Genomic DNA, 72,089 nt, shown 5'->3' with positions numbered 1-72,089 from the left:
CATGCGGGAGGCCGGGTGGACGTACCGCCGAATTGCTCAACACGTGGGGCGTGAGGTCTCCACAGTACATCGATGTTGTCGCCAGTGGTCGGCGGAAGGTGCACGTGCCCGTCGACCTGGGACCGGACCGCAGCGACGCACGGATGCACGCCAAGACCGTAGGATCCTACGCAGTGCCGTAGGGGACCGCACCGCCACTTCCCAGCAAATTAGGGACACTGTTGCTCCTGGGGTATCGGCGAGGACCATTCGCAACCGTCTCCATGAAGCTGGGCTACGGTCCCGCACACCGTTAGGCCGTCTTCCGCTCACGCCCCAACATCGTGCAGCCCGCCTCCAGTGGTGTCGCGACAGGCGTGAATGGAGGGACGAATGGAGACGTGTCGTCTTCAGCGATGAGAGTCGCTTCTGCCTTGGTGCCAATGATGGTCGTATGCGTGTTTGGCGCCGTGCAGGTGAGCGCCACAATCAGGACTGCATACGACCGAGGCACACAGGGCCAACACCCGGCATCATGGTGTGGGGAGCGATCTCCTACACTGGCCGTACACCACTGGTGATCGTCGAGGGGACACTGAATAGTTCACGGTACATCCAAACCGTCATCGAACCCATCGTTCTACCATTCCTAGACCGGCAAGGGAACTTGCTGTTCCAACAGGACAATGCACGTCCGCATGTATCCCGTGCCACCCAACGTGCTCTAGAAGGTGTAAGTCAACTACCCTGGCCAGCAAGATCTCCGGATCTGTCCCCCATTGAGCATGTTTGGGACTGGATGAAGCGTCGTCTCACGCGGTCTGCACGTCCAGCACGAACGCTGGTCCAACTGAGGCGCCAGGTGGAAATGGCATGGCAAGCCGTTCCACAGGACTACATCCAGCATCTCTACGATCGTCTCCATGGGAGAATAGCAGCCTGCATTGCTGCGAAAGGTGGATATACACTGTACTAGTGCCGACATTGTGCATGCTCTGTTGCCTGTGTCTATGTGCCTGTGGTTCTGTCAGTGTGATCATGTGATGTATCTGACCCCAGGAATGTGTCAATAAAGTTTCCCCTTCCTGGGACAATGAATTCCCGGTGTTCTTATTTCAATTTCCAGGAGTGTATAATACTGCGCTTAAATGCGTAGACTGCCAAATATTTACAAATGCTGTGTGAAACTCCACCTCATGTCTAACAACAAAAATGGCGGAAACTGCTAATGACGGCCTCTAGAGTGCGTTCCTTCATGTGATCCTTCATGCAGTCACTAGCCTGAAGGAACGAACAAGAAACATCATGTGTTACTCGGTACACTATCCTCCAAGTACAACATTCTCCTCTACTTTGTTGTGATAAAACAGAAAGCAGTAAGGGTCGACTAAATCGAGCCCGTGCAAATAGGTAAAAAATGTTTAGACATGACCTGTTGTCTCTCCCTTTCGTTCATAAAACAGTGGCGGAAGAAAATCGCAGCACTAAAAGGTGATTCACGTAGAGTAATGAAATTACGGGAATACATTTGTCTAGGTAACATATTAGCAAGTGTGAAATGCTGGTACATTAATATTCGTTATAGCCGCCAGAATGTTGAATGCAAGCACACAGACGTCAATTCATTGTTTAGTACAAGTGCCGGATGTTCGTGGGACAGAGTTCCATGGTTGTTGCACTTGCTCAGTCTATACAGGGACGGCTAAAGCTGGTCGTGGATGACGCTGGAGTTGTCGTCCGAGGGTGTCACATACATGCTCTACTGGAGACAGGTACTGTGATCGAGCAGGATCATACGAAAGGTTGACACTCACAGAGCGTGGGCGAGCGTTATTGTGCTGAAAAACATCCCCTGGAATGCTGTTCATGAATGGCAGCACAACAGGACAAATCACCAGATTAACGTGCTACTTTGCAGTCAGGGTGCGTGGGGTAACCACAAGTGTGCTCCTGCTGTCACACGAAATCGCACACCAGAACATATTTCCAGGTGTAGATCCAGAGTCTCCAGCACGTAGACTGGTTGGTTGCAGGCCCTGAGCTAGTCTTCTTCTAAGTAGTCATAACTGGCACCGAGACAGGACTAGATTTCATCAGAAAACACAAGACCACTACCCTACCCTCCAAGGAACTCTCGCTTGATACCTCAAGAGTCGCAAATGACAGTGGTTTGGGGTCTAATGGAAGGCCTGCACACAGGGTTAGGAGTTGTCCTTCAATCAACAGATTTGTCACAGATCGTTGTGTCACTGTGGCGCCTATTGCTTCGCCAATTGTTGCTGCAGATGCGGTACGATGCGCCAGAGTCATACACAGAACACAACGGTCTTCCCTCGGTAGTGCCACGTGACCGTCCAGAGGGTGGTCTTCTTGTGACTGTACGTTCTTGTTACCACCGGTGCGAGCACTCGCGTACAGTTGCTACCTTCCTGCCAAGTTTTTCTGCAATATCGGAAAAGGAACATCCAGCTACTCGTAGCCCTATTACACGACCTCGTCCAAACTCACTGAGATGTTGATAATGGCGTTTATCGCCTTAAAGGCATTCTTGACTAACATCAGCTCACCATTTCCAGTCTCAAAAATTAGTAACGCTAACGAGCGTTGTAGCGTGTATTTAAGGCAAATCTGGTTTGCACGCTCGTAGTGATGCTTCTACCGTCACACTTACGCAAAAGACACGAAATATGAATAGTATCCTCTTTCAGCTGTAGATACACCCCTACCAACTTTATGTTGCACAACTCCTTCTTGGTGTTGGATTTTTTTTTAAGTCAGTGTATTTGTCAGTTATTTTTGACACGCTCCAACTCACTGAAAGTGAAAATGATGCTTTTCTAAAGATTCACATCACGTTTTTATTGAATTGAAGTTTTAAATAGAAAACGCGTGCCTCTTATAGAAGTTTCATACTTTTATATTAAATTTATCTCGTTCTCAGCAAGTTTTGAAAATTACACTAATGTCTGGAAAAAGTGAAACGCCAAGACCAAGAGATGTGACCACAACGAAATTTGTTCCACCGGTTAGAGACATGACAGTACACAAATGATTAGCATTACAAACCTGTACGTGCATTGTGAGTGTGGAAATTCAGTAAGTCGCGCCACCATATACTGCAATTAGAGCCGCTAAAAGTCGCGGGATGAAAGGAAATGGAGGAAATAACACATAAATTTGCTGCAAGGGAATACTCCAGCACGCGGTTTCAATGCGCGTCCACAAAGCCTCAACTGTAAATGCAGGAAGACCTGAACGAAGAAGTTGCCGACCGACCATATCCCAGACAGATTCGATTGGTGGTATGTCAGGAGAACGGGCAGGCAAGGGAAACAATGGTAACCGTTGTTCTTCGAAAAGGCTTGCACATTCCTCGCCACATGCGGCCTGGCGTTGTCCTGCTGAAGTGGGAAGTATGGCGTGTGGAACGCCCTGCAGGAAGGGCAGCGCCTCGAGGTGTATACTCTCCCTGACTGATCGGTAGCTATTCAGATTACCCTCAAGACGTAGAAGGCGACATCAGGTGTTGCAGGCAATGGCTCCCCAAACTTGGCCTTAGACCGCTATGCCATTCAACAACACAGTCTGTCCCATTACATTCACTACGAAGGCATCGAATGCGAATGCGGCCATCGCTTTAGGACAGGTTGATGCGGGACTCATCCGAAAACACTACCTTTTGCCACTCACCACGCCCGTGTCGGTGTTCACGTGCCGTTGCAATCTGCGGCGTTGGTGGGTTCTGGTCATTGGAAGCCAACACAATGGCATCAATGCCACCTGTCCAGCCCGCAGAAGATAGCGTCGAATCGTCGACCCAGATATTCCCTCACTCGCTGCAGTGCTCCAGCAGTGCGAAGCTATTCCGTCCGTTACGTCCAAGCGGACAAAATGGCGGTCATTTCCCGCTATGGTCACATTGTGTTATCTAGCACCCTGTCAGCTGCGTACGCCCCTCTTCTCTCCACTAACTGCACATACGCTTCACTATTGAGGAACCATCCTCTGTACGAGCTGCAGTGTCACGGAACGTCAGACCCGCCTCCCAGAGACCAATCATTCTGTCCCGTTAGAACACACTCACATGCCGATATTGCACCCTTTGATGTTGACGAGGCATAGTGGCACTTTGGTATACGTTTCCACTTCATATGATGTCTCGACACCGACTGAGGGTTGTCTGACAATGACCTGTCCAGTCACACAAGCTTACGGCACCTCTCTAACATTTAACCCTGCAGTGCTACTGGTGGGTCTCCCGGACGCTGACTTGCGTGAGCGATTCGTTTTCGTTAGGTTCACAACACTGAACACGAGCAGCGTTCCTTGTAGCTTCCTACCTAACACAGCTGTGCTATTTGCTCGTCAAGTGACGGCGTAAATCCACTGTCTAGGAGGGCTTGTAGCGTGGTTGGGTTTGCCAGACCGACCATAGCAAGTAGGTAAGTACTCGTTGGGGCTGTAGGACACAGAGTAGCAATGATGGTATCGTTTGCCCGAACACAAATACGTTTGTAGCACACATTCAAATTGCTGAATCAGCCTATTTATTTCAGACTAGGGCTATAGTGGATGTAACAGAAGATCTGTGTAACGATGCACTGCGAAATGAAATCGTTAGTGACGAATCAGGTGACGAAGGTGGAGACGTAGGCGTCGAACTATATAGTGAACACGATACGGAAAGCGACGAAAGTGGGGAAGGCAGTTGCAGATATCAGAACAATAAGAAAATATTTTGTTAGTAAGGACAAGCGTACTAAATGGATGAAAGACATGCCTACTCCTCGTACCAGAACGAGGTCACATAATGTCGTCACATATTCCTGGTGTGGGGGGAATGGCAAAGAATAAAATGACAGAAGTAGAAATATGGCGGCTGTTTTTCACGGATGATATAATGGATGAAGTAGTGATACATACTAAGCTATGTATTGAAACCGCTAAGTCGAGATACTCTTCATCTCAGACCTTCATTAATGAGCCAGATAAAGGTGAAATTGAAGCATTTCTTGGTCTGTTCTATTCGGGTGGACTCTACAAGGTTGTTAGGGTTAATTTAGAAGAACTCTAGGAGAGAGATGGAACAGGATTGGAATTATTCTACTCTACAATGACCCTATAGAGATTCAGGTTTCTGGCACAGTGACTGAGATTTGACGATAAGTCAACGAGATCCGATTTTCTCTGCCTCGTGATGCCTGGGTGTTGTGTGCTGTCCTTAGGATAGTTAGGTTTAAGTAGTTCTAAGTTCTAGGGGACTGATGACCATAGATGTTAAGTCCCATAGTGCTCCGAGCCATTTTCAACGAGATCCGACAGGCGAAAAGATGATAAATTGGCTCCCATACGAAACATATTGTTTTGTTCACCAAAAACTGCATAGCACACTCTTCTCTTGGAGAATATGTCACTGTAGATGAAATGATTGTCAAATTTCGAGGGCGATGTAGTTTTCGAATGTGCATTCCTTCCAAACCTGGCAAATATAGAATAAAAGTGTTCAATCTAGCCGATGCCAGAACGGCACACACGTCAAATTTGGAAGTTGATTTAGGTGAGCAGCCAGATGGGCCGTATAAGTTGAGTAATCGTGCAGCTGATGTGGTCAAAAGGTTGTGTAGTCATATTTCCAAAACATCAAGGAACATAACGATGGATAACTGGTTGACGAGCTATGAACTGGGCCTGTCACTTCTGAAAGACCATAAATTAACACTTATGGGAATAGCAAGGAAGAGCAAAACGGAAATTCCCCCAAAATTCGTAAGCACAAGGGGCATAAATGCTTTTACAAGTATCTTTGGCTTTCAGGAGACATGTAAATTAGTGAGTTATCTACCAAAGAGAAACAGGTGCCTACTTACAACGAGCACTATTCACCATGACAACAAAATATATGCAACAGCTGGGTAAGAAATGAAGCCGGAGATGATAACTCAGTGTAATGCTACTAAGGGTGGAGTAGATTTAGTATATAAGATGTGTGCCACCTATGATGTAGCAAGAACAACTAGAAGTTGGCCGTTGTCCTTATTCTTTTGCTTACTGAATGTAGCAGGCATAAATAGTCTCGTCATCTTCAGAGCTAACAACCTGGGGAAACCACTTGGGGAGACTTTCTGAAATCGCTTGGGAAGGTTGTTGTCAGAGGCCAATTACTACATAGGGCTGGAAGTAAGCATGTCAACCGACCTCTCAAAAGATGTGCCAACAGACTGGCGGGGGGCGAACAGCAAGACGATGGGAGTATGAACCAGAGTACGGTGCTATGGGTGTGAAGATAGTAAAACGCAATATATTTGTTACAAATACTCTAAGTTTGTGTGTCTCAAAAAACACTCACGTTTAACTTGTAAAGGCTGCATGTAGTGGCCTGGTGTGGTAAAACGACATGTAGAAACAGTACGTTAAAAAGACATTGTGAAGTCTCTCCGTTTACTTACGTTTTCATACATGTTTTCTACTCATCTGTTCACACCTGAGTTTGGTTTTCGTAGCTTTCATTGTTCTACTTTGTGTGCTATGACACGACAGTCATAATTGTGTAACCATTTTTGTCCTGTACGGTATGTAAATGTTAGAATCACTGTTTAATTTGCTTATGTAGTAATAAAGGACAACAATTTACTCAAACTCAAAGGAAAACGTGTTTGTTTACTTCATGTAGACAACATACGTGAATGTGAAGCCCTTTTGTGGTCCCTATCCTTAACAAATCAGACTGATACGCAAGTTGGCTCTGTGAGATCCTTCGTAGCAACGGTGGTACAAACGAACACAGTAGCAACGCAGAGTTAAATCACTTGCTATGTTTACATTGTTCTGCGCATCCTCTTATCGTGGCGTTTTGCAGACCATTGCTTCTGAGTGTTTCGCTTGCTACAAACAGTATTGTATATTTATTTAGAACTTAGTTCTGAATATTTTAATAAGTGATGAGATGGTTTTGGTATGTTGCCATTAACTTCTCTTGGAATAACAAAGGAAGAGAGGTGAAAAGTAGACAACTTATGGATGGAATCAATCTGTGCGTATAATGTTTTCCCGCTCCAACGCGTCTGGGTATCGTCTAGCAGTTGTTAGTTGTGCAGACTGTTTATTTCTGTGTTGACTGGGACAGGTATAGGCATGCGCCAGCAGAAAATTTTACCTTTCCAAAGTTATCTACAGGTCACTACACAGAAGTAAAATCAAGTCACTGAAACTAGCTGTCTTCAATGTAATTACGTTACCACTATTTTTCTCTACTCTAAGTAAACTAGGCTACTGACATTTAAAAGGGCAAATACTACCAATCACAAGTTACGCAATACAGCACTCTTCTTGAAAATATGTGTTTATCTGTCCTTCGATAATACAGCTTAATTTTTTCTACGTTACAGAGTCACCATTATTTTCCGGACTTGAGGTTTTTAAGTTTAACGAAAATGGGATATACAATACATTGTATTTTCTTTATTTCTTCCTTATTTTTACAACTGAATCAATGAAGCATGTACTGCGATTCCCGTTTCTCTTCGGGAAATCGCTAAGTGTTTCATCATTCCTGATGAAGGAACAGTGGGCTAGATATTACGGCTCACTGTTGCTCAGATGGCCAGTCTTAAGCGGGAAGGCTTTCTGGAATTCGTTGGAACTGGAAAAGCTTTCCTCAAACAGATTACACAGATATACGTAATGTCCCACACGTAGTTTACACAAGCATCGATATACTGCAGCTGCGGACATAAAATGGAGAATCCTTTGTGAAACCCTTTTTACAATCTCTATCCATAGACTCTGCAGCTTACGGCTGGGCCCTCACGCTTCGGCCATACGCGACACAATATTGTCGTGCGGGTTGCCGCCCTGTCAATCGCAAGGTTTTAGTAGTGTAGTAGTAGAAGGGTTGTGGGGGCGCACGACAGCAAGGTCTTCAGCGCCCAAATCGCAAGCTGACGAGGCACCTCAACCCACTGCGATATCCGCTGCAGTAACGTGGGTGCCACGGTCACGTGACTCCGTAGCAGCTTCATATGCCAGGTGGCCTTTATAGGACCACCGCCTGCCGTTTTCCGCCAGTGCGAAATGGAGTGCAAATCCGGCATCAATAATCCGTGACTACGAGTCTCCACGTAAAGCGCTATACAGGGTCTCCGTAATTAAAGTTCCAGTTACAAAACGCTCTAGATAGAGTACCACTGCTCAGAATGACCTCAATTTTGAACAAAATATTACTGGCGCAGAGGGAAACGTCATCGAACAAAACAAAATTTAATGAAAATTTTACCAATAGATTTCGCTGTAGCGTTTCCGGAATACCTCTGCAGAGTAATGGGGTCGGCTACAAATGGCACATGAACTGCAATACGACGGCTATGGTTTGAGTTGCGCATTGCACCATCCGTACTGTTCAATGTGCATGACTGCATAAGTTCGTCAGTTAACAGTTGTGGCACTTTTAGTCAGGTAAGCCCATCTATCACAGCAAGGTCGTACACTTCGGATCGGAAAAAGTCGGTTTCTAATTTTCCTGAGGCCAAAAACTGCATAAAATGAAATCGGGGTCTAATTTTCGTGACAGTGACGCAAGAGGTGTTCAGGATGCTATCCACTGTCTTCTGCCACAAGTTGAAATCGAGAAACAGGCTGTTCCACAACAGACCAGAGTGTCTCGTGGGTCACGTTCAGAGTGCGTTGGGAAATACGTGGCTACGTAATTGGAGCAGTACATGAAACATCTTTCAGATAACCTGAGCCGTCCGCTCTGCCTCTGTCATGTTTGTCGGATTCGGTGTGTTAACGAATTTATTGCTTGGAGTGTAACGGCCTAATTCCTGAAATATGTTTTGATCTTGCCTATCATGCCGGCCGGAGTGGCCGGGCGGTTCTAGGCGCTTCAGTCTGGAACTGCGCGACCGCTACGGTCGCAGGTTCGAATCCTGCCTCGGGCATGGATGTATGTGATGTCCTTAGGTTAGTTAGGTTTAAATAGTTCTAAGTTCTAGGGGACTGATGACCTCAGATGTTAAGTCCCATAGTGCTCAGAGCCATTTGAGCAATTAGATAACCTGACAGCCAGAAGCCATGTGGATTAAGGTCAGGTGATCTGGACGGCCAGGCGGTAGGGAAATAACGGCTGATATTTTTAGCGTTTCCGAAATACCTCTGCAGCAGTCGTTTCACTGACTGTGCAATGTGCGGCGAAGAGTCATCTTGCATAATAATGATTCTATCCACGTATCGACCCTGTTGAATGGTTGGAATGCCGTTGGTGCGCGAAAGACTCTCATAGAGTTTGTCAGTGACGATACAGGTAACAGTATCCGCAGGACTCATTTCCTCGAAAAAAATACGGCCCAACGATAAACGATGTTTTCAACCCGCAGCACACAGTTACCGGTTGATGTGCGTGCGGATTTTCTGTTGCCCATATTTTGCAATTATGCTTACTGACATGTCTTTGGAGATGGAAATGGGCTTAGTCTGTCTACTGAATGTTCCATGGCCATACATCGTTCTCTTCCATGCGAGCATAAAATTCCAGAGAGAGCGATTGTCTTGCTGGCAGGCCAGCGGGGAGCAACTCCTGAACATGAGTGATTTTGTATAGATAGCAATGCAGGATGTTTCGTAGGATTTTATGCAGCGACGTAGCAGGCAAGTCCAACGTTCGGGCAGTTCCACGTGCACTGCATGTTTGCATACCGCCTGTCGACCCCTCCTCTAATGCTATGGCCACATCGTCGACAAACGTCGGTTCAACTGACTTACTCTCTGTCCCACACTGCGCTTCCAAAGAACCTGTATTTTTGAATTTTGTAATCATTTTTTCTGGATGCTTAGCAGATGTCAGACCAATGCCTTTCACAATACCAGTGAGTGTCCGGAATTTCTGCAGGGCTACTAGCGAACTGTTTTATCACCAGTGCTTGATCCTTCATGGAGACAGTCCTGTTGGGCGTCTCGTAAGCAAACTGAAGATGAGCTGTATACTTCACGTTTGTTCGTGCGCATATCCTGATACCTACAGCGCCATCTATTGTTAAAATTTGATGTCATTTTTTAAAATTTGACGTAGTTCCGAGCAGTGGTTCTCTTTCTACAAACTTTTGAAATTGGCACTTCTATTATGGACACCCTGTACATCGGGAAATCAGACAACGCCAGTGAAGCCGACCGCAACCTTATCTGCGACAGTGGCTCTCTACCACAACGAATTGAGTGCGAAGCTTGCATCTTCTACAACTGTAACCAATCAGTGACATTCTTCTTGTAGATCAGGAAGATCCTTTACGTTCCTCAACTGAGAAACTATTTTCTGTTGTTGTTTTACTTTTTTGCATCTTGTAGAAATAAAGTTCTCTCGTCCGTTGTCATCTGGGCACCTTCTTGCTTTCTGCGTGCACCATGTCACGTCGGCATACATAGATTCCTTTACTGCACTTGGACTCCTGAAACTTGTCGATCGTTCACCCTGTTATCCGTTACTAAACTTGCAATTGTAGACGAAAGTTCATAGCACCTGTCTTTCAGGGAAGACTGAAATGCACCTCATAATAATTCTTTAACTGACTCCTTCGAACAAGCTTCGGACTTGGTATTAGTCTTTCAATTTGTTGTGAATTATCGATCAGACTGCCGCTACTAGTCCTGTTGGGAATTTAATAATGCAGGGAACATTTATTTCACTCAAGCCCCACACACTTCTGATAAAGTGGCACCTTGACCTAGATGAATGTTGTATTAAAAGTGGTAATGTATGACCACAAGTATCTTCGAGGGAAGTCGCTCACAGAAAACAAGTGTGCGCTCACCTTGCACAACCTTAACCTTACGGACTTGATTACACACAGATAAACTGAAAATTTAAACGGCAGATGTTTCTTATGTGCTTCGCGTAAAATGATACCTTGATTTATACGAGTACTGTATTAACAAGAATGATTTCTTTGTGTGGATGTACTTCAGGGGATTAGAGCGAGGATATGACTTGTGCGCCCAATTCTGTGACATCTATGGCCGTAGCTGCAAACAACTGGTAATGATCATCAAACACTCAGACTGCTGTAGTGGCGACAAAAACTAACTGCCCGTACACAGAGTTACGAACGTGATAAAGACTTGAAGAGGTGTCGTTCTTACTTAATAGGAAAGCCGACTGCAAAGCAGTAAGTGACTACGGTAAAGGAGGAGGGAAGTCAGTTATTTATGTTACGATGGCGTGTTGAAATGTAGTGCTTCGGCATTTATGTGAAAACTCTTTGTTTTTTAAATAAAACATAGATCACTCACATTCTACACCTTTATTCTTCATGTCCACATATCTGCAGCTCGCTGCCGCTAAAGAGCTCTGAACTGTAGCGTGTAACATGCTGATATGTAACGTAACTATGTCGGTGCGTGGAAAACAGCGTTGGTTTGGGTTCACTGTCACCGATCATCCTTCATACATTCGCGACTTGGCCCCATCTGATTTTAATCTGTTTCCAGAACTTAAAGAACACCTTCGGGGACTTCAGTTTGATAGTGACGAAGCGGTACAAGGAGAGATGAGGTTGTCGCTCTGTAACGAAGTCAATCATTCTACAGTGATGGTATCAACAAATTGGTCTCCCATTGGGAGAATCGTGTTCCTTGTCAGGTTGACTATGTTGAGAAGCAAACACATGGTGACAATTATTGAACTGTATGTAATAAATTCGTCATAACTTCTGAACGGTTTACTTTAGGATGTTCAAACTGCACGGTTGGCCGCAGGGCACGATGGGAATTACTATGCGCTTTGATTTGTTTTAGCGGCGATACCCACTTTCATTTAGACAGATTCGTCAATAAGAAAAATTGGCGCATTTGGGGAACTGAGAATCCGCATTTCATGATCGAGAAGTCTCTTCACTCTCAACGGGTGACTGTGTGGTGTGCAGTGTCAAAAATGGCTCTGAGCACTATGGGACTTAACATCTCAGGTTATCAGTCCCCTAGAACTTAGAACTACTTAAACTTAACTGGCCTAAGGACATCCCACACATCCATGCCCGAGGCAGGATTCGAACATGTCACCGTAGTGGTCGTGCAGTTCCAGACTGAAGCGCCTAGAACCGCTCGGCTGTGCAGTGTCTAGTCACGGAATAATCTGTGCGATATTTCTTGAGCGCACAGTGACGTACCACGGTACGTGAAGGTTTTGGAAGATGATTTCATCCCCATTACCCAAGGTGACCATGATTTCGACAAGATGTGGTTAATGCAAGACGGAGCTCTACCCCATCGAAGCAGGATTGTGTTTGATGTCGTGGAGGAGCACTTTGGGGACCGCATTCTGGCTCTGCAGTACCCAGAGGACACTGGCAAGGACCTCCATTGGCATCATATTCTCCGGATCTGAACACATGCGACTCTTTTTATGGGGCTATATTAAAGTCATGGTGTACAGCAATAACCCCAAAACCACTGATGAGCTGAAAACAGCCATGTAAGAGGTCATCGACAGCATAGATGTTCAGACACTTCTGCGGATCACGCAGAAGTTCGCTTTCGTCTGCGCCACATCATCGACAATGATGGAAGTCATATCGAACATGTCATAACCTAACTCCGAATAACTGTAGTGACGTTTACACAACAAACCAGATAAAGAGACAGTGCATAGATAAGACAGGGAATTTATTGATTTGTAAGTATAGGAAATGGTTAGTTTTACACCGAATAACCAAAGAAACTGGTACACCTTGTAACACCCCAAATATAGAACCCATAATGACCACCCTTTTGTTGCAAAAGAAATAGCATAATTAGTCATCCTGACAGTGACGGCAGCTACTGACAACAAAATTTACACTCTTGTCAGTTTGATTAACAGAGATGTTCTATAAACACTAATGATTATCATAAAGAAAGGACAGAGTGAATGAATACCATGTGATACAAAACAGAAACTTTAAAGAAAGAATTCAAAAATTATTATTTACGAAGGTTAAAGGCCAGACCATAAATCGGCGAAAGATAACATTTATCCTAGAAGAGAGTAGTAGCCGTATCTAGCAGTAATTTCGCTGTGACTACTATGTAACTCGGTAATGGAGATGTTAACTTCACTTCTCTCTTGTATTCTGCAACAGTAGTACGCATGTTAAGCGCCCCTAGATTGTTTTAAAACTGACTTGAAGTTTAAAGTTTTACGATATAGCCTGGAAATATTAGTCAGAAGCCGGGCTAAAGTAGGATCATCTTTACCGTTAGACAAATAACGGGATTATGATGTACGTGACAGGAAAGTGAATGATGTGATTACTGATTTGTGATGGGACATAGCCTTGTGGTACTTAATAGTCACGAACATCAAAGGACACGGAAAGACTGACCGCCGCCATAAACTTGATTACTACACTTGAGTAGGCCACAACTAAACGCATCACGAAGAGATTACAATTTCGCAGTATTGTCAGAAGTTATCGTCAGAGTCAGGATTACCGATGTTAACGGACGTAATTCCCTAAATGGCATAATGGAGTGTGGGCTCAGCGTAGTGACAGACAATAATTACGAAGAACAATAAACCTTAATTCAACTTTAACTCTCCGTGTCACCTACATCATTTCATGGACATTTAAAGTGTATTCGTGAAATTAACTGATTATTCTGACAACATAAAAATGCCAAGTGAAATAGTGATAACTTAAATGTTAACATCAATAACTTTACACCAAAATTACGACGCATTCTGAACATTGCTCAAGGGTATGTCATCTCTGGAGTTACGTCATGCAGTTGTTGAACACGTGACGTAACGACGCCTTGACGACGGAATAATAATTAACAACTTAACATCCTTGCATAATTCATAATGTGGCCTCCGATTGGGTGATGGAATGATGATTCAAGACACTATTTATTTACGTTTGAATAACCATGCTCAAACCGGGCATAAGAACTATAGTCAGCAAGGTCGCGTAAACTGAAGGCTCTGTCGTGAACACACAAGGGACTTTTGGTTATTTCAGGTCAATGGAGCCATCGTGTTATCGTTTGGTGCAGTCGCAACATTTATGAGTGAAGAAGATCGACAGACACCGAACACAATTGCTATCATTACAAGTATGAGCGGCGCACATATTCCGGCGTGGTGCTCCATCGAGACAATGATGTTTTTGAGATACAGTACCTGAAAGTAACCAAACCACGCGAGGAGTTTTTCTTTTTTTTAATAGTTACAGATTGGCGTTGTCGTGATCGGCGGACGCCGTTCCACGTCACCTAGACTGGGACACCCATCACCATCGAGCCGAGAGAGCACAGCTCCACAACCTGCCTAATATCTTGTAGCGAGCACGCATAAATCCCGCAACACGACGTTACATGGACTCGATTATTGTCTGAAGTAGTGCTAGAGGGATTTGACATCATGAATCCTGCAGGGCTGTACATAAATCCGTAAGAGTACGAGGGGATGGAGATCTCTTCTGAACAGCACGTTGCAAGGCATCCCAGATACACTCAATAATATTCATGTCTGTGGAATTCGGTGGCCAGTGAATGTACTTAAAATCAGTAGAGTGTTCCTGGAGCTACTGTGTAGCAATTCTGGCTGTGTGGGGTGTCGCATGGTCCTGCTGGAATTGCCCAAGGCCGTCGAAATGCGCAATGGACGTGAATGGATGCAAGTGATCAGACTGGATGCTTACATACGTGTCACCTGTCAGTCATATCTAGAAGTATCAGGGGTCTCATATCACTCCAACTACACACGCCCCACGCCATTACAGAGTCTCCACCAGCTTGAACAGTCCCCTCCTGACATGCAGAGTCAATGGATTCATGAGGGAGTCTCCATACCTGTACACATCCATCCACTCGATACAATTTGAAACGAGACTCGTCCGAATAGGATACATGTTTCCAGTCATCAACAGTCCAATGTCGATGTTGACTGTCCCAGGCGAGGCTTAAGGCTTTGTTTCGTGCAGTCATCAAGTGTACACTACTGGGCCTTCGTCTCCTAAAGCCCGTATCGATGATGTTTCGTTGAATGGTTCGCACGGTGACACTTGTTGATGGCCCAGCATTCAAATCTGTAGCAATCTGCGGAAGGGTTGTACTTCTGTCCCGTTGAACCATTCTCTTCAGTCGTCATTGGTACTGTCCTTGCAGGATGTTTTTTCCGGGTGTAGTGACGTCGGATATTAGATATTTAACCGGATTCCTGATGTTCATATTTATGTTCATATTTATCTCGTGAAATGAGCGTACGGGAAAATCCCATCTTCACCGCTACTTCGGAGATGGTTCAAATGGCTCAGAGCACAATGTGACTTAACATCTGAGGTCATCAGTTCCCTAGAACTTAGAACTACTTAAATCTAACTAACCTAAGGATATCACACACATCCATTCCCGAGGCAGGATTCGAACCTGCGACCGTAGCGGTCGCGCGCTACCTCGGAGATGCTGTGTCAGATCGCTCGTGCCCCGACAATAACACCACGTTCAAACTCACTTAAATCTTGATAACCTGCTATTGTAGCAGCAGTAGCCGATCCAACAACTGCGCCAGACACTTATCTTATATAGGCGTTGCCGACCGCTGTACCGTATTCTGCCTGTTTACATATCTCTGTATTTGAATACTCATCCCTGTACCAGTTTCTTTGGCGTTTCAGTGTATTTATTTCAGTAATCTGTTTTTAACCATGTTCAGTAACGTTAATGATAAACGAAAACCACCTCGGCTGTATTTTTACACATTTATTGTATTACGACTGGTTTCGTTTTTTGAACATCTCTGTTGCCTGCAGTTGGCAGGAAATTAGTGTAAAGATACAGCACTTAAGAGAATAAAATAGGAATCTCGCACAAATAGCCTTATACTAAAGCGCCACCGAGTTGTGCTGCAGTAAGACATAGATGTTTTGGTTGTGATATTTAATGTTAAAGACAACAATGATCGCAAACAGTCTGTCGACCGCTTAGCGGAAGTATGGCAAGTCGATACGGCATGCTGCGTACAGTAAGGTGCCTAGACATGGCCGCTCCTCGAAAGAGTTAAACATTTAAACATGGAATTGGGCCTTTGTCGCGTGCGGCATGCTGCTGTGCGTTTGTAATCTATAGAACAGATGACCCAACCTTAAGTTCAGAACTAATATTAAATATTGTGAACAACTGAAAAACAGAACCGATCAAAAGTCAACAACACAGTTACGCACAATAACAAGGGTACAGGTCAGAGTATTTCCACCAAATTACAATGACATATGACACATATGACAATAGGTGAACACATATATAGTGCAGTTTCAGGATAATTATGTAAAATATATGTGAAACTATAATTTTGATTCCACAGGTCGATCATATATTATTAGATATATGGTTATAAGAGATTTTTTTTAATGTAAACCGGCGAAGGCATTCAAACTGGTGGCTGTCGTATGTTGGTACTAAAATTGCAAGTGAGGTGTTGTAAACTAGCTACAATTATTTACAGTGGGAGAGAACATACACTGGTGGCAACACGAAGCTGTATCGTCATTACGTTGATAACGCCATTCGACTTGTTATACAACCGATTGTAAGGTAATTATATACAGTACTACAGTTACCAGTATTGTGATCATACAAAGTGTTCATGGTTGCAGAGTAAATGCCGTTACCACTAATAACGTCTTGTCATTAGAAATATAAAAGAACTGAAAATAGCTGTTCGCCTGGTAGGTAATTCTGGTGACATTCTCGAAGTACAGTAAGTATATTAGATACTTCTCCCTTAGAATATGCTGTTACTGAACAAGCAATAAACAAGTTGTGGAGTGTCACAATAAGCTTCGAAACTGTGCCGCCAAAACGCCTCTTGTTAGACGCGAGAAATAGCATTAGCAGCTCCTCTAACAAGGGAATATTCCCAAGTGTCAATAAACGACCTTCATGAAACTTGGAGGATGTGTAGAGGGGGCAACATAGTACAATACGTATTTCTTTGTTCGTGCCCAGTTTCACTTTTAAGTGTTAAAACACGCACGAAATGTAGAGTGGTATCTCAGATGTAGAGGAAATATTTTCGAAACTCTAATACAGACGACAAATTTTCCACATGAAAGTTGATATGTAATTAAATATCTAATTAATTTTGAAAAATAAAAACTTTTGTTCCAACATTAAAAAAGCTTTCAAGCTGCTTTTATCTCCGTGTGATAAAACTGTACTCTACAATACTATATTTGGAAAGTTCACCTCAGTGTGCTGTCAGAGTATTTTCAACATGCCCAATTAAAATATCTAAACATTCATCACTATTCTTATTATTTATTTTACTTATATTTATCTATATTTTAAAGTGTTGTTTTACGTTTTACATTCATGGATTTTTCGTTTTTTTACTTTACCGTTTGCCATACGTGTATCTTGTTTATCGAAAATAAGTAACTCTTTACTATGATATAAAATAATTACAATAATGATAGTCTGTAAGAAGCCGGCCGAAGTGGCCGTGCGGTTAAAGGCGCTGCAGTCTGGAACCGCGAGACCGCTACGGTCGCAGGTTCGAATCCTGCCTCGGGCATGGATGTTTGTGATGTCCTTAGGTTAGTTAGGTTTAACTAGTTCTTAGTTCTAGGGGACTAATGACCTCAGCAGTTGAGTCCCATAGTGCTCAGAGCCATTTGAACCATAGTCTGTAAGGAAATGCTTAAAATAATGTTTTTTACACCATGCACATAAAATGAAGGAAATTTCTTCACGTGATATACACGACGGGGAAACCAATACATAACAAAATTCAGTAGGGTATCAAATTGTCATCCGTGATCCTCCATATATCCCGATCTGTATCAGGCATATTTGGAGAAGATAATTGATCATGTACTAATGACTATAGCTCGACTGTATTATTTCTTTCGTGGAGACCGACATCAGTCATTCAACAAAATAAAAAATGCCAAATGTGGTTTGGTGTGTGTTTGACCCCTTTAAAGTGAAATTGGACACAAACAAAAATTACGTATTGCAGTATATTGCTCCCTCTACCCCTCCCCCCCCCCCCCTCCCCCACAAGTTTCATCAAGGTCGTTTTTTAGCACTTGGAGATATCCCCTTGTAAACTGCGCGGAGCAGAAATTTAAATAATAGCGCCGCAACAGTACAAACAACAAAATACTTTTTAGAAAAATAGTAGTCAGGTTTGAGAACTCTATTCAATGATATTAATTTTTCCCATGTCCCTATTTTAACATGTTTTCATTTTCTCAGATTTCCAGATGGTTTCAGACAATTCACCATTCTATTGAGAGTGCCTAAAATGCATTTCACCCGAAAATGTTAGGACACCGCGTCTGCGAGGAGGAGTGCCTCTATAATACTTGTAGTTTTGGCGTGGGTTGTATTCGTGCGGAAATCTACATTTTCTTAAGAAGTTTGTCTGTTCTGTTCATTAATAAGATAACAGTTAATGAAACAACTAGAAACATTAAATACCAAAACAGGGAGTATATAAGAGAGTGACAAACGGTGTCAATAATATTCAGATCTATCCAACATTAGAGAAGCTACAAACTGTACGGCAAAATGGAAGGAAAAGTAGTAACTGGCGGATACAGGCTGTCTTTGAATGAAAAATAGCCGGTTGGCATTACAGTTGGGTGGGTGGTCTATAAGTCAGAGCATTCGATTATGAAACATGTCAGCTGCACACTGTTGCGGTGTTAAGGACTATGAACAAGCTGTGGACACTCCATTTCGGGCTATTAAGCATTCTTGCAACGAGTCGTAGGCATAGTAATATCTCTCCATGGAGTCTATATTCGGAACTTAGACACTGTACAGCTGTGCAGAACTTTATTTATTTCACAAAGTAATCACTTGGACGTTGATAACTAGTTTCATATTAACTTTCTATTGTATGGGGTATAGGACGACTGTAAAAGGGAATTTTAGTTAGAATCTTGAACTTCATCAAGCATTTCGAACACTTGTACTAAGAGTGGCCGGTTTCCAGATAACACTCAGTTAACTTTACTTCGTGAATAATAAATGGTTTAGTTCATACTTAACTTGCTGTTGTGAAGTTAGAGTATTTTGCACCATCCTTATCTTGCCTGCTTTCAATAACTCAATATCAATAATTGTTTGCGGGGAACATGTTTGAAACAAGCAAACATTTTCCTTCTTGTCGTCGAATGATTGGCAGTCCTCAGTTCCTCCTGTGCAGTCAGGTGTGTTGTTGTCGTGGTTCACCTTGGGCGAGGGTATTCCTTCCAGTTGCGTAACGGCAGAGAGGATGAAACAGAAAACGAGGAGGTCAGGGGTGTGCCGGCGGTAATGGGCTCGGCACGTTGGGGTGCAGTGAGGCGAGAAGGCGAGGCGGCTGTAACGTTGTCCACACTCTCCCGGCGGCCCTCCCCAGGGAGAAGCAGTTCCTCGCCTCTGCGCCGCTCTCTCACTTCAGATCAGTGTCACGCGCTCAGGTATCGCCGACAGCACACAAAACGGCGCTTTCCTCTTCCGAGGGTGTTTGCAGTAGCTCTTGGCGGAAATGTGATTCTCAACTGACACTACCACGCTTTGCTACGGATTGAGTAAAGAAACATTTCGTCTGTCTTATTACTTTTCTCTCGAGGATTTCTGCAGACAAAATCTGCCATGTTTAATAACTATCTATATGATTCGTAAGCGGCTCCCAGCAGGTCTGATTGTGAACATCTCCATCATCAATGGCACTGGTATTACAGAAGACGATATAGCTTTCAAATTACATGTTTCTGTATTGTATACTATTTTGTATAGGACTTGGGACTTATTTTTCATATGATTTAATTTGCCTTATATACATTCGTTTCTTAGTACGTGCCAGAAAAGTTTGCAGGTGGTATTTATATAATTATATGGTGTAACAAGTTCCCTGGAGTGGTCATTTTCGCAGCAGTTTATATTCGAATGAACTTGCACACATTGTGACAAATAATTAAAACTTACAGTAACTATTTAAAACAACGAAGGGAACAGATATCTATATTACATTATAATATTGCCTAATTACATGGCAGTGGTAACCAGCATGTAGTTTTGATATATCGTAACTGTCAGTACCGATATGTTTTGCATCTAAAGATGTTCAAGACGTCACCAATTTCGACTTGTTTAGTTAAGACTTCCTCATATTTATCAGTTGCTTGCTTCCTAAGCAAGTCTATAATTCACAGGTATTTGTTTGCTCGATGAATACATTCACGCTACAAACGAAATCTTGGAGCTCTTGCTTACATCCAACTAATGTGAGTATTTTCTCAGATTTTGCAGTGAACTGATTTATTTTGAAAGAAATAGTGGATGTTTACGAGTGTTTTTCTCCTGAAGACTGCCCTTCAATTTTATGCTCTCACTGCATTTTTATCCACTAATCTATAAACAAAAGAAAATTCTAAACTTAATCATTCAAAAATTATTGCCAATAACGTGATTGATTTTCCACAAAGAATGTTTCGAGAGATTTTGCATTTTTTGTAATATCAGATATTTATTACCGAAATAATTACGACCGATGATACAGACCTACCGCTCCCAGAGATTCTGCCTGGCGTTTTTAAAAACAGTTGTTGGCTGGTGAAAGGTAAAATTACTTAGAGTGTCTGACATATTTCCTGTGAACAGATGGCACGTACTTATCGCCGAACAGAAATCTTAACACATAAACTAAGAGCTGTAATGCACCATTATACAAACTACTGACCTGGCATAAAGGGAAAAAGTCGACGAGCTGCTACCAAAATTTATGATTTGCATACCGATTTCATCTTGTATTGCTTAATTTTAAGTCAAAAAATCGTTTAATTTAAGTTTCTACTAACGCAGTATCTGAGCGCTTCCTCATAAAGTACATTTATATAAGGCGTGCCCAAATGAAAAAGAGGCCTTCCCTCTAGCGGCATTGTATGTAATCCCGGTGGGTGAATGTGTCTACCGAGAGATGATTTGGTGATATTTCCAGTTACACAAGTGGAGTTAACGGGTTTGCAGCGATTTCCAAATTTTTAGAGAGTTGTTTCCGCAGTTTTTTGAATGATGGATGCCTCCCAGTCAGCACAAGGAGTGATTATCCAATTTCCTTGCCCAGAAGGGAATCATGCTTCATAAATTTGTCTCAAGATGAGAGAGGTGTACGGAAAGAAGTGTCTCGGGCGGAGCATAATGTTTTGGTGGCGTCAGCGTTATGAGGCTGGATGTGTGGCACAGAAGACACCCTAGGTTCTTCAAAAATTTCCATGGGAAGTCCTGAAACATGCTCCTTACAGCCCCGACGTCTCCTCATGTGACTAGCATATCTTTGGCCCTTAAACCTATCTCCGAAATACCAGAGGTTCACCTGTGACAAATAAATACAGGACACCGTGGGCAACTGGATCCGTTATCAACCCAAGAGTATCAGCCTGAAGCCATCCACTCCTTATCTATGCTCAGGAATCGGTGTATCAGTGTCAATGGGCATTATCTGTAGTTGTACTATTCCATGTGAACTGTAATCATAATAGTGTTATTAAAATTAATTTACATGTAACTGCAGACTATTTTCCATTTGGTCACGCCTTACACGTGAAACATCACACAAATATTGTGTTGGCCGCCGTAACGGAAATCAAAAGTTGATCGACTGGCTCAATTCAACCGCATCTTGTTGTCCAGAAATTTATTTTATTATTATTTTTAAGGCGAAACATATATTTATGCAAATTACTGGGAAAATTATGTCGTTGTTGTTGTTGTTGTCTTCAGTCCTGAGACTGGTTTGATGCAGCTCTCCATGCTACTCTATCCTGTGCAAGCTTCTTCATCTCCCAGTACCTACTGCAACCTACATCCTTCTGAATCTGCTTAGTGTATTCATCTCTTGGTCTCCCCCTACGATTTTTACCCTCCACGCTGCCTTCCAATACTAAATTGGTGATCCCTTGATGCCTCAGAACATGTCCTACCAACCGATCCCTTCTTCTGGTCAAGTTGTGCCACAAACTTCTCTTCTCCCCAATCCTATTCAATACTTCCTCATTAGTTATGTGATCTACCCATCTAATCTTCAGCATTCTTCTGTAGCACCACATTTCAAAAGCTTCTATTCTCTTCTTGTCCAAACTATTTACCGTCCATGTTTCACATCCATACATGGCTACACTCCATACAAATACTTTCAGAAATGACTTCCTGATACTTAAATCTATACTCGATGTTAACAAATTTCTCTTCTTCAGAAACGCTTTCCTTGCCATTGCCAGTCTACATTTTATATCCTCTCTACTTCGACCACCATCAGTTATTTTGCTCCCCAAATAGCAAAACTCCTTTACTACTTTAAGTGTCTCATTTCCTAATCTAATACCCTCAGCATCACCCGACTTAATTCGACTACATTCCATTATCCTCGTTTTGCTTTTGTTGATGTTCATCTTATATCCTCCCTTCAAGACACCATCCATTCCGTTCAACTGCTCTTCCAAGTCCTTTGCTGTCTCTGACAGAATTATAATGTCATCGGCGAACCTCAAAGTTTTTATTTCTTCTCCATGGATTTTAATACCTACTCCAAATTTTTCTTTTGTTTCCTTTACTGCTTGCTCAATATACAGATTGAATAACATTGGGGAGAGGCTACAACCCTGTCTCACTCCCTTCCCAACCGCTGCTTCCCTCTCATGCCCCTCGACTCTTATAACTGCCATCTGGTTTCTGTACAAATTGTAAATAGCCTTTCGCTCCCTGTATTTTACCCCTGCCACCTTTAGAATTTGAAAGAGAGTATTCCAGTCAACATTGTCAAAAGCTTTCTGTAAGTCTACAAATGCTAGAAACGTAGGTTTGCCTTTCCTTAATCTTTCTTCTAAGATAAGTCGTAAGGTCAGTATTGCCTCACGTGTTCCAGTATTTCTACGGAATCCAAACTGATCTTCCCCGAGGTCAGCTTCTACTAGTTTTTCCATTCGTCTGTAAAGAATTCGTGTTAGTATTTTGCAGCTGTGGCTTATTAAACTGATTGTTCGGTAATTTTCACATCTGTCAACACCTGCTTTCTTTGGGATTGGAATGATTATATTCTTCTTGAAGTCTGATGGTATTTCGCCTGTTTCATACATCTTGCTCACCAGATGGTAGAGTTTTGTCAGGATTGGCTCTCCCAAGGCCGTCAGTAGTTCTACTGGAATGTTGTCTACTCCGGGGGCCTTGTTTCGACTCAGGTCTTTCAGTGCTCTGTCAAACTCTTCACGCAGTATCGTACCTCCCATTTCATCTTCATCTACATCCTCTTCCATTTCCATAATATTGTCCTCAAGTACATCGCCCTTGTATAGACCCTCTATATACTCCTTCCACCTTTCTGCTTTCCCTTCTTTGCTTAGAACTGGATTTCCATCTGAGCTCTTGATGTTCATACAAGTGGCTCTCTTTTCTCCAAAGGTCTCTTTAATTTTCCTGTAGGCAGTATCTATCTTACCCCTAGTGAGATAAGCCTCTACATCCTTACATTTGTCCTCTAGCCATCCCTGCTTAGCCATTCTGCACTTCCTGTCGATCTCATTTTTGAGACGTTTGTATTCCTTTTTGTCTGCTTCATTTACTGCATTTTTATATTTTCTCCTTTCATCAATTAAATTCAATATTTCTTCTGTTACCCAAGGATTTCTACTAGCCCTCGTCTTTTTACCTACTTGATCCTCTGCTGCCTTCACTACTTCATCCCTCAAAGCTACCCATTCTTCTTCTACTGTATTTCTTTCCCCCATTCCTGTCAATTGTTCCCTTATGCTCTCCCTGAAACTCTCTACAACCTCTGGTTCTTTCAGTTTATCCAGGTCCCATCTCCTTAAATTCCCACCTTTTTGCAGTTTCTTCAGTTTTAATCTACAGGTCATAACCAATAGATTGTGGTCAGAGTCCACATCTGCCCCTGGAAATGTCTTACAATTTAAAACCTGGTTCCTAAATCTCTGTCTTACCATTATATAATCTATCTGATACCTTTTAGTATCTCCAGGGTTCTTCCATGTATACAACCTTCTATCATGATTCTTAAACCAAGTGTTAGCTATGATTAAGCTGTGCTCTGTGCAAAATTCTACCAGGCGGCTTCCTCTTTCATTTCTTAGCCCCAATCCATATTCACCTACTACGTTTCCTTCTCTCCCTTTTCCTACACTCGAATTCCAGTCACCCATGACTATTAAATTTTCGTCTCCCTTCACTATCTGAATAATTTCTTTTATATCATCATACATTTCTTCAATTTCTTCGTCATCTGCAGAGCTAGTTGGCATATAAACTTGTACTACTGTAGTAGGTGTGGGCTTCGTATCTATCTTGGTCACAATAATGCGTTCACTATGCTGTTTGTAGTAGCTTACCCGCATTCCTATTTTCCTATTCATTATTAAACCTACTCCTGCATTACTCCTATTTGACTTTGTGTTTATAACCCTGTAGTCACCTGACCAGAAGTCTTGTTCCTCCTGCCACCGAACTTCACTAATTCCCACTATATCTAACTTTAACCTATCCATTTCCCTTTTTAAATTTTCTAACCTACCTGCCCGATTAAGGGATCTGACATTCCACGCTCCGATCCGTAGAACGCCAGTTTTCTTTCTCCTGATAACGACATCCTCTTGAGCAGTCCCCGCCCGGAGATCCGAATGGGGGACTATTTTACCTCCGGAATATTTTACCCAAGAGGACGCCATCATCATTTAATCATACAGTAAAGCTGCATGCCCTCGGGAAAAATTACGGCCGTAGTTTCCCCTTGCTTTCAGCCGTTCGCAGTACCAGCACAGCAAGGCCGTTTTGGTTATTGTTGCAAGGCCAGATCAGTCAATCGTCCAGACTGTTGCCCTTGAAACTACTGAAAAGGCTGCTGCCCCTCTTCAGGAACCACATGTTTGTCTGGCCTCTCAACAGATACCCCTCCGTTGTGGTTGTACCTACGGTACGGCTATCTGTATCGCTGAGGCACGCAAGCCTCCCCACCAACGGCAAGGTCCATGGTTCATGGGGGGAATTATGTCGTTCTAAAGGAAAAATTATACATTCCAAAGTAGTGATTTTTTTCATGATTTTGCCTTTGTCTTTGTATCAACTGCAACAGCAGCAACGCCACACATATATCCACACCAACAAATTCCACAGAGGTTAGTCAACTTAACGTGAAGAAGGCAATGAAGACGACAACCAAGGACGAAGAATTTTCTAGCTTCTTGAACATCATCAGATGGATGCCCCTCAACGGTCGCAGGTCCATCGAGATTCTGCATGATCGCTTCATACGATGGGCTACCTGCGCCTCTAGCAGCATAGATGAACAAGCCGTTTTCCCAAGCTGAGGCGCCCATCGTGAAATTCATATTCGGCCCCACGCAGGGCTGGACACTGTCTACAATCATAACCCATCGGTAATATCAGATGTTATCATCGCAGGGTAAATCTCTGGTGCGCCACTTTAACCAGCTGAGGTTGCAAGCATCAGACAAAGAGTCTATGCTGCGCACAGCAGCATGTCAGGATCGCTGGTGGCTCACACGCCATCCCGTCAAATTATCGGTGTAGCCACAGTACCGGTGCAGCCTTAGACACCACAGGCAGCTATTGCCAATACCTCTGGCGCTGCCTCAGGAGTACAAAGATCCCCCATAGCAGCTATGGACGGTGATGAAGAGACAGCCATTTGCGGCGAGTGCCCTTACTGGTCTTCACGTTTACTGTTGAATCCCATCAATAGCTGTCAACGTTACCTCCCACGCCAGAGGCTCTGGCAGGGAGATCTGTAGCTCCTTCTCTTCGTCACCAGTTCAGGTTTTATCGTGGCCAGGGCTGGTTAAAAGGAAGCAAGCAAGGAAGAAAAGAACGAAGGTAGGAAGATTGGATCCAAAGTCACGTCGACATTTAGGTCACTAAAAGGTGGGGAGGAAATTGGTACCCCGGCATACGGTGGAAATGGCTTCGCAGGGGGTGCTACCGGTGCCAGAATCAAGCACTACTGCAACTGATCCTCTCATCATGTGTCATAAGCAACACCTCTGGCTGTCGGATGCGAATTAAGGTCCTGATTTTATTGCACAATGCAAGTGCTGTGTTTACCGAGAACGTCTTCAATACCTTCTGCTTCGTCTGTTATCGTTCCATGGGTACAGAATTTTTCTTGGACACTTTCTCTTCTATTAATTTGCAGCTGGTTTCTAGATGCTCTGATACTGGAATACGTGCAACAGTCTAGTCCTATTGGGAAGGTTCCTACATCATATTTTTCTTGGTCCTATGACTACTGTGTTGCGCCAGGCTTATCATTGTTCGAGTCTGTATTTGCTTCGCCAAAGCTTCTACAGTACTGTTGTAACAATCGTGCGTTAAACCACGTGACCGAAAATCTCTGCAAAATCCACAAACATGTTCTGCTGGATCTCACTTGGTTCAGTCTTTAAATCCAAAGAAAATAAAAGTGTAGGTACAATGAACCATTGTCATAGAAGAATGAGGCAATAGAGAGAGCGTAGTTCAAACAGGTAGTTATAGGTGGGGCTAAGAAATAAGAGAAGTTAGGAACGAACAGTGTGTCTAATCTAATTGCCTGAGGGATTTTTCACATTTGGTACATAGGCCAAGAACCATTTGACAATGACCAAAACCATTCCTGTGTGGTTCTAAGCAGTCAACTTAAAGAAATCTTTGAACTTTAAGACTCCACGGCCTGTGCAACAATCATCTGGCGAAAACGCTGAATAGGTTAAACTTTTCTTTACGTGCGATATTAACTGCTACTAACGCTCCTTACATAATGATATACCATTTCTATCAACATCATCAATAAGACCAATACAATGACTGACGGCAAAAATGGTGAGTGTTCACGAAAGTCATATCAGAAAATAAATGAGTTTGGAGTAGCCTCTTAATACATTAAGAAAATAAAATTTAAGGACAACTATATTTAAAGTAACTCTATAAAATCTCAATTGAAGCCAATATCCGCCTTCTATGGATCGGCGATGGCGTTAGTTTTTATTGCTCGAAATGTCAACAGATTTTAATCTACTAAGACTTTAAGTATGGATATATGACGTAACAAATTATATAAAGTGAAAGTAAATGATCACTTTCTCTCTCTTTCTCTGCCACAAGAGAAGAGAGGTGAAAAGAGTACTTCACTATCGGGTGCTGATATTTTGGTGTGAATTAATGTGCACCTATTTGAAAGTTTCGGTGCCATATCAAACACCACAGGTGCAAGTTAAAATTCTAAATAAAAATTTCCTAAAATTTTGAAAATAGCACTTGCATTTTAACTTTGTTTTCCTTATGACACCTGAGAGTATTAATGATTCTCGGAAAATTACAGTACAACATTTCCACTCGTTTCTTGTTCAGAGACAGTCTTCACTAGCATATTACTACAATGTGCTCATAAGTGATTCTCTGTGTTATCAACGTATGTAGCGTACTGGAAACAGCTCAGTCAAGTGTCACTAGTTAAGAAGCCACAAAACGCAACTGCCATGGTCACTGAGTTATCACAACGTACGATAAACGGCAGTCAATAGACTGGCTCTAGAACCAACTTGTACCAGCACAATACGTTTATATAAAACTAGCTGAGTACCTGATGTTGCCAGAGCATGTAACTATTCCCATCCTCTATTAATTTAGCTTCTATCCTTCCCTCTTTCTGTCCTTCTCATCTTTCTCTCACTTTTTACATCTCCTCCTCCATCCCATTTCCATCTATTTGCTCTTCAACTCTTCGTCCATCTGCTCCTACCGTCTCTATCCATCTCTTCCTGCACTCTCCATCTCCTTCCTATCTGTCTGTCTTTTTCTACACCTCTGTTTGTGCACATCCTTCTACCCTCTCTGTCCATCTTCTCCTTTCCCTCTCTCCGTCCAATTCCTCCCCCCTCTCTGTCCATCCCCTCCCCCTCTCACCGTCCCTTGTCTCTACCGAGCGAGGTGGCGCAGTGGTTAGTACACTGGACTCGCATTCGGAAGGACGACGGTTCAGACCGCGTCCGGCCATCCTGATTTAGGTTTTCCATGATTTCCCTAAATCGCTTCAGGCAAATGGTTCCTTTAAAGGGCGCAGCCGATTTCCTTCCCCATCCTACCCAATCCGAGCTTGCACTCCGTCTCTAATAACCTCGTTGTTGACGTGACGTTAAAACACTAATCTCATCATCTCCATCCTCCTCACTGTTCATCTTCCCCCACCACACAGTGTCCACACCTCCTCCTTTCTCTGTCTAGTTCCTCCTCTCCCCTCTTTGTCCATCTCCTCCTGTCCCTGTACATTTCCTCTTCCCTCTCTCTCTTCCATCCTCTCCTCCACCCTACTTTTCTCCTTCAACTCCTCCTCCCCCTCTCTGTATTCATCTCTTCCTCTCCCACTCCTTGTTAATATCCTCTGCCCCCTCTCTCCATCCATCTCCTCCTATACCACTCTCCCTGTCCATCTCCAACTCTTTCCATTCTCCGTCCATCTCATCCTCTCCTGCCTCTGTCCATCTTCACCTCTTTCCTTTCTCATTCCATCTCTTCCCCTCCACTCCCTCTGTCCACCACCTCCTCTTCCCATTCTCCCCATTTCTCCCTCCCCCTCTTTCATCAATCTCCTACTCCCCCTTCTCAGGTTATCACCTCCACCCAAATAGGAGGCTGATAGTTCTTAGCTCCACAGTATTCCTTTCTCTCCAGATTGTATGGTGTATGTAACTGCTTTCTCCAATGCAGTCCTGTAACATATGTAATATCATAACGAAAAAAACCCATTCGATTGAAATAATTAATCGACACTGAGGAATGTGATGCATAACAGTGCTACTGATTGACGGCAGCTGATTAATGGGATTTATTATCGATTTACTTATTTATTTGAATTTGATTACCTTATATACATAAGAGAACGGTGAAAACTGTTTGGGATAATATGACAGAGCCATTGGGTCACATAGACTACCACCCTTGCAGTGATTGTATGAAGGGAACGCTGGGATGTGCGCAAGTCAACAGCTCGTAGACCACTGGACATTCTTCCATGCTGCCACCGTTGGATGCCCCAAGCGCCGCAGACAAACACAGATAAGTTGTCCTGCAGTAAAAGGCCCCTAGCCGAGACTGCTTCTACAACCCAGAAGTGGAATGAAAGGGAACGTTGTTTAATGAAGTCCAAGAAGGCGCTATCGTGCACAAATCGTATACAGTTGTTTTCTCCAGAAAGCGCCAGATGCTATACAACCTATCTCAAGAATGGAGTGGGAATCCATAGCTCTGGGATGCTTTGAAGGCGTGAGACGCCGCTGAACGTTAACTTCACAAAAACCATATGTTTACAGAACATACAAACTGCCAGAATTGGGTAACATGAATAAACAGGAGGTGAGACAGAGGAATTCGAGTGTTCCGACTAGGAACCATCTCATTGCCCACAGAGGGAGACTGAAAGAGTGTGAAATGCCTTTTTTAAGTGTTAATCGTTATGACGCGTGTTACTGATTAGTCGCCTACAGAATATCCCAGCGAAGGGGAGCTTCGTTCCCTAAGGACTATTTTTATTGGTCGGCGCTCAAAAGATACGTAGGATAGGCATTCCGAATAGAGTAAAGAGCGGAAACGCGGATATGCGAATTTTCTTTTAAGCGAACATTCGGTGCAAAGGTACTTCTTTCTCCGCATTCTTCCCTGAGAGCCTCCATCGCTTGACTTCGCCTCTGCTGCGCTGCGATGCCACCAGAGCATATATACTGAGGGACTTAGATCTCACGCTGATTTGCACTTAGCCGTTGGTGATCGTCGTTGGTGTGTCGCCAATAACAGACTCTGCAGTCACATCAGCCACCACCTACAATTTACTATGGTGAGCTACAACTGTGAGACGATGTGTAGGGACATTAAAATCATTTTATAGAATTTCATACCTTCAGGCTTCACTTTGGAGACTTACATTCAGATTCATCGACCAGCTTGCTTTCAACTCCGACCACAGATTCAACGCATTCCCTTCTTTAGTACTATTTGTCTTTTCTACCAACGTAACGACCATCACGGTACAACCTTGTGTTCCATTCGTTTCATTTACATGCTTTTCAGAGTCTCGAACGGGACTCCTTTTATCAAGTGTGCCATGATTTTACTGAAACAAGGTATCATTGCTAGTCGAATGTTTTCTTTAACGGAATAAACCGAATCAGTTGTGACTCTTGCTTCATTTAGTATTCATTTAATACCTATTCATTATTTCGGAGGGCGATTAACTAATTATGTCAGTACAGGGCTCAGTTTCCACATCTACAACTTTGAATCCAGCGAACGTAACCTAACATACTGGGCACTCCTACTTACGATTCGGTTGTATGTGGCTTGTTGATGCTAGAGTCAGACCCACGAAACTTAAATTTGACAGAAGGACCCGCGTTGCTACTAAAAATTTGTTAAATTCACTAAAATTTCTGGTTTCAGTGAGATGTTGGTATTGTCCATAACTGTCGACCAGAAGAAACATCATTAAAATTCTGGAGCGGATTTTATTGATTTTGTATATGTTGTATGTCAGGAGAGGAACGAATTTCAATGTGGACGTGAAAGCTGAGAAAATTTGTGATACGTTAGTCAGTTTTATCTTGATTGTGGGGTGCGTCTAATTTTTATTGCGTTCGGCAATGCCAAGGTTCATAAGAGCAAGGGCGAGATGTTTAGTACGGTTGATCTAGGTAGAGTGGGAAATTTCAAGTAATTTACAGAAATTAAACTGTGTTTCAGATATGGATGTGCCACAAGAAAATATTTGGGAAGTAGATACCATTTAGAAGCGTGAAGCAGCGCCTCAGAACGAAACCAACGTGATTAACCAACAAGATCAGGAACAAAGCGGCGAAGAAGTATCAGAGGTAGAAATTAGGAAAGCAGAGAAGCATGACATTTCATATGCAGCACAGAATGATGCCCATCGTAAACGAAAACCGCCACCATCTGCGGTATTCGACCTTCAGAGCTTCCTAATAGAAAAGGTTAAGATGAGTTATATATATATTTCAAGAAAAAATGAGATAGAATTCCAAAAGCTAGGACAACGACTCTAAAAAGCGAAGAAACAAGGAACACACAACTCGAGGAAAATAAGCAACAATTTAAAAACTCATACGAGAAGCTAGTTGTACAGACAGGAGCCGTTAATCAGAAACTATGAAGAATATTGAGACCTACGCGAAGAGTACTGATGCCAGTATTAAAGACACTGAAGAAGTTTAGTAGTGGAGAGAGGAGTACATAAACTAACAAAAGGATACGATGGACACAGAGCAATAGTAGAGCAAGTCGAAGTACTAACCACTACGGCAATGGTTAGTATTTCAACTTGCTCTACTCTAAAATCGTAAATAAACATCATCTGAGAGAACGACACGAACAAACGTAAGAGAATGTGCAGGAATAAGAGATGTAGTGCAATTTAAAAATGTGCAGGAAGCTATAAAGAGTAGGAACAGAGAGACTTTAGACGCGTTCGCGAAACAGGAGGAGAGTAGCAGATTTCTGACGAGCAATAACGGGAGAGAGTAAATAATGGTTCAGAGTGAGGAAGAACGCAACAGAGAAGAACAAGGGATCCGAGATCTGAACGAAAGGTTACGCTGCATCTGGGTGGAGCCGTGACCTTCAGAGCCACCAGTAATTACAACCGCGACCGCCGATACCGTGTCAAGCGACATGGGTGAGAAGGAAATTAAGACGCAGTTCTCGTCAGTACAACAGTTTCCACTGTTTGCGGGAGATGCGAACTGCCTACACTCGTAGCTATGGATCGAAGGATTCCGTAAAACGCTACCCAAATTTTGGCCACATATTTTAAAAATTAGATTCGTATGTGTTCACTTAATGGAGGAAACAGCAAAGAGGATGCGATCAATTGCGCGACATACACGACTTATGACGAATTTACGAAGAATAAGGTCGAAATGGAAGCAAGAACAGATAGATGGGATCATGGTGACAGAAAATTACGCAGAAACAAGGTGGGCGGAACCTGAGCAGTTTTCAAAGATAGGGTAGGGGCTAACCAAATTTTAGAACCATCGGAACTCATACACCTATGCTTGGCGAAGCTCGTGCGTCAGATTCAAAAAGAGATAAAAGTTCCTGCCAGAAACATATACGACATTCGAAGATTCCAGGTAGGGTACAACATGGAGATGCGATACAACTGATACATTTAATTCAGACGTACTTTCCAACAGCAAACTAACAAGAAAACTATCAGAGCTGAGGAACGATGCATCCACCACGTAGGAATGAAAACAAATGGGATACATTAAATTATAGCCGTCGTTGGGGCCTCACTATCAGACAGACGTCCGCAAAAGCAACTGTAGACGTAACGACCGCCCAAATAATTGCAGACGGGGTGATAGGCAAGAGAGAAAAGTAGAGACTGTTTTAAGTTAGAGGACCTGACCTCAGACAAAACCCCGGGTGTGAGGAACAGAGAAACGATTTACAAAACTGACTGGCCATATCCACTCCAGAAACGAGAGTTCGCTGTGCTAGAACACCAGGAGCACTACACACATATTTTGAAGAACGTAGGAATACGAGTATGTAATTAGAAGAAAAGGTACCCTGATGTAAATAAGAGCATTTATGTCGCTATTGACCAGTGTTCAAGATGCTGAAAGTAGTGTTTAGAAGAGGCACGAGTGGCAAGAGTGTTGAAATAAGGGCTCTAGAGCAAATTCCTTCCTCACATCAGGGTGAAACAAATGCCAAACGCATGATTTTTATGCAGGTTTTATGATTATACAGGTCTTGAGAGGAGAGGGAATATTGGGACTTGATTTCTTAAAAAGATACGAGATGGTTCGGCACTTAGGAGAGAATTTCGTTACTGCGAATGTAGCAGATGAAAGTGTGGTTCTGTGTTTAAGTAACTATGCGGACAAGGATAGAAGAGAAGTCTTAGTATTCAGATTAGTATAAACCCACGAGGAAGAAATCCAGGCAATTTATGAAGAAATAGGGGCGAAACTTGGTCACATTGAATTTAAAGATACAAGAGGAGGACTGGAACATGTTTTGAAGTTATACGCCAGAGCATTTTCACACACACTTGGGACAATCCAGATTTTCTTATATAAATTAAAGTTTAAGAAAGACAGCAAGTTTTCTGTTAGGTCTACCAATTGCCACTCATTTATAAATAAAAGATACAGAACCGGGACAAGACGAAGTTGAAGGAAGGGATCGTAGAAGAGGCAGTCGATCATACAACAACCTGCCGAGGTGTGTCACGAAAAAGGACGGGTCCATTAGACTTATGCTTGATTTCCGACAGGTAAATCCCATAACAGGTTCATAGACGTATAGGCCAGAGAGGTTAGAAATACTGCTGCAGACCTTCCATGAAATGTGTGCTTAATATCGATTGATTTACGGTCTAGTTACTTGTAAACAGAAGTACACACAGATTGTCTCCAGTAAACGGCATTTTTGTGTTATGGACGTTGTTTCCCATTAAAGAAGTTACTTTTGGGTTGAATATTTCCTCACCTGCCTTTATTACAGCACTAGGATCCGTAATCCCAGAGTCACCGAAGGATGAGGTCACGTCGTACGTTGATGACATACTCATTGCATGAAACTTTCTATCAACTACTGGAAACCTTTGAGAAACAGTGTCACCATCAGTTCTGAAAAGTTAGAATGTGTTAACAAGGAAGTGGACTTCTTAGAACATGTAATATGTGTCGAGGGAATCCGGTCAGATCCGAAGAAATTTGAGGCCATCGAAAATTACTCAGTACCGAAGACAAAGCATCAAGTACCTGCCTTTTAAGGATTAACAGAGTTCTACAAGGGGCTGAAAAAGGGCACTGTAATTATAGCCAATTTGTACCTCTTGACAGGAAAGACCTTCAGGTGGAAGTGGGCCGAAATACAGCAACGGCAATTTGGAGATTTTAAGGGGGTGCTACTGAGATCACCAGTTTCTTTCATCCCGACCTGAACAAGGAATTTCGTATGTGTACTGGTGCATCAAGATCAGGTATCGCCGCAAATCTATTTCAGGAGACTGAACAGCATGGAAAGACAGTAAAGAGAAGCATCGCATTTGGTTGCTGCTTTCTGAGTAAAGCAGATAAGAATTACTCTGTGACTGAGTTAGAAGCACTAGACGTCGTTTGGTGTTGTAGTACACTTAGCTACTGTTTGACAGGATAAATGACGAAAGATTACACTGACCATAAAGCCTTAGAATTTGTAATGATATCCCCAACTAATGTATGGACAACTCTCGCGATGGGCAACTTGTCAGAACTTCGATTTCATACGATAGATATTCCTGGGCAAGAGAACGTTGTCGCAGATGCACCATAATGAGAACCCATGGGACTAACAAGGGAGTATGATATTGAAATTAAATAAGAAAATTATAATTTATTTCACCTGAAGAATGTGACATCCGAAAATTTTAATAGGACAATGGTTACCAACGTTGGAAAAGAACTAGACGGATGCAGTCTTAGGAGCAGTGAAGGAGAAATGGCAAGGTCGACTTTTCAGTAACATTAGAAAATTTGTTAGGTACACTGACATAGAGGACAGTAGTGGCCAATGTGTATACGGAGGAATGCATAAAGAAGCAGATTTGGTATGCATATCTCAATCACACGCACTTTGGACCTCGCAAATGCCATACTAAGCTGAGATGGTGTACTTCAAGAACATGGACAGAAGAATAAGGAAGGCGCTAAGAAAATGTGCACCCTGGCAGAAAGCTGAGCCAATCACCGTTACCCATAGAGCAACCATGGTCCCAAGAGTGCCAGAAGGATTGAGAGACACTGTGGACACGGATCTTTTCAGGCCTGTTCCAATCCCTAGTAGGTGATATCAATACATACTAGTCACTGCTGAGCTGACCTGTAAATTTGTGACATTTAGTCCACTAAGAAACTTCATAGGCAGAAGATCATTTAATAACTCGTCTCCGCACTGTAGGAAATGTGGAAAGAATGCTATCGGACAACGAGCCACTGTTGAGAACTAACTTTTGAAAGAATTTCTTGATGTGAAAGAACATTAGGACTATTTATGCGGTACCACCCGGCCTTCAACCCTTTGGCGAGGATAATGCGAGAAATTTCAAAATCGTACAGGCTGCACTGTCACAAGCTAGGTAACTACCCATCCTATTCCCGGCCACTACGCATCAGGGTGGATGAGAGAAATTGTGAGGGAGAGGGCAGATTCATTCCACATGTCCATTCGAGCAGCCTTACACAACACACTGACCGGCCTCAGGGCAGTACTATGTGCGTGCAAACGCAACCGATTGCAGAATGCACTTGCACCCCTATGCGACCTGTGACGTTTGTTGTAATACGTCCCAGCCAGCAGCTACCCCGGTGCCATGTGTGTCGCCAGCGGCGAAGAATGAGCACAGCCCACAAAGGCCCTTCGTAGTAGTGCTGGCTACGCATCCTCAAGCGTACTCGTTGTCACAATCTCATGCGCTCGGGTACGATAGCCATCTCGAGTTGTGCCCCAGTAACCCTCCAGGGGTCAGCGAGTACGATGGCGATGACGTCTAGGCGGCTAGGAGGCCGCGAGGGCATGTCTATCCCAGTCAAATCGTGGTGAGCTTGAAGTCCGTCGGCTGGAATCCCTCGCAGGGAGGCGGTTGGCCGCACATCGACTCCGCGCATAGGTGAAATTTCTCAAGTCTCGCAGCCGCCATGCCACACGTATTGCAAGCCTTGTGCCGGAACTTGAGTTAATCATCTGGCAGGCAACCAGCAGATCTTAATCACCGAGGATTAGCCATCATTTCTCTGAAAGTCGAAACCCCGTCATCCTCTCTGGTTCACAGTTGCAAAGAGAATGGTAGCACGAATGAATGCCTTGAGCCCCTAAGTTCGAGCATTTATACTATTGCGCCTACGCTTCTGACATAGAGGGGAGGGAGGGGGGTGGATGGGAAGAGGACCGTGGGTTAGTCTTATTACTTGCTCTGACAGCTTCCCCTAGCTCGCTCTGCAGCGAGCATGGGTTGCCAGACCCGGTTAAATTTGCGACGAGTGGGTTCCTCGGCAGGACGCAAGTGCTCCGAGTTACAAAATATTGCTTCACTTTTCAGTACAGTTTGTTGAAGCGTTAGTTCTATGCACTTTGACGTGACTGGTGACACAAATCCAGTCTAACCCGAGATGTTTGATGCAATGTCAACAATACTTCCCAGCGGCTTAGTGGATTAACACAGCGGCCGAGCTGGTCTCTGCTGCCTGGTCGCATATGGAGAAAACTTCAAAAAATTTACAATTCGTGGCCGAACTTTTCCGGGACTCAGCACGCCTCCCTTCTTTAGTCTTACCGTAAAATTAATCTTAACCAACAGGATTTATTAAAATAGTCTTAACCAACAGAACAGATGGCAACACCCAGCCTTATCAATGATCTGTCATATCTCTCTCTCCCTTATAAACTACTACATGAGCTTTCTATTAAGTACGGCTTCCAGAATATTTTTACAATACAATAGTTAATATAATGGCTGTACTACTTAAATACAACGGTTTTACTTCCGTCAGCTATCCCGTCAGGTCGTGCCAGCTAACTGCTCGGCTGGTAACTAATGCGTCGGTGGATCTACAGTGTTATTACAAATGATTGAAGTGATTTCACAGCTCTACAATAACTTTAATATTTGAGATATTTTCACAATGCTTTGCACACACATACAAAAACTCAAAAAGTTTTTTTTAGGCATTCACAAATGTTCGATATGTGCCCCTTTAGTGATTCGGCAGACATCAAGCCGATAATCAAGTTCCTCCCACACTCGGCGCAGCATGTCCCCATCAATGAGTTCGAAAGCATCGTTGATGCGAGCTCGCAGTTCTGGCACGTTTCTTGGTAGAGGAGGTTTAAACACTGAATCTTTCACATAACCCCACAGAAAGAAATCGCATGGGGTTAAGTCGGGAGAGCGTGGAGGCCATGACATGAATTGCTGATCATGATCTCCACCACGATCGAACCATCGGTTTTCCAATCTCCTGTTTAAGAAATGCCGAACATCATGATGGAAGTGCGGTGGAGCACCATCCTGTTGAAAGATGAAGTCGGCGCTGTCGGTCTCCAGTTGTAGCATGAGCCAATTTTCCAGCATGTCCAGATACACGTGTCCTGTAACGTTTTTTTCGCAGAAGAAAAAGGGGCCATAAACTTTAAACCGTGAGATTGCGCAAAACACGTTAACTTTTGGTGAATTGCGAATTTGCTGCACGAATGCGTGAGGATTCTCTACCGCCCAGATTCGCACATTGTGTCTGTTCACTTCACCATTAAGAAAAAATGTTGCTTCATCACTGAAAACAAGTTTCGCACTGAACGCATCCTCTTCCATGACCTGTTGCAACCGCGCCGAAAATTCAAAGCGTTTGACTTTGTCATCGGGTGTCAGGGCTTGTAGCAATTGTAAACGGTAAGGCTTCTGCTTTACCCTTTTCCGTAAGATTTTCCAAACCGTCGGCTGTGGTACGTTTAGATCCCTGCTTGCTTTATTCGTCGACTTCCGCGGGCTACGCGTGAAACTTGCCCGCACGCTTTCAACCGTTTCTTCGCTCACTGCAGGCCGACCCGTTGATTTCCCCTTACAGAGGCATCCGGAAGCTTTAAACTGCGCATACCATCGCCGAATGGAGTTAGCAGTTGGTAGATCTTTGTTGAACTTCGTCCTGAAGTGTCGTTGCACTGTTATGACTGACTGATGTGAGTGCGTTTCAAGCACGACATACGCTTTCTCGGCTCCTGTCGCCATTTTGTCTCACTGCGCTCTCGAGCGCTCTGGCGGCAGAAACCTGAAGTGCGGCTTCAGCCGAACAAAACTTTATGAGTTTTTCTACGTATTTGTAGTGTGTCGTGACCATATGTCAAAGAATGGAGCTACAGTGAATTTATGAAATCGCTTCAATCATTTGTAATAGCCCTGTATATGCTGTGCACGTCTACATTTATTACAGAAATGTAATATGGAAATAGCTAGCAGAAACACGCCACAACTGGTAGCTGAAATTCTTACCGATTTAATCTCATGCTGACGATTTTCTGGAAAATTTTGAACATGTTGGAACATCTGCTCCACTGAAATTTCCCCTGCTCTGACTAGATAAATCTATCTATAGAATGCTAAGGTCGGGCTTGAGGGTGGCATTAAGACAAGTTAAATTTTGGGTGATTAATTACCCTCAGTGACTCTTCCAGCCAATACAACGTATTCAGTGTCAGTGCCACGACACTTGTATAAGTGAGTGTACCCTGAAGGCGGAAATCCTTATCTCCGACCTCACAAGCCATACGTTCATAATAAAACCATTTGACTGCAACACCAATTTCCTCAAGCCGTCAGGTGTCCCTTTAGTACAGCGATTTGCCTGCGCAGTTTCTGGGGGAAGACAGAGAAAGCCAATGCTTCCATACTTTTTGAGAGTAAGTCTGTGGCCGGCCGTTGTGGCCGAGCGGTTCTAGGCACTTCAGTCCGGAACCGCGCGACCGCTACGGTCACAGGTTCGAATCCTGCCTGGGGCATGGATGTGCGTGATGTCCTTGGGTTAGTTAGGTTTAAGTAGTTCTAAGTTCTAGCGCCGCCCCCCCCCCCTCCCATGAACCATGGACCTTGCCGTTGGTGGGGAGGCTTGCGTACCTCAGCGCGTACCGTAGGCGCAACCACAACGTAGGGGTATCTGTTGAGAGGCCAGACAAACGTGTGGTTCCTGAAGAGGGGCAGGAGACCTTTCAGTCGTTGCAGGGGCAACAGTCTGGATGACTGACTGATCTGGCCTTGTAAAACCATAACGGCCTTGCTGTGCTGGTACTGCGAACGGCTGAAAGCAAGGGAGACTACAGCCATAATTTTTCCTGAGGGCATGCAGCTTTACTGTATGGTTAAATGATATTGACGTCTTCTTGGGTAAAATATTCCGGAGGTAAAATAGTCCCCCATTCGGATTTCCGGGAGAGGACTACTCAAGAGGACGTTGTTATCAGGAGACAGAAAACTGACGTTCTACGGATCGGAGCGTGGAATGTCAGATCCCTTATCGGGCAGGTAGGTTAGAAAATTTAAAAAGGTAAATGGATAGGTTAATGTTAGATATAGTGGGATTTAGTGAAGTTCGGTGGCAGGAGGAACAAGACTTTTGGTCAGGTGAATACAGGGTTATAAATACAAAATCAAATAGGGGTAATGCAGAAGTAGGTTTAATAATGAATAAAAAAATAGGAGTGCGGGTAAGCTACTACAAACAGCATAGTGAACGCATTATTGTGGCCAAGATAGACACGAAGCCCACGCCTACTACAGTAGTACAAGTTTATATGCCAACTAGCTCTGCAGATGGTGAAGAAATTGATGAAATGTATGATAATATTGTAAGGTGTCAGGGAAATCCAACACCTTCCATGAAAACCCTGACATGATAAGCAAATCCAGTAGTATGTCACATAGCTCCGAATAAATCGTGACATTAAATTAACCAAAGTAATACGAGTAACGAGTGAGCAAATGGAATACCACAGACTAACACAAGAATGCCTAAATGCATGTCATACCTTCCCACCATGAGACAGACGCAGTTCCGATGGGAGAAACGAGAACAGAAGCCGAGAGAAGAACCGTGTTTGCTAGAAGGCCCTACGATAAGGGACGGACACCCACGTCGCCAGTTAACCACCAGGACCACCCCCCCAGTCCAGAAGAACAATATAGATCTTACGATAACACTAAAAGGGCCACACCAGCCGCAAGTTTTAGCGTGAGACCTTTTCGCGTCTCTGTTACGTTGCAAACCTAAAAAACATTGCCCCACCACGAAAAGTAACCGCCAGGACTACCCCACAGCCCATGTTAAAAGATAGAGCCCTCCAGAAGAACAGTATAAATCTTACGATAACACTAAAAGATCCACAACAGCTGCAAGTTTAAGCGTGAGACTTTTCCGCGTCTCTGTTACGTTGCAAAATTTAAAAACATTGCCCCACCACGAAAAGTATAACGTTTCTCATTGGATAGACAGAATTTTTGTAGGCGGAGCTTAAGGTTAACATTGAGACCCTGATTGCTCAGATGAAAACACAGCCAGATAGTTTTTTTTAACCAACTTCGGTAAATTGTAGTGAGGAGAAGTTAGGAGAGAGTTGCTTCCGAGACGGCGAGATGCATGGAGCTGCGGCTTCCACCGCCCCCTGACGAACACCGACAAGGTAATGAACGCACACGATGCCGCATTTTTGAGCGCATAAGGCTTCATTCAGAACTGCAGAAGTCTCATCTGTTACATCCCCTTTTTACGTAATACTATTGTCGATCGTCAATTGAAGCTCATGGTATTCACATTTGCTACATAAGTTAAAATCAGAAACACGGTGATTTTTCTGTTATATAATTATTGAGAAGCCACATCAGCCACTGTAATTTACGACAAGTTAGATAAGTAATTAAAGATAATTGAGGGTCACTGTAGACCATTTTGGTAGTTTTATCTTTGGTGAAACTTAATTTAAACCTAGATTATAGATGTGATATGGTACAGGTCCATTGTAGAACTTGGAAACCCACTCAGGAAATATTCGTTCACATTTTTGTTGAACACAGTTGGTTTTTATCATCCTGTATTAACATATTTCCTTTTATCAATAGTGCAATTTATAAACAATGTTTTGTCGGTAGAATAAAGTTTCCAGTGGTAAACTTAACTGCTTTTTCGACGTTATTTTACCAGCTAACTAAAAATAGGGAAGCCTTGAACCCCTTCCACTAAATTTAGTTAGTATTAAGATTCTTTTACAGGGAGTGGAGTGGAGCTGACGCTGAATTCATTAAGTATTTGGTTATATCATCGCTAGTCTCACTGAACTCTTCTGAACTCTACATGTCATGTGTGGTCTGGCGTCTCCTTACCAGCAACAGGTCCCAGGTTCAAACTAGTCAATTCCCTAAGAAACACGCTCAGAGCGTCATTGCACGAAAGTGGTAGGGAGACACAACACAGAACAGACAGACACCACGCAGAATGTTAGAATATAAAAGAAATTATTCAGGTAGTGAAGGGAGACGAAAATTTAATAGTCATGGGTGACTAGAATTCAAGAGTAGGAAAAGGAAGAGAAGGAAACATAGTAGGTGAATATGGGTTGGGGGGGTAAGAAATGAAAGAGGAAGCCGTCTGGTAGAATTTTGCACAGAGCATAACTTAATCATAGCTAACACTTGGTTCAAGAATCATAAAAGAAGGTTGTATACATGGAAGAATCCTGGAGATACTAGAAGGTATCAGGTAGATTACATAATGGTAAGACGGAGATTTAGGAACCAGGTTTTAAATTGTAAGACACATCCAGGGGCAGATGTGGACTCTGGCCACAACCTATCGGTTATAAACTGTAGATTAAAAGGAGCTGAACGGAATGGACAGTGTCTTGAAAGGAGAATATATGATGAAAATCAACAAAAGCAAAACGAGGATAATGGAATCTAGTTGAATTAAGTCGGGTGACACTGCGGGAATTAGATTAGGAAATGAGACACTTAAAGTAGTAAAGGAGTTTTGCTATTTGGGGAGCAAAATAACCGATGATGGTTGAAGCAGAGAGGATATAAAATGTAGGATGGTAATGGCAAGGAAAGCGTTTCTGAAGAAGAGAAATTTGTTAACATCGAGTATAGATTTAAGTGTCAGGAAGTCATTTCTGAAAGTATTTGTATGGAGTATAGCCATGTATGGAAGTGAAACATGGACGATAAATAGTTTGGACAAGAAGAGAATAGAAGCTTTCGAAATGTGGTGCTACAGAAGAATGCTGAAGATTAGATGGGTAGATCACATAACTAATGAGAAGGTATTGAATAGAATTGGGGAGAAGGGGAGTTTGTGGCGCAGCTTGACAAGAAGATGGGACCGGTTGGTAGGAAATGTTCTGAGGCATCAAGGGATCACAAATTTAGCATTGGAGGGCAGCGTGGAGCGTAAAAATCGTAGAGGGAGACCAAGAGATGAATACACTGAGCAGATTCGGAAGGATGTAGGCTGCAGTAAGTACTGGGAGATGAAGAAGCTTGCACAGGATAGAGTAGCATGGGGAGCTGCATCAAACCAGTCTTAGGACTGAAGACCACAACAACAACAACAAGCTCTAGCGGAGTGATGACCTCAGATGCTAAGTCCCATAGTGCTCAGAGCCATTTGAAACATTTGAAGTTCGAGATATTTAGCCAAGAACTTTTTCGACATCCTCTACGGTGTATTAGTATAGGTATTAGTGACCAATGCCCGCTAACCTTCACGATACTGCGGCAATTTTCCCTTGCGCCTGTTGGACTGTTCCTGGCGTTCCAGAGCCTTTTCGTTCGCTTTTTGCACGTTTGTCCATACTTACCGTTTTCTTTTCGCAAACGTATTTACGGATTTATGTCTTAAAAGCTCAAATCGTGACGGCGTCTTCGTTCCGTACACCACATCAAATGGTGCAATGCATGTTCCCCTATGAGTCTTCTAGCTGTAAGCAAAGACCATAAATGGAAGACAGGTATCCCAGTCAAGGTATTTTGCATTCACGTGGAATCTTATCTTCGAAACAGTCTGATGGACGCTCTCCGCCCTATCGTTGGTATGAGGGTGGAACAGGCTCGTTTGAAACTTACGAGTACGTAGCGCGAGATATAGCTGTTTCATAAGTTCTGAAACAAAGTTCGTACTCTGATCCATGACGAAGTTATCGGGCACTCCAAACTTTAATATACAATTGTCAACTAATTCCTGCCCCACAGTTTGGTCAGTCGGTCTGAAATTGCTGTCATTAGTAGAAATCGTGAGAAATGGTCAATGATCGTAAGAACGTAGCTTTTCGCTGCAGATGTTTTGTTGAAGAGTTCACAGATGTTGAGCAAAAGCTTTTGAAATGGCTTTGATGTGTCTGGTAACCTCTCCAAAGAGATGTTCTGGTGCGAAATAACCGCTATTCAACGACCTATATAAACAACATAGACTGGCTATGGCACCGCCATCTTTGAAGCAACTTGAAAACTGAGCCTCCATGTCTTGTAACGTCAAGGTGCAGTCTACACGTCGTCTGCTAATACTGAATGTCGTTATTGTTTACTACGCATGGCGTAAAAAAAGCCAATCGGCACTGACAATCTGATTTCTCTACTGTAAAACATATAGTGATGTAGGCTAAAAGAAATGAAACTTACTTCTGACATCGATTAATTGAAAAGTTTATTACGAAATGTTGCAGTTCATTTCGCTGCAATGTCGTATAGATTACGTCAAAAACAATTTTAAATAGTTCAGTAGGTCCAAAAACAATTGACAGCGCAGGAACTTTCGTTGTTCCTTAAACAATATAAGTTTGTATATATTTGCCGAATATGTTCCACTCTTTCTTCCATTGGCCTGGTTTTTGCACAAATGGTGTCACCTACAATTAAAATACTATTTTAACAGTATCCTGACTAGAAAAGAGTAATGTGACTCTTCTCCAAATTCAGCTGGCACCATTAGATGGTCAAAATCGAGTAAATAAATTCGGCGTGTCACCCAACATTCTGAACAATCCCACACACAACTACGGAAGGAAGTTCTTCTTCCATATTAAGATTTGACAGTCCCTGAAAACCCTTTCTGCCACTGTTAACAATTTTAATACACCCTTTGGAGCAATATAAAAACTATTTTTGATGCATTTTATTGCAATGAAACCTGTTTTCCATCAGTTTCCTCTAATTTACGGAGGTATTGCTGCAGTAAATTAAGTGTCACACTTGCTGTTAAACCATTAAGAAAACGATAGCCAACAGGAATTTTCCAACTCTTATTAATCCCAGTGACCATAAACACTAGTGCCTCTTTTGCTATTTGGTTATCATCACTTGCCTCACATCCTTGCCCTAAGTCAACATAACCCCAGACCTTATTACCATCCCATATTAAGTCTTTTTTAAGAGCCACCTCATCGAACATAAGTGCAGCTAAAATAGGTCCTGAACTACATTGTACCTCATCTGCTAATTTTTTAAAGCTTTCTTTTGTAAATCCAGGACTGCCATTTACTGTAGTTGTCCACCTGCGGAGTGTTCGAGGATGGGGTAATTTAACAGTCTTCCTCAAATAATTATAAGATTTGAAGGAGTAAAAATTGAGTGTAAGGGCAAACTGTCTTATTTCTTTAGGATATACAGGAATTGAACATTTGTTTTGCATTGCAAAAAGTGCTTCAGAATATCACTATTTTTGTCACATCCTATCACTTCAGAAGCACAGTCTTGAAGTCTCTTATTTAGGCCTACAACCACTGTTTTATATGTCACAATTTGTTTCTTCTTTCTTGAAACACTTTGCCTTGCATGTTTCGCTTGCTTCCTCAGTTTCTCGGTCCTTTTCTGTAGTGCCTCATAATTCTGTTTCAATTTTTTGGGGCTAGACAAACAATAAGAATGATCTGTATGATCATTCTGATTCACTCTTTCACCTACAGAAATGAAGTATTATCATTAAGCTTTATTTTTCTTTAAACATACATTGATTAACAGTACAATTCACACATAACCCATATAGCAAATAAATAACAGGAAAACTATTTTACCTGGTTCATTTGATAAGGAAGCTGATTCTTCACAGTCAGGCCGTTTCCTTGGTTGTCTGTATACTATAGTAGTTTTCTGCAGATGGTCAGGAAACGTAAATATTGTCGGTACTACGTTTGCCAGAAGTCGCCTTTTCTCGTTTGTACTATACATGTATCTATCTTCAAAGTGAATCGAGGATATGTAACTATACTGAGTTGGCTGCCACTTATCTCGCCTCATATTGGCTACCCACCGACTTAACAGCTCTTTCTTTTTCAGAGGAAATCTAAAAATAAAGAGACGTGTATACAGTAGCTTATTAACATTTTGTATACAGCTTAAACACGAAAATGATGCACAAGACGCTAAGTACAACACGCATTTAGATACTCATCTGTTGTTGTTGTTGTTGTTGTGGTCTTCAGTCCTGAGACTGGTTTGATGCAGCTCTCCATGCTACTCTACCCTGTGCAAGCTTCTTCATCTCCCAGTACCTACTGCAACCTACATCCTTCTGAATCTGCTTAGTGTATTCATCTCTTGGTCTCCCCCTACGATTTTTACCCTCCACGCTGCCCTCCAATACTAAATTGGTGATCCCTTGATGCCTCAGAACATGTCCTACCAACCGATCCCTTCTTCTGGTCAAGTTGTGCCACAAACTTCTCTTCTCCCCAATCCTATTCAATACTTCCTCATTAGTTATGTGATCTACCCATCTAATCTTCAGCAGTCTTCTGTAGCACCACATTTCGAAAGCTTCTATTCTCTTCTTGTCCAAACTATTTACCGTCCATGTTTCACTTCCATACATGGCTACACTCCATACAAATACATTCAGAAATGACGTCCTGACACTTAAATCTATACTCGATGTTAACAAATTTCTCTTCTTCAGAAACGCTTTCCTTGCCATTGCCAGTCTACATTTTATATCGTCTCTACTTCAACCATCATCAGTTATTTTGCTTCCCAAATAGCAAAACTCCTTTACTACTTTAAGTGTCTCATTTCCTAATATAATTCCCTCAGCATCACCCGACTTAATTCGACTACATTCCATTATCCTCGTTTTGCTTTTGTTGATGATAATCTTATATCCTCCTTTCACGACACTGTCCATTCCGTTCAACTGCTCTTCCAGGTCCTTTGCTGTCTCTGACAGAATTACAATGTCGTCGGCAAACCTCAAGGTTTTTATTTCTTCTCCATGGATTTTAATACCTACTCCGAATTTTTTTTTTTGTTTCCTTTACTGCTTGCTCAATATAGAGATTGAATAACATCGGGGAGAGGCTACAACGCTGTCTTACTCCCTTGCCAACCACTACTTCCCTTTCATGGCCGTCGACTCTTATAACTGCCATCTGGTTTCTGTACAAATTGTAAATAGCCTTTCGCTCCCTGTATTTTACCCCTGCCACCTTTAGAATTTGAAAGAGAGTATCCCAGTCAACATTCTCAAAAGCTTTCTCTAAGTCTACAAATGCTAGAAACGTAGGTTTGCCTTTCCTTAATCTTTCTTCTAAGATAAGTCGTAAGGTCAGTATTGCCTCACGTGTTCCAGTATTTCTACGGAATCCAAACTGATCTTCACTGTGGTCGGCTTCTACTAGTTTTTCCATTCGTCTGTAGAGAATTCGTGTTAGTATTTTGCAGCTGTGGCTTTTTAAACTGATTGTTCGGTAATTTTCACATCTGTCAACACCTGCTTTATTTGGGGTTGGAATTATTATATTCTTCTTGACGTCTGAGGGTATTTCGCCTGTTTCATACATCTTGCTCACCAGATGGTAGAGTTTCGTCAGGACTGGCTCTCCCAAGGCCGTCAGTAGTTCCAATGGAATGTTGTCTACTCCGGGGGCTTTGTTTCGACTCGGGTCTTTCAGTGCTCTGTCAAACTCTTCACGCAGTATCGTATCTCCCATTTCATCTTCATCTACATCCTCTTCCATTTCCATAATATTGTCCTCAAGTACATAGCCCTTGTATAGACCCTCTATATACTCCTTCCACCTTTTTGCTTTCCCTTCTTTGCTTAGAACTGGGTTTCCATCTGAGCTCTTGATGTTCATACAAGTGGTTCTCTTATCTCCAAAGATCTCTTTAATTTTCCTGTAGGCAGTATATATCTTACCCCTAGTGAGATAAGCCTCTACATCCTTACATTTGTCCTCTAGCCATCCCTGCTTAGCCATTTTGCACTTCCTGTCGATCTCATTTTTGAGGCGTTTGTATTCCTTTTTGCCTGCTTCATTAACTGCATTTTTATATTTTCTCCTTTCATCAATTAAATTCAATATTTCTTCTGTTACCCAAGGATTTCTAAGAGCCCTGGTCTTTTTACCTACTTGTTCCTCTGCTGCCTTCACTACTTCATCCCTCAAAGCTACCCATTCTTCTTCTACTGTATTTCTTTCCCCCATTCCTGTCAACTGTTCCGTTATGCTCTCCCTAAAACCCTGTACAACCTCTGGTTCTTTCAGTTTATCCAGGTCCCATCTCCTTAAATTCCCACCTTACTCACCTGAAATATGATACTCTAGTTGTTTTATCACTTCTATTAGCGCAATTGTACGCTGCACATACACTGGGCATGATTCGCGATCGGTCAATAAGACTTTTAAAACAAATTACAACTGGAAAACAGTGATTTTCTAACGCCAGTACTATACACCAAATGTAAATACACTGACGTGTAGACGTTTCAAAAAATGGCGGCCGGTGTTGCTTTTTGCTGCCTCTGGGTGCGCTGTTACCTCACAGATAGCCACTCTATGTAGTTTATATACCTCCTTGTCGCTATTTGCCCGCATGGTACAGAATCTCTGACGTAGCATTCCACATCACGCTTAATATTCCTCCACCATAACCGTTCCGCAATAGGTCTATCTGCTGCAGGTCGGCTACCATTACCTGCCAACAAATGGTCATGAGCCTGTTGTAACACTCAGTTTTGAAAAACTGGCAAGACCACGACACATGATCCGCATTTCGTAACTCTTGTGAGCGGCGGGTGGTTAGTAGTACGAGAGAAATACGGAACATAGGAACATTCGCCTTTTTTTACGATAGCCTGACAACTGTTTTTGTGGTCAGCCAGAAAGCGGTGGAGAACATATTGACCATAGCTTCCAGTCTGCAAGTCCACATTCTTCTTTTGTCCACTGAAAGAAATGTTTCTACTCTGCCGGCCGGAGTGGCCGAGCGGTTAAAGGCGCTACAGTCTGGAACCGCACGACCGCTACGGTCGCAGGTTCGAATCCTGCCTCGGGCATGGATGTGTGTGATGTCCTTAGGTTAGTTAGGTTTAAGAAGTTCTTAGTTCTAGGGGACTTATGACCACAGCAGTTGAGTCCCATAGTGCTCAGAGCCATTTGAACCATTTTTTTTGTTTCTACTCTCTATTTACTAAACAAGATGAGGACCTATGATCGAAAATGAAAGTTTTGAGTTCTAAGTGATCGATATACTTCATAAACTTTCGTACGCACAACATAGTAATATTCCTGATAATAATAATAATAATAATAATAATAATAATGTCTCTAACATAAACAGGCCTACGAGCAGTTCAGAACCTATTAACCGGTCTTTCACCCCTGACTTCTGATAGTCAAAGTTAATTGCTCGCCACAAGTGGAAAACAATCTTACCACTTGCCACACGGTTTTGTTAACATTACGGGCGGCGCAAAAATAGTTATTTCCGCGAAATCTAAGCAGTCCAGGGCGGTGTACAGTCCTCATGAGCTCACTTTCTATTATTGCTAAAAGCATGCGTTTAGTAGCAGTCTGGCTGTGACATCGACCGAGGCAGCGCGTAAGCCGGCGTTTGACTGACACGGACCGATTGATAGCTGCGTGCGAAGCGAAGTGAAGTTTGTGAAATTTAAACGATCCAGGACGGTGTACAGTTCTCGCGAGTTTACTTCCTGTTTGTTTCGAAATCATGCGCTTTGTTGCAGTCTGGCTGTGATGTCACCGGAGGTAGCACGTAAGCCTGCGTGTGACTGACGCTGACAGTATGTTAGCTGGGTGAGAAGTGAAGTTATCACTAGTCCTCGGACTTCTAGCTTTTAAAAACCTTAAATTAGGTAGCCAAAATAGGTTCTGTCACATACAAAAATAGAATCAGAAAATAGGTGACCAAATTCTGACATTATATTGTCTATAAAGATAAATAGATTGACGAAAATCCACATTATATTGTTGTCAATGTCCGTAATTACAGTCACAGTAAATAACTAACACTTTCTCCAGATTTTCCGTTGAGAAACTGCATCTCTTAACCGTTAATAGCATCTCGTATGCCGAGAATGAGCGTTCCACGTCAACAGATTTCACCGGAGCGTATTTAAATGACGGTATTAGGCGCAATGGGACTGCACACTAATGTTCTGTTAATTTACATGATAAGATGTCAGCCACTGTACAGAAGGTGGTCAGTCCTGGGTTTTTTTGTAGCACTGTCTTTAGTTTCTCACTAACTTTCATACCAATAGAACCTGGGACCAAGTTGATTTTTTCTGTCACCTCTTGTATCAATCGCATTTGCGTGTAGACTTAAATTAGGGACCAAAAATGCATAATGAGATTTTATGTATGCAATGTCGTTGGAAATTGTTGAGTCTTTCAGAAGAGCTTTAGCTGAAGTAATGCTCACTGCCTCCTCCCGAAATTTAAGAACTATGTTTTGAGTGCCTTCCAAATGTTCGCTGTAATATTCCACGGCCTCTAGCCACGTTCCCCCACGAGCAAGTATGGGTCCTGGTGGAAGTGGTACGTTGGGAAATAATTGGATTCTTGTAGGAACTTTAATAAAAACCTTCTTGATGGTTAAAACTAGCTTATTTACATGTGGAAATTTCAGAAGTATCGTCTCAGCTATACGATTCATGGCATGGGCAAGACATGTGATATGGAGCAAGGCTGGGTAAAATACTTTCAACAATTTAACATTAGCAGTCATGTAAGCGGCTGCATCAGTGTAGATTACAAGTGCTTTATTTTCATCTGTCCGCTGCTGGTGGTCTCGCGGTAGCGTTCTCGCTTCCCGGTCACGGGGTCCCGGGTTCGATTCCCGGCTTTTTCAGGGATTTTTCCTGCCTCGAGATGACTGGGTGTTGTTGTGTCGTCTTCATCATCATCATTCATCCCCATCACGGTCGGAGGAAGGCAATGGTAAACCACCTCCACTAGGACCTTGCCTAGTAAAGCGGTGCGGGTCTCCCGCATCGTTCAAAAATGGTTCAAATGGCTCTGAGCACTATGGGACTCAACATCTTAGGTCATAAGTCCCCTAGAACTAAGAACTACTTAAACCTAACTAACCTAAGGACATCACACACACCCATGCCCGAGGCAGGATTCGAACCTGCGACCGTAGCAGTCCCGCGGTTCCGGACAGCAGCGCCAGAACCGCTAGACCACCGCGGCCGGCCCGCATCGTTCCCCTATGCTTTGTAAAGTCAAGATGAAATTCGTTTTTGTTTGGTGCGTTTGGTTTAGTTACACAGGTTTGTTTCAAGGTTGAATTATTTTTTAATTTGCCTGTGTTTAATTCCTGCAACATGCTGACTTAAATGCGACCTCTGTTCAGAACGTACCTAAAAACAACAAGAAATGAGAAATGCTTTGTAGAAGAATTTACGTACGAGGCCTGCTTTGGAAAATTAAGCTACATTAAGGGTTTAAAAACAATATTTTTGCATTATCATGCGTCTGGTCATAGTTAACTCGCAAAAAACAGCGGCATCACTGTTCTCTGAGTTGGCGTAGCTGATAAAAGGTTAACATTTAACATTTTACTTACGTTTCTGTTGCATACATTGCAGTGAATAGCTCTTCCTCCTGTAGCGAAATGAGGAAATTCTTGGAACCACTGACGAATCAGCGATGATTCGGAGCTGCCTACTTTAGGCATGCTGGACTTTCCACAAAATATTTCACCACATCCAAGCAGCACGCTGACCGACTAAATGAAGACAGTGCAGGTGTTTTAAGCAGGCTGTTGCGGAGGCAGATCACAAGGCTCCTCTGTGCCCTGCCGGCCCATATGACGATTCACAGCGAACGACAAGTTCTGCTGATCAGGACAGGCAGGAACAGCCTTGCGTATGCTGTTATCGTCTGACTCACGATTGGCATTCACGCATGCAAACAAACTAGTTATCATTCAATTACTGTTTTCTAAATAGCCGTAATGAGCAGACGAGTAGTTTTAGTCATAGAAATTTTATTTGACGGGATTTTTAAAAATTGTGCAGTCAGATTCTGACACGAAATTAGGTGTATTAGGTACCATAAAATTACAATTTTCGATAAAATATTTGCGTAATTCCTAGCTGGGGAGACCACGAGAGAATGCTGGTAACAAAAAATTTATTTCATTGGATTTTTAAAATTAGGTACAATCGGGTACTAACCTGAAATTAGATATTTTTAGGTGCTATAAAACTGGCGTTTTCGATCTTAAATCGTGTATGTACAACTGTTATTGCCTTTATTTAATGAGGAACGAAATGGGTTTTACCTAAAATCTGAGGTCTAGTTATTACTGCATCTCGGGTGCAGCGGACGGCCGAAGGGAACACCTGCCGCTATCCGCTCTATACCCCGTTAGTAGCCTTTCTATGGCCGCTTTCTCGGACACATACACTATGTGATCAAAAGTATCCGGACACCCCCAAAAACGTTTTTCATATTGGGTACATTGTGCTGCCACCTACTGCCAGGTACTCCATATCAGCGACCTCAGTAGTCATTAGACATCGTGAGAGAGCAGAATGGGGCGCTCCGCGGAACTAACGGATTCGAACGTGGTCCGGTGATTGGATGTCACTTGTGTCATATGCCTGTACAGGAGATTTTCACACTCCTAAATATTCCTAGGTCCACTGTTTCCGATGTGATAGTGGAGTACAGGCGTACCTCGTCTGTGGATTGCCAGAGACCACCGAAAGTAGAAGAGGGTCGTAATGTGTAATAGGCAGACATCTATCCAGACCATCACACAGGAATTCCAAACTGCATCTGCATCCACTGCAAGTACTATGACAGTTAGGCAGGAGGTGAGAAAACTTGGATTTCATGGTCGAGCGGGTGCTCATAAGCCACACATCACGCCGGTAAATGACAAACTACGCCTCGCTTAGTGTATGGAGCGTAAACATTGGACGATTGAACAGTGAAAATACGTTGTGTGGAGTGATGAATCACGGTACACAATGTGGCGATCCTACGGCAGGGTGTTGGTATGGCGAATGCCAGGTGAATGTCATCTGACAGCGCCAACAGTAAAATTCGGAGGCGGTGGCGTTATGGTGTGGCCGTGTTTTTCATGGAGGGGGCTTGCACCCCTTGTTGCTTTGCGTGGCACTATCACAGCACAGGCCTACAGTGATGTTTTAAGCACCTTCTTACTTCCCACTGTTGAAGAGCAATTCGGGGATGGCGATTGCATCTTTCAACCCGATCGAACACTTGTTCATAATGCACGGCCTGTGACGGAGTGGATACACGACAATAACATACCTGTAATGAACTGGCCTGCACAGAGTCCTGACCTAAAACCTATGGAACACCTTTGGGATGTTTTGGAACGCCGACTTCGTGCCAGGCCTCACCGACCGACATCGATACCTCTCCCCAGTGCAGCACTCCGTGAAGAATAGGCTGCCATTTCCCAAGAAACCTCCCAGCGCTTGATTCAACATATGCCTGCAAGAGTGGAAGCTGTCGTCAAGGCTAAGGGTGAGCCATCACCATATTGAATTCCAGCATTACCTATGGATGGCGCCACAAACTTGTAAGACATTTTCAGCCAGGTGTCCGTGTACTTTTGATCACGTAATGTAATATTTTATAAAACTGTTGTGTATTAATTTAGAACCTTCGTAATTTTTGTACGAATGGAATTAAGTTGGCCGTAATCGCAGAAAAAGATTTAGCTGCTTACGTATAAATTTTGCCGTCTACAATTTTTAGATTTTTTAGATCGGAACCGACAGGAGAACATGACCTCTGAACTACACCTTTGAGAGACTTTGTATCGATTGTTATTTATATCAAAGTCTTGAAAAATGTTATACTGGGTGGTCCATTGATAGTGACCGGGGCAAATATCTCACGAAATAAGAGTCAAACGCAAAAACTACAAAGAACGAAACCAGATGGCGCTATGGTCGGCGCGCTAGATGGCGCTACCACAGGTCAAACTGATATCAACTGCGTTTTTTTAAAAAATAGGAACCCCCAATTTTTATTACATATTCATGTAGTACGCAAATAAATATGGATGTTTTAGTTGGACTACTTTTTTCGCTTTGTGGTAGATGACGCTGTAATAGTCACAAACGTATAAGTACGCGGTATCAGGTAACATTCCGCCAGTGCGGACGGTATTTGCTTCGTGATACATTACCCGAGTTAAAATGGACTGTTTACCAATTGCGGAAAAGGTCCTTATCGTGTTGATGTATGGCTATTATGATCAAAATGCCCAATGGGCGTGTGCTTTGTATGCTGCTCGGTATCCTGGACGACATCATCCAAGTGTCCTGACCGTTCGCCGGATAGTTACGTTATTTAAGCAAACAGGAAGTGTTCAGCCATATGTGGAACGTCAACCACGACATGCAACAAATCATGATACACAAGTTGGTGTTTTAGCTGCTGTCGTGGCTAATCCGCACATCAGTAGCAGACAAATTACGCAAGAATCGGGAATCTGAAAAACGTCGGTGTTGAGAATGCTACATCAACATCGATTGCACCCTTACCATATTTCTATGCACCAGGAATTGCATGGCGAACACTTTGAACGTCGTGTACAGTTCTGCCACTGGGCACAAGAGAAATTAAGGGACGATGACAGATTTTTTGCACACGTGCTATTTAGCGACGAAGCGTCATTCACCAACAGCGGTAACGTAAACCGGCATAATATGCACTACTGGGCAACGGAAAATCCACGATGGCTGCGACAAGTGAAACATCAGCGACCTTGGCGAGTTAATGTATGGTGCGGCATTATGGGAGGAAGGATAATTGGCCCCCATTTTATCGATGGCAATCTAAATGGTGCAATGTATGCTTATTTCCTACGTAATGTTCTACCGATGTTACTACAAGATGTTTCAATGCATGACAATATGGCGATGTACTTCCAACATAATGGATGTCCGGCACATAGCTCGCGTGCGGTTGAAGCGGTATCGAATAACATATTTCATGACAAGTGGATTGGTCGTCGAAGCACCATACCATGGCCCACACGTTCAGCGGATCTGACGTCCCCGAATTTCTTTCTGTGGGGAAAGTTGAAGGATATTTGCTATCGTAATCCACCGACAACGCCTGACAACATGCGTCAGCCCATTGTCAATGCATGTGCGAACATTACGGAAGGCGAACTACTCGCTGTTACGAGGAATGTCGTTACACGCATTGCCAATGCATTGAGGTCGACGGAATTCATTTTGAGCATTTATTGCATTAATGTGGTATTTACAGATAATCACGCTTTAACAGCATGCGTTCTCAGAAATGATAAGTTCACAAAGGTAAATGTATCACATTGCAACAACCGAAATAAAATGTTCAAACGTTCCTACATTCTGTATTTTAATTTAAAAAACCTGCCTGTTACCAACTGTTCGTCTGAAGTTGACAGCCATATGATTGTGACTACTATAGCGCCATCTATGACAAAGCGAAGAAAGTGGTCCAACTAAAACAAACATTTTTCTTTAGATATTATACGATTAGGTAATAAAAAATGGGTGTTCCTATTAAAAAAAAAAACGCAGTTGATATCCGTTTGAACTATGGCAGCGTCATCTAGCGGGCCAACCATAACGCCATCTGGTTTCCCCCTTCAAGCTAGACAAGTTTCGTTCTTTGTAGTGTTTTCGTTTGACGCTTATGTCGTGAGGTATTTGGCCCGGTCATGATCAATGGACCACCCTGTATATTCATTATTTAATGTGGGGCTGGGACTACGCATGAGGACGTTGTTATCAGGAGAAAGAAAAGTGGCGTTCTACGGGTCGGAGCGTGGAATGTCAGATCCCTTAATCGGGCAGGTAGGTTAGAAAATTTAAAAAGGCAAATGGATAGGTTAAAATTAGATATAGTGGGAATTAGTGAAGTTCGGTGGCAGGAGGAACAAGACTTTTGGTCAGGTGAATACAGGGTTATAAATACAAAATCCAATGGGGGTAATGCAGTAGCAGGTTTAATAATGAAAAAAATAGTAATGCGGGTAAACTACTACAAACAGCATAGCGAACGCATTATTGTGGCCAAGACAGATACGAAGCCCACGCCTACCACAGTAGTACAAGTTTATATGCTAACTAGCTCCGCAGATGACGAAGAGATTGATGAAACGTATGATGAGATAAAAGAAATTATTCAGATAGTGAAGGGAGACGAAAATTTAATAGTCATGGGTGACTGGAATTCGGTAGTAGGAAAAGGAAGAGAAGGAAACGTAGTAGGTGAATATGGAATGGGGGTAAGGAATGAAAGAGGAAGCCGCCTGCTAGAATTTTGCACAGAGCATAACTTAGTCATAGTTACCACTTGGTTCAAGGATCATGAAAGAAGGTTGTATAGATGGAAGAAGCCTGGAGATACTGGAAGGTTTCAGATAGATTATATACTGGTAAGACAGAGATTTAGGAACCAGGTATTAAATATCCAGGGGCAGATGTGGACTCTAACCACAATCAATTGTTTATGAACTGTAGATTAAAACTGCATAAAGGCGGGAATTTAAGGAGATGGAACTTCGATAAACTAACGGAAACAGCGGTTGTAGAGAGTTTCAGGGAGAGCATTAGGGAACGATTGAAAAGAATGGGGGAAAGAAATACAGTAGAAGAAAAATGGGTAGCTTTGAGAGATGAAATAATGAAGGCAGCAGAGGATCATGTAGGTAAAAAGACGAGGGCTAATAGAAATCCTTGGGTTACAGAAGAGATATTGAATTTAATTGATGAAAGACGATAATACAAAAATGCAGTAAATGAAACAGGCAAGAAATAATACAAACGTCTCCAAAATAAGATCGACAGGAAGTGCAAAACGGCTAAGCAGGGATGGCTAGAAGACAAATGTAAAGACGTAGAGGCGTATATCACTCGGGTTGATACAGGAAAATTAAAGAGACCCTTGGAGAAAAGAGAACCACTTGTATGAATATCAAGAGCTCAGATGGAAACCTAGTTCTAAGCAAAGGAGAGAAAGTAGAAAGGTGGAAGGAGTATATAGAGGGTCCATACAAGGGTGATATTCTTGAGGACGATATATTTGAAATGGAAGAGGATGTAGATGAAGATAAAATGGGGGATATGATTCTGCGTGAAGAGTTTGACAGAGCACTGAAAGACCTAAGTCGAAACAAGGCCCCGGGAATAGACAACATTCCGTTAGAACTACTGATAGCCTTGGGAGAAACCTTTACCATCTGGTGAGCAAGATGTATGAGACAAGCGAAATACCCCCAGACTTCAAGAAGAATATAATAATTCCAATCCAAAAGAAAGCAGGCACTGACATGTGAAAGTTACCGAACAATCATTTTAATAAGCCACAGCTGCAAAATACCAACACGAATTCTTTACAGACGAATGGAAAAACTGGTAGAAGCTGACCTCGGGGAAGATCAGTTTGGATTACGTAGAAAAATTGGATCACGTGAGGCAATACTGACCCTACGACTTATCTTAGAAAACACATTAAGGAAAGGCAAACCTACGTTACTAGCATTTGTAGACGTAGAGAAAGCTTTTGACAATGTTGACTGGATTACTCTCTTTTTGAAATTCTGAAGGTGGCATGGGTAAAGTACAGGCAGCGAAAGGCTATTTACAATTTGTACAGAAACCAGATGGCAGTTATAAGAGTCGAGGGGCTTGAAAGGGAAGCAGTGGTTAGGAAAGGAGTGAGACAGGGTTGTAGCCTATCCCCGATTTATTCAATCTGTATATTAAGCAAGCAGTAAAGAAAACAAAAGAAAAATTTGGAGTATGAATTAAGTTCCATGGAGAAGAAATAAAAACTTTGAGGTTTGCCGATGACATTGTAATTCTGTCAGAGACAGCAAAGAACCTGGAAGAGCAGCTGAACGGAATTCACAGTGTGTTGAAAGGATGATATAAGATGAACACCAACAAAAGCAAAACGAGAATAATGGAATGTAGTCGAATTTAATCGGGTGATGCTGAGGGAATTAGATTAGGAAATGAGACACATAAAGTAGTAAAGGAGTTTTGCTATTTGGGGAACAAAATAACTGATGATGGTCGAAGTAGAGAGGATATAAAATGTAGACTGGCAATGGCAAGGAAAGCGTTTCTGAAGAAGAGAAATTTGTTAACATCTAGTATAGATTTAAGTGTCAGGAAGTCGTTTCTGAAATTATTTGTATGGAGTGTATACATGTATGGAAGCGAAACGTGGACGATAAATAGTTTAGACAAGAAGAGAACAGAAGCTTTCGAAATGTGGTGCTACAGAAGAATGCTGAATATTAGATGGGTAGATCACATAACTAATGAGGAGGTACTGAATAGAATTGTGGAGAAGAGGAATTTGTGGCAAAACTTGAGTAGAAGAAGGGATCGGTTTGTAGGACATGTTCTGAGGCATGAAGTGATGATAAATTTAGTATTGGAGGGCAGCGTAGAGGATAAAAATCGTAGAGGGAGACCAAGAGATGAATACACTAAGAAGATTCAGAAGGATGTAGGTTGCAATAGGTACTGGGAGATGAAGAAGCTTTCAAAGGATAGCGTAGCATGGAGAGCTGCATCAAATCAGTCTCTGGACTGAAGACCACAACAAACATGTGTTTAATCACGTGCTGTAATCAGGAATCCAGATTTAATATTGCAGACACCTAATCTACTACAAATAATGACGATTTTGTTCCAAATTTAGTTCTTAGTTAATTACTCAGAAACTATTAGAGGTAGCTCAAGGGGGTCACATTGTTAAGGTTTTTATATCAAACTCAAGCCTCCTACGAAATTTTATCTCATAAGTCAAATATTTAGGGCCTTCGATTTTTCGTAAAATCTCCGATTATGATTAAAATATTCTTCTGATCAAGTTAAAACTTGTAACAATTGATTTTGGCATACATTCTGACCAGTTTTTGCTTTCTTGTTTTGTTATTTAGTGCCATTTGTTTTTTATTTAAAACCATGTATGTCGGGAAAGACATTCATCTGATCACTCTGAGATTTGACAGCTTAAACATTAATATACTGAAGCATATGTCGACAAAGTCTGGAGAAGCTTCCTTAATTTTCAATTTCATCTTGAGATCATGGTGCCATACTTGCATGCTACACACAGGCGCGTTGTGATAACATGGCGCTAATGGCAGTGAGACGGTATATGCCCCGGCACACTCTCACGCCTCTGTATCTCTCAAATGATACAGTGCTTGTTTCGCCACACTCTGCACAATAAATCCTCATGTACGATAAAATGTATCTCTGACTTAAAAGACTGACAATCTCTATAATATGCCTTTGCTTGTTTTCATTCGAACACACTCCTGCCCAATGTGCTCAACATGGCCATTTTACAACATCATGTGCCAGCGTTCGTGTGTTTTCTAACTGGTTTATGGATAACTTCGTAATCAAATTCCGTAAGTTTGAGAGTCCCATATGTTAGACGACTGGAAGGTTCCTACAGACCAAGCAACCATTTCAGTGACGTATGATGTTATAACTATAAATTCTTTACCATACAAGTAACATCGGAAATATGTTATACCGTAAATGGCCGCTAACGTTTCCTTCCCATTAGTCGAATAGTTACATACCGCTTTATTTGACTGCCTCGAAGCATACGCTATTGGGGGTTCCTGTCCTTAACCATCTGACCCAAAATACAGCTGACTACATAGTTCGATGTGTCGTATGAGAAAATGAACTCTTTTAAAATCGGGAGAAACCTATACTAGGTCCGAAATCATTGCCTCCTTCAATTTCTCGAACGATAGCAGTCACTCCAGTGTGCACTGAAACTTTTGCACACGTTTTGAGTAATATGTTAAAGGTTTGGCTATTTTTACGAAATCCCTAGTTTTTACACAAACCGAGGAACAGCTGTATCTGTTTGATTGCTCATGGTGTTGGAAAATTCTGAACGCCTCTGTAAGTCGGAGATCGGTCCGCACACCAAGTTCACTAATTATGTGTTACAGTTAGTTAACTTTCGAGTGTGAGCAAAATGGCACTTTTCCACGCTCAACGTTAATTGTACTTACAGTAAGACATTGTCTTTGGTCTATACTCAAGTGCTACCTCTGATTGATGATAACAGAATTTGAGTTCCACTGTAGTAAAGTAACGACCCTGACCTAAATTATCCAAGGTTTCCGTAATACTAGGGATTGGATAAGCTTCTCCAACAGTCTGTGCAACTAGCAACCTATAATCACAGGAAACCCTATATTTCTCCGTTTCATCCAATGATTTCTTAGTGACAGTAACTATATTTGCACTCCAGCGACTGTCACTAGATTCTATGATCCCATCTCATAATTGCTGTTCAATGAATTCCTCTATTAATGGCTGTAAATATCTCGCCATACGATACGGTTTCCTATAAATCGGTGTACCATCCCTTGTCGATGTACGGTGATGAGTTACCAGAGCTGCTGATAACCACCTACCGGTACAAAACAAATCTCTAACCTTCAAAAATATTTCCTCCACAGCTGTGCAATCACTGCCCTTGAAGTGACCCGTTCTCACGTAACGCTGCTGCGTCACAATTTGCTTATGACTTATATCCTGACTCGACCTATCGAAGTCTTCTTTCTCTAATACTTCTAGAGTGGTTATAACTGTACCTTTCGAAAGACTAACTTTATCCTAACTACATCAATATAGAGCCCGTTAACATTACTCATGCTAGCTATGCTTCTGCGCACAAAACAATGTAAACCATACAGCGCTTCATTGCTTTAGAGTGTCTCGACATGTACAATGCCCCAGAAACCAAATCGGTACCCACAGAAACCGACACTACTTTTCCGGTATTTTATCATGTTGATCAATCTTTAACGAAGTCATCTGCAGTTTAGCTGGCATCATCCTCATGACAGGTGAGCATTGTGGCATGGCTTCGTTTGTACACACATCAAAAAAAGTTTTCTCACCTCGGTTCCGGGAGTTTCGGAACCTGTACAGAAAATTCGAATAGAGATCAAGAAAAACAAAATTCGCCCTTTTTAGTGCTCATGAAAACCATACATTGCATGTTGTACCACCATATAGCAAGACCTTCAGAGGTGGTGGTCCAGATTGCTGTACACACCGCGGTACTCTAATACCCAGTAGCACGTATTCGTCGTGACATACTACCCACAAGTTAATCAAGGCACTGTTGGTCCAGATTGTCCCACTCCTCAACGGCGATTCGGCGTAGATCCGTCAGAGTGGTTGGTGGGTCACGTCGTCCATAAACAGCCCTTTCCAATCTATCCCAGGCATGTTCGATAGGTTTCATGACTGGCCACTCTAGTCAAGCGCTGTCTTTATCCTGAGGGAAGTCACGCACAAGATGTGCAAGATGGGGGCGCGAATTGTCGCCCATGAAGACGAATGCCTCACCAACGAACGCCAGCACCTTCCATGACAACCAGTGGCTTCCGACTGTCCCGCATAATGCTACCCAACACAGCAGAGAACCTCCACCTTGCTGCACTAGCTGAACAGTGTGTCTAAGGCGTTCAGCCTGACCGGGTTGCCTCCAAACACATCTCCGACGATTATCTGGTTGAAAGCATACGCAACACTCATCGGTGAAGAGAATATGGTGCCAATCCTGAGCGGTCCATTCGGTATGTTGTTGGGCCCATCAACACGCTGCATGGTGTTGTGGTTGCAAAGATGGACCTCGCCATGGACGTCGGGAGTGAATTTGCGCGTCATGCAGCCTATTGCGCACAGTTTGAGTCGTAGCACGACGTCCTGTGGCTGCACGAAAAGCATTATTCAACATGGTGGCGTTGCTGTCAGGGTTCCGCCGAGCCATAATCCGTAGGTAGCGGCTATCCACTGCAGTAGTAGCCCTTGGGCGGCCTGAGCGAGGCATGTCATCGACAGTTCCTGTATCTCTGTATCTCCTCCATGTCAAAACAACACCACTCCGAAACTCCTGGACACTTCCCTTGTTGAGAGCCCTTCTTGGCACAAAATAACAATGCGGACGCGATCGAACCATTGTGTTGACCTTCTAGGCATGGTTAAACTACAGACAACATGAGCCGTGTACCTAATTCCTGGTGGAATGACTGGAACTGATCGGCTGTCGGACCCCTTCCGTCTAATAGGCGTTGCTCATGCATGGTTGTTTACATCTTTAGGCGGGTTTAATGACATCTCTGAACAGTCAAAGGGACTGTGTCTGTGGTACACTATCCACAGTCAACGTCTGTCTACACGAGTTCTGGGAACTGGGGTGATGCAAAACTTTTTTTGATGTGTGTGAAATCATTACTTAATAGAAAAATGTTCCACTGAAGGCAACACAGCGTTGTCAAAGATCAGTCCCAGCATCGTGTTTGTCGAGAAAATCTAAGCTAAGAATCACTGAATATCCTCCATCCACATATGGCAAAAATCGCTTAAACTTAGTGTTCTTAATAGTAAACTCAAGTATCGTCGTACGAGACGACTCAACATTACTAACGCCAACCCCCCCGTAACTTACATTACAGTGGCCCAAGTCTCCTTCTCACCAGATACAGAATGATAGCGGATAAGTACGCCCCGTGTCCGCAAGAAACCTCCATTTCAGACCACTCACTTAGCCCACTAAGCAGGATTCCATTGCAGCGGTACTGTAAGTAAATGAATGTGAAATGGTTTAAAACTGATATATAATATAAATTATTCGTTAATTGCACTGAAGACAATAATCGCATCAAATTTTACTATCAAAGTATTCGTACATGTTTGGAATTAGGGTCAGTGCATCTATCTGACTTTAAATTGCTATTAATTGCTCTTGACATGCAAAGTAACATTGAAAGTTTAAAGATTCTTGAAGTGCAGTTAGACTTAAAAATAAAAGAAAAACTCTAACACGCTATCTGACTATAAAGATAAGTAAAAACCTGTGATAGACTGTGAAAACAATGGGAAGCAACTAACTGAATCTAATGCGCAACTCGGAGACGAATCTGATGAAGATGCATTAAACAAACTATAGATGAAATAAAGTCTTTAGGAAATGCAAATCTGAATCTGGATTCTAAATTGGAATAAGTGAAGCTTATTGAGCATTGCTCGCCCCGTAAAATTCCCTACACCAGAATTGCTATTCAGTTTCACCATGCCATCTGTTGAGAGGTCGAAGTGTGAGATATCTGCAGGTTGTGAAGCAGTGCGCCGGGGGTGTGAAATTATAATCTCAGAATGGTTGCACTGGATGACGGAGGTGGACAGCTGCTGCAGATGGTGCTTGTCGGACGAAGTCAACGACAGTCTTACTCGACGGCAACGACAAGAATCATGTCAGAAGTTACGAGATTTACCTTTTCGGTTTGTTTATGGGAGTGAGATACCTCTCAAGTTAGGTGGCGTGGACTTCAGCGAATCAGAATTGTTGTTACTTTTATAAACTTCGCCTCCCTGTACTATAGTTTATTGTGGTTAACCACTAATTTTTCAGTGGGCGGAAACATACTCTCCTCTCCCACTTCATGTCTCCTGTCGGTGGTGGCGTTCGTTTCAAGCTATAACATTTACTCTCCTCTCTACTGCCAGTCCTCTTTGTTGCAACTATTCTCCGTCTCCCTCTGAATGTGGCCGGCCGCGGTGGTCTAGCGGTTCTGGCGCTGCAGTCCGGAACCGCGGGACTGCTACGGTCGCAGGTTCGAATCCTGCCTCGGGCATGGGTGTGTGTGATGTCCTTAGGTTAGTTAGGTTTAAGTAGTTCTAAGTTCTAGGGGACTTATGACCTAAGATGTTGAGTCCCATAGTGCTCAGAGCCATTTTTTGAACCTCTGAATGTCTCCATCGCTCTCTACTCGACAGTTTGTTGCTATTAAGGAATTAAAAGCTTACATATCAAGTAAAATAATCACAGAATTGTGGTTTCCTTTTCTCATGGCTAAAAACGCGAAAATTCCGTGTTTTTGGGGCAGCCTACTCTCTCCAGATGCCTCAGATGTATACGTTTGACAAGTTTCTGACGTGGCTATTTCCTTGCAGTAAACTCGGGAAGGGAGATTTCCTTCGGACCAGAGTGGTTCCGGTTATCTTTCTGAGTGCATCTTGTGTCTGAAGGTGCTGGGATGGCCCGGTCAGTCTCGCGCTTCCGAACTGAGTCCTCGGAATGCAAGCGTCCATGACCACAGAACCAAGTGGGCTAATAATAGTTGGAACATCAATTGAAATATATCAATCGCAATACTCTGTACTTTAATTATGATTTTCTATCAACTCAGATTTCCTTCCATACCATTCATCTGAATTTGATGTACCGATATAGCACTGGGGCAGAATAATAGTCTCTGATAGAGGTATTCTGAGAGGTTTGTACGTGGAATCAGTATTAGTAATAATCGTGACTCCATCAACCCTCTTTCTATTCCAAATTTGAGATGGGTCCATTAGTGACAGACTGGGGTGAATATTGAGACACGCAAATTTGTGTAGGGGATGTATCTGTTTGCTTGGTAGCAAGTTATTTTTGTTTGTCTTTATTTGGCTTGTAAGATTCTCCTATCACATATGTAAATTAGCCCTACTTATAGAATCATCGCTCATTAACACTAAAAGTTACACTGCCGTTGCTGGTAATCGTATATTTTGCATTGAACGTTACTATAAATCAACGGAAAAGAAGTATCCTCTGGTGGGTAACCAGCTCTTGAGAAACATCATGAATTTATCTTTCCAAAAACAATTACTGAGAGTATAACGTCTCTCGGTGACTGCATTCGCAACATGTTTTCCTTGATCATTTCACATTCATTCGTCCACAATCACACTTTGATATTACTTTTGTTGAAAAACTCACACAACTTAACTACACCTACTTATCTTTAAAATATAACATGTTTCATATAACAATGCATTACCATAAAAATGAAAACAGTGCATACATGATAAAGAACCTTACGTTATATCGTTTGTGACATTGAAGCCTCCATGACTGTCTGCATTTTAAACGAACATATTGTCTTTCGTAAAATATCAATGAATTGCAAACCTCATAATCATTGACAAAAAAATTGTAGCAAAAGGAATTTCAGATATTGTAGTCCTTGGTAAAAACAAGCTGACTTTTATAAATATCAGTTCAAATTTTACATGTCATAATTATTGAACATGCTAAACAAATTTAATAAAAACATTTGCATGCACTTTTCAGATTTCGTGCCTACGACCACTACTCTGTGCTTATGTACATGTGTGTTTAGAACAAATATGTAAATGAGACACATCAATGGACTAATTATATTTTACATCTTTCTAAGCTAAGTATAGATCATGGAATTTTTTGGCTGTGGAGCGGTGGGTAATACTCCATTCGTCGTTTGAGTCGTTATATCGTTATGAAAAGACACTTGAACTGTCTATGCGCGTTTTACATCTACTTTCGCCGTCTACAAGAGCCTGGAAACTACTTTTGTGGTCAACCAGAAAGAGATGGAGAACATACTCACCATAATTTCCAGTACGTAAATTCACGTTACTCTTTGTGCTCACTGAAAGAAAATGTTTCTACTTGCTCTTTACCCTGCGGGACCAGGAACTGTGACTATAAATAAAAGTTCTGACTTTTAATTGTTTGATGTATTTTATAAAAGTTGACACATACAAAATATAAGCCTTAGTATTGTAACTAAATCCCTATCGGAAACAGCACTATTAACAGTTCAGAGGCGACCTCTACCGTAAGTTCCAAGTAGAATGGTCTATCGTCCTGCCTTCTAATGACTAAAGTTAACTGCTCGCCTTAGAAATGGAAAATAATCCCGCCACTTGCCACACGGTTCTGTCAGTATTACAGGCGGCAACTGACAGATACTTCCATGAAATTTAGGTGATCCAGGACGGTGCACAGTCCTCGTGAAATCACTTTCTACTTTTTCCAAAAACTTATTCGAGTCTGCCAAGCTCTGACGTGCTTCAAGTCACAACGTCACTTTTCAACTGCCTGTGGCTATATTTATGTAGCGGAGCAGCGGACTGCCAAACGGAACGTCTGCTGTCAACCACTCTAGCCACAGGTAGCGGTATCTAAATGGCCCCTTTCTCAGACGCGACTCTGTCTTTTGATAACTGAAATGAAATGAAATGTCATGTGGCTAGGGCCTCCCGTCGGGTATACCGTTCGCCTGGTGCAGGTCTTTCAAGTTGACGCCACTTCGGCGACCTGCGCGTCGATGGGGATGAAATGATGATGATTAAGACAACACAACACCCAGTCCGTGAGCAGAGAAAATCTCCGACCCAGCCGGGAATCGAATCCCGGACCTTAGGATTGACATTCCGTTACGCTGACCACTCAGCTACCGGGGCCGGACTTTTGATAACTTACAGTCTTCTTAATTTTTATATGAATAGAGTTAAGTCTCCTGTAGATAATGAAAAAGTTTTTGCTCGGCTGCATTTAAACTTTGGTGGCTAGACTTTGTAGATCAGAACCGGCAGTGGAACTTCACATCTGAACTGCCTCTTTAAGATTATCTGTAACCGGTGCTATTTACAATACAGTCCTGAAACTTGGTACAGTTGCATTGTTTCTGACATATAATCGAGTGCTGTACTTAGAACTTTCTATTACAAATCAAATGATGCTTAATCCAACATGAATCATGATGTTTTCGTACCAGATTTGGTTTGTAGTAAATAACTTGAAAACTAATAGAGCTAACTTTCTGGTATCACATATGCATTATTAATGTTTTTGCATTAATCTGAGGCTACATACGAATTTTCAGCTTTCTGAGTAATATTTAGAGGCTTCAATTTTCAGTAAAAACACCGATTTTAACCGAAGTATTGTTCTGATCAAGTTGAAATTTGTAACTTTTAATTGTGACTTACATTTCCATATTCCGACCAGTTTTTAACTTTCTAATTCATTTATTCAGCGCCACTAATTTTTTTCTTAAGATTGTATATTTTCCCTAACGTATTCATTTGACTATTGCGAGACATTAAAATGTTAACATTAATGTACTTAAGCATACACTAACAAAGTTTTGAAAAATTACTTTAATTTTTAATTTCATTCTTAAATTATGGTGCAGCCCTTCGCATGTTATTAAGCATAGGTGCGTTATGATGAGGTCGTACTAGTAGCAGTGAACTGGGGTAAGCCCCTGCACATTCGCTCGCTCCTGTACCACATACAATTATACAGCGCGTATTTCGCCTCATGGTAACGATAGTAGGTTGGATATGCTTCACGGAAGTTTAGGTCATAAATGTTCCTATTACGCTCATTACGCGTAATCAGTATTTTAAAGAAAATAATTGAGTCAGTGTGCCTCATAAAATTGTAATAGAATTGGACTTCTTTATACTTGTCGGGTGACACGAAAATTTTTCCTCGCATATTGAAGTATTCTTGGGCCAAGTATTATAATTCTTTAAGTAAAGCTTACTGAAAATGTTCTTAAAAAACTTGTGTTGCTTTGTAATCATCTTTTAGATGTACACTCGGTAAATTTATATGAATGCGTGTTCATTTATGAATCTTTAGCATAATATGGCAAACTCTTTCTTTATTCATGACACTTTCTCATAATTTGCGAAAAATATACCAGTGATCATAAAAGATATTCTTTTAAAAATACACAGGGAGCACAACTGACATTAAAGGAAAGTTGACTGTTTAAATCTGTTAAAAATTACACAAATGAAAGTACATGGAAAAATCTTTTTTTTTTTTTTTTTTTTACAAAATTCGGATTCGCTTCATCGTCGTCATGAAGTCTGTCACATGATTTCGGAGCATTCGACACACAAGGTACATTGTTCGCTCGTCACACATCTAGAAGGTGAACGGATAGTTCATGTTTCTGAGGGAGGAGCTGCTTGGATTCAGATACAGTTTGATAGTGACAAATTGACAATGTCGCCGGCTACGTTATTGGTAGACACAAGGGCGAACTCTCCTACTCTCTTAATTCAAAAGTCTTTGTGCTGATCATTTTCTAAGGTTACTATTTACATTTGGGAAGTATCGACGTCCTTTTGTTGCTGGTCGGTGCCCTACGTTAACGTTGTATATATCACATTTGCAATTATATTGCAGCAGCGTCTATTTCAAGCGTAAATACACGGTCCAGTCACATTAATGTACGATAACAACGTGCAGTAACCATTCATAGACGGCAGGTGGCAGTAATAGCAGTAGAGGCTGTATAAAGAGGGTTGGCTGAACGCGGACAACAGTGCAGTCGTTGTCCTAATGTGGAAACCAAACGTTTATTTGGTAAAAAGGGTGTTATAGTCTGCTTTTCGGCCAAGAGTGGAAGAATTTACGAAATCTGTAAGTTCGTAAACTGTTCGCGTGCTGCCTTGGTTACAGTATATCATACACGGCAAAATGGCCCTGTCGAAAACCGGCACTGAAGCAACTATGGTACACCAGAGGCCAGGGATGAACAAGGACTGCAGAGATGTGTTCAGGAGAATAGACATGCAACTGTTGAGCAACTGGTCACTCAGATGAACCAAGCAGCTACCAAGACGGTCTCCTCAACGACCGTTTAGCGAAGATTGCTGCGTATGGGGCTCCGCAGTAGGAGCCTGGTTCATGCACCCGTGCAGACTTCTGTTCGTCAGCAATGAAGGCTGAAATTTGTACGTCAATACCGCAAGTGCATTTCCAATCAATGGTGACAGATGGTTTTTTTCTGATGATCCACGTTTTATGCTAAGGGCAAGCACATTGCAACATTCGTCGGAAGGGTCCAGGCCAGAGGAGGGAGTGTTTTGGTCAAGGAAATATTTTGTGATTTTCCCTGGGTGATCTTGTCATTCTGGAAGTCATAATGGATCAACAGAGGTATGCATCTACCTTTGGGTACCATGTAGTTTATTTTTCCTCAGCACACTGGCATCTACTAGAGGACAACGCAACGTGTCACACAGCTCGCTGTGTACGTACGCGGTTTGACGAGCACCATGATGAGCGTGCCATACACCCCTGGCCACCAAACTCCCCGGATTTAAACCCCATTGAGACTGTTTGGAATTACCCCAATCGGACTCTTCGCACCATAGATCCTACTGTACAACTGTCACTGTCCAGATGACCACACCTACACATGAGCTACACCTAACTCTCGTGAACGGTGTACAAAGTCGATATATGTGCATTTACATGGCACGTAACTTGTGTGGTCTCGGAGACTGATTGTGTTATAGAGAGACTCGGCAACTGTTGATGTTGTGAGGAGCTTTACACTGCAGTGTTTTGACAACTGTCTCTCTCTATAAAAGTTCCTGACTTTTCATGTACCATAGTCATAGTGACACAATGCTTTTCCTGATACCCCCTGTGGATCCAGGGCTTAGAATAGGCCAGAGGTATTCCTGCCTGTCGTAAGAGGCGACTAAAAGGAGTCTACATGTTTCGGCCTTTATGTGACGGTCCACTGCAGCGTCTGACCTCCATTCTTCAAAATTTTTCCGAAGAGCGAGCCGACTGGGGAAGGGCGCCTTACATGGTGCATCGTGTCTATCGTGTCTTGAGCTCTGTAGCCCACTTTCCCGTCGTCGTATTGCAGTCCCGCTCATTCTCCATCTCTTGGGCTCACACGCATTTTCCACCATGCCCTATGCAGTGACGATGACCATGGACTTGTTTGCACCTGATGTCCAGCACAGTACCCAGTCCGTTGTGGTGGGGCCACCATGCACCCTGTTGGGGGATCGCTCTGCTGATGCCTGTGCCGTTAACTCCCCACTTATGCCAAGATGCCTGTCACCCTGGGGCATCGGGACTCCTGGCAATGGCCATCCTGTCAGGTGGCCTTTGCTGCGGCTGGGTGGCGCCTGTGGGGAGGACCCCTGGTTGGAGTGGGTGACGTCAGGGCGGATGACGTACAATGAAGCGAACCACATCATCACTTGCTGGTGGTCAAACACGAGCAGTCTCTAAGCGTTCTAAGTGTCAGTACAATGCAAGGAAGTATGACCCTAAACATTCCCCTCCCTGGCCACAACATGGCAGGAATGCCAGACTAAGTATGGTAGCAAACCTTATTCACCCCGGTACCTCGTATGTACGAGAACTGATGGGGACGCCTTTGTTTCAATGAAGCGACATTTAGAGGACAAGTTTGGGGAGGTGGAGGGCTTGTCCAAAATGCGCTCTGGGCCAGTCTTGATAAAAACAGGTTCCTCTACCCAGTCACGGGCTTTACTCGCTTGTAACAAGTTGGGGGATGTTTCTGTTACCATCACGCCACATAAGAGGTTATATATGGTCCAGGGTATTTTATTCCACAAGGACCTTCTATTGCAGTCTGACGACGAACTGCGCGCCAATTTAGAGCAGCGAGGTGTTCATTTCGTGTGGCACGTCCATTGGGGTCTGACAGATAATCATATTGCCACCGGTGCCTTCATCTTGGCCTTTGAAGGTGACACCTTACCCAAGAAGGTCAAGGTGATGGTCTACCGCTGTGATGTCAAGCCATACATCCCTCCCCCGATGCAGTGCTTTAAATGCTGGAAGTTTAGCCATTGTTTTCCCGCTGTACTTCCAGCGTCACATGTCGAGATTTTGGACGTCCACAACATCCCAATACTCCATGTGCCCCGCCCCCTCCCCCCCCATTTGTGTCAGTTGTGGAGAACATTATTCACCTTGCTTGCCAGACTGCAGACTTCTACAGAGAGGAAAATCATGGAATACAAAACCCTGGACCAACTGACCTACACTGAGGCTAAGAGAAAATATGAGTACCTATATCCTGTGGCCATGACCTCCTCATATGCCGCTGCTACAAGAACAGTTGTAGCTCCATCAGTTCCAAAAATTCCAGTTGGCTCTCAGGGCCAGAAGACTAAACCTGCCACCATGATCACGGGGGGGCCAATTCCTCCCCTGATGCTCAAACACCACCTACGTAGGGAGCATTGACGCCCCTCAGCCATCAGGGACACCAATCCCCACTTCTGAACCAGAGAAGCGTAAATCTTGTTTGGCTCCTCTCGCCAGGAAGGGAACCCTTGGGTCACTTCCTTCCCAGGTTTCTGCTAGTGGGAAAGATGACGCCTGCCAGTGGCTGAAGTGACAAAAATCAGCTGGTCAGAGGGTTTCACGATCCTCCTCAGTCCTAGAGACTAGATCAGTAAAGCCCTCCCAGTAAGAGAAACCCAAGAAGCAGCAAAAAAAGACCAAAAAGAAGACCCCTAACACCAAGGAAATTGCGGTAGCACCCACACCACCACTAGGTACAAGTTCTGCATCTGGGGTGAGGTGGAGATTCTGGCGATTGCTGAGGACCTAGATCTCGCTGGAACCTCAGACGCAATGGATATACACTGCTCAGGCAATAAGTCGGTGGCAGGCAGTAACCCTGAGTGCAAACTGCCTCATTGAATGTTCCATGCCTTACCAGTCTCACGATGTCATCCTACAGTTGAATTGCGGCGGTTTTTTACACTGCCTGGCTGAGCTACAGCAACTGTTAAGCTTTTCACCTGCTTTCTGCATTACCCTCCAGGAATCCTGGTTCCCGGCAATGCGCACCCCTGCACTCTGTGTCTATAAGGGATATTACAGCAACTGTAGCGACTATAATCGAGTGTTAGCTTGAGCTTCCGTTTAGTCCTAAACTCAGTCTGTAGCGCAACTGTGCCCCTTCAAACCCCTCTTAAAGGTGTGGCTGTGAGAATAAGGACAACACGGGAAATAACTGTCTGCAATGTATATCTTCCTCCAGATGGTACTACCCCTGAATATATTAGATGCACTGATTGATCAACTCCCTAAACCTTTCCTATTTTTGGGAGATTTTAACGCCCATAATCCCTTGTGGGGTGGCACCGTGCTTACTGGCCGAGGCAGAGATGTCGAAACTTTACTGTCTCAGTTCGACCTCTGCTTCTTAAATAGTGGGGCCGTCATACATTTCATTGTGGCTCCTGGTAGCTACTCGGCCATTGATTTATCCATTTGCAGCCCAGGGCTTCTCCCATCTATCCACTGGAGAGCAAATGACGACCTATGTGGTAGTGACCACTTCCCCATCTTCCTGTCACTTCCCCGGCGTCAGGTCCGCGGACGTTTGCGCACATGGGCTATAAACAAGGCAGATTGGGAAACTTTCACATCTGCAATCACCGTTGACTCTCCCCCACACAGTAAAATCGATGTGATGGTTGAGCAGGTGACTACAACAATCGTTAATGCGGCGGAAAACGCGATCCCTCTCTCTTCAGGGTGACCCTGTCGAAAGGCGGTCGCTTGGCGGTCGCTGGAAGTCGCTGAGGCAATTCAGGAGCGTCGGCGAGCTCCACAGCGGCATAAGCTTCTCCCTTCCCTGGAGCACCTCACAGCGTTTAAGCAGCTCCGAGCCCACGTTCGCCAGCTTACCAAAAGACGGAAGCAGGGGCTTTTGGAGAGATACGTCTCGACCATTGGATGCCATACACCTTCCCAGCTCTGGAAGAAGATCAGACGTCTTTTTGGGTCCAGACCCCAACGGGTTTCCCTGGCATTAACATCAATGGCGTGCTGTCCACCGAATCAAACGCGATTGCTGAGCACTTTGCTGAGCACTATGCTCGAGCCTCTGCATCAGAGAACTACCCCCCCCCCCCCCAGACTTTCGCACCCTCAAATGGCGGATGGAAAGGAATGTCCTCTCGCTCGCTATGCGCCACAGTGAACCCTATAACGCCCCATTTCCAGACAGGGAGCTCCTCAGTGCCCTTGCACATTGCCCTGACACAGCTCCTGGGCCAGATCGGATCCACAGTCAGATGATTAAACAACAACTGACATCTCCTCGTCGCCTTCAACCAGATCTGGTGCGATGGCGTCTTTCCATCGCAATGGCGGGGCGCACCATCATTCTGGTAAAAGCCCACTTTATGTGGATAGCTATCAGCCCATCAGTCTCACCAGTGTTCTTTGTAAGCTGCTGCAAGGTATGGGTTGGTTGGGTCTGGAGTTATCAGCCTTTTCCAGACGCCAAAACGTGGTTTCTGTCTTCTTTGATTTTCGAAAAGCGTATGACACCACCTGGCGACATTATGTGCTGGGTACATTATACAAGTGGGGTCTCCGAGGCATGTTCCCAATTTTTATCCAAAATTTCCTGCCGCTTCTTACTTTCCGTGTCCAAATTGATGCCTCCCATAGTTCGCCCCATATCCAGGAGAATGGGGTGCCACAGGACTCCGTATTGAGTGTATGTCTATTTTTAGTGGCCGTTAGTGGTCTAGCAGCAGCTGTAGGGCCGTCCGTCTCACAGT

This window comes from Schistocerca cancellata, chromosome 4 (assembly GCF_023864275.1).
Source record: "Schistocerca cancellata isolate TAMUIC-IGC-003103 chromosome 4, iqSchCanc2.1, whole genome shotgun sequence".
In the NCBI taxonomy this organism is placed as follows: domain Eukaryota; kingdom Metazoa; phylum Arthropoda; class Insecta; order Orthoptera; family Acrididae; genus Schistocerca; species Schistocerca cancellata.
The sequence above is the reverse complement of the archived record's forward strand: the minus strand, read 5'-3'. Positions refer to the sequence as shown.